The sequence below is a fragment of the Gobius niger genome (assembly GCF_951799975.1).
Source record: "Gobius niger genome assembly, chromosome: 21".
In the NCBI taxonomy this organism is placed as follows: Eukaryota; Metazoa; Chordata; class Actinopteri; order Gobiiformes; family Gobiidae; genus Gobius; species Gobius niger.
Window position 1 is genome coordinate 18211348 of NC_136872.1, and position 71322 is coordinate 18282669.

At 41.7% G+C, this 71322-nt stretch overlaps 4 protein-coding genes across 4 annotated transcripts; 1 reads left to right on the plus strand and 3 right to left on the minus strand.

Annotated features, from left to right (window-relative positions):
* Window positions 1–2700: 2700 nt before the first annotated feature.
* Window positions 2701–13681, minus strand: khnyn (KH and NYN domain containing). Its single transcript, XM_079579997.1, has 9 exons — window positions 13457–13681; window positions 12003–12253; window positions 10663–10797; window positions 7136–8751; window positions 6932–7062; window positions 6429–6525; window positions 4549–4656; window positions 4369–4470; window positions 2701–3198 (listed from the first exon to the last, which is right to left on the minus strand). Exons 2-9 carry the CDS (start codon window positions 12216–12218, stop codon window positions 2877–2879), a joined length of 2727 nt encoding a protein of 908 aa, XP_079436123.1. The 5' UTR covers window positions 12219–12253; window positions 13457–13681; the 3' UTR covers window positions 2701–2876.
* A 2421-nt stretch (window positions 13682–16102) lies between these two features.
* Window positions 16103–34386, plus strand: ripk3 (receptor-interacting serine-threonine kinase 3). The gene is made up of 13 exons (XM_079579943.1): window positions 16103–16191; window positions 18004–18167; window positions 19381–19546; window positions 19629–19784; window positions 20540–20688; window positions 22265–22314; window positions 24598–24759; window positions 24840–24922; window positions 26282–26342; window positions 26438–26490; window positions 27811–27859; window positions 28987–29195; window positions 33991–34386. The coding sequence occupies exons 2-13, from the start codon at window positions 18010–18012 to the stop codon at window positions 34210–34212; spliced, it is 1518 nt and encodes a 505-aa protein (XP_079436069.1). The 5' UTR covers window positions 16103–16191; window positions 18004–18009; the 3' UTR covers window positions 34213–34386.
* Window positions 34387–39412: 5026 nt separating this feature from the next.
* LOC306980552 (cerebellin-1) lies at window positions 39413–47276 on the minus strand. The gene is made up of 3 exons (XM_079579986.1): window positions 47008–47276; window positions 41851–41970; window positions 39413–39819 (listed from the first exon to the last, which is right to left on the minus strand). The coding sequence occupies exons 1-3, from the start codon at window positions 47266–47268 to the stop codon at window positions 39622–39624; spliced, it is 579 nt and encodes a 192-aa protein (XP_079436112.1). The 5' UTR covers window positions 47269–47276; the 3' UTR covers window positions 39413–39621.
* Window positions 47277–52683: 5407 nt separating this feature from the next.
* Window positions 52684–58623, minus strand: LOC306980631 (zinc finger protein RFP-like). Its single transcript, XM_079580057.1, has 9 exons — window positions 58598–58623; window positions 57849–58086; window positions 56476–56836; window positions 55062–55157; window positions 54738–54971; window positions 53659–53806; window positions 53463–53554; window positions 53196–53312; window positions 52684–53115 (listed from the first exon to the last, which is right to left on the minus strand). Exons 1-9 carry the CDS (start codon window positions 58611–58613, stop codon window positions 52714–52716), a joined length of 1704 nt encoding a protein of 567 aa, XP_079436183.1. The 5' UTR covers window positions 58614–58623; the 3' UTR covers window positions 52684–52713.
* Window positions 58624–71322: the final 12699 nt, after the last annotated feature.

Sequence of the window (71322 nt, forward strand, 5' to 3'; positions counted from 1 at the left end):
CAGCCAAAAAAAAAACCTGCAACTGAAAACTTTTAGACCATAATTTTGGTATTATCAATGAACTTCTACAGTAAAAATGGTTGAGCATTTTTCCAATAAATTTGATCCCACTTTGAATCCAATGGATCTTAAAGGAACAGGCCACCGTTTTTACATACTGAGATATGTTCTTACCTGAGCTTAGACGAGTTGATGCGTACCTGTCTGGTCTTTGTGCGTGCGCCCAGTCACGCTAAAAGACCATAGATGTTGTTAGCATTTGGCCTTTCCCAGTGTATTCCTATGGCTCCAAATAGGGGTGAAGTTAGAAGCGACCACGCTCTTCCACGGGCACAAAGACCAGACAGGTACGTATCAGCTCGTCTAAGCTCAGGTAAGAACATATCTCAGTATGGAAGAACTGTGTCCTGTTCCTTTAAGGCCTTGATTTAGGCTAAATCAATCAAATCCCTTTTGATGCTTTTTAACCCCTGCCTTAACCAAGTGCAATTTCTCCAGCAAGCTAAATCTAAAAGACTGTTCACACGCTGTAGGACAGAGTAACGCCTCATCTGAAAGCTAAGACCTACAAAACTCATCTAAAAGGATTGTTTTCCCTGCTGTGTTGTCGTCATTTTTGTTGACTTTTTTTTAATTGCGTTTGTCACTTTTTTGCTGCACTTTTATCACTTTTCAGTTGCTCCATCATTCCTGTTTTGGGTCACTTTCTAAAATGCTTTTTATTTCTCTTTTGTGGCTTTTTTTGGTAATTTTTTACACTTTTTTTTGTTGCGTTTTTTATCCACGTCTTCTTTTAGTGTTTGTCGCTATCTTGACCATCTGTTTAAGAAGTTCTAGATTTGGGTAAAGCCAAACTGGGGAAAATGCACTCGGTTCAAGAGGTTAATAGCCTGCTGAAATGGTACAATCACTTTTGTTTTGTTTCTCATAATTTATGTCACAACTGAGACATGAATCAAACTGTTACATTTTCTCCAAGTGCTTTTTTTTTTTTTTTAACTCTCACTAAATGTTTGGGCTTCTGTGCCTCTGCCAAGCCTAGATCAAAGTCGAATCAGGACTAAACCAGGTCTAAAAGGGCTCTATTGGAAAGAGCCGGTAAGCCATATAAGCCGTAATAATTCTATTCTATTCGCCAATAACAGAACGTAGTGAAACGGTGCCCCCTGGTGGACATTCTGTAGTACAGCAGTTCTCAAAAGTTGCATTACAAAGCCGTGACATCAGAAAATAAAGATTATGTAAAATATTTCTCATTTGAGTGACAGTGACGGAAAGGTCTGCTTGGGTTTATTGACGTGATGTTGCAGAAAACAGTCGATTGTCAGTTTTACAAAAATAGTCATTTGCAGAAAACACAGCAAATAAGTCAAGATAAAAGCTTTAGTCTTTCAAATAAGGCTCAACATTTGTGCATTTTTTTTTTTAAGGCCACAGACACAAATATATACAAAAAAACTGATCAAAATTCTTCATTTCTCACTTTACTGTGTGTTGTTGTAGCTCAACTTCCCCCTCGCTTTGGTACCATAAGTCACAGTTCATTTTCACCAAAGGCTTTTTGAACAATTAAATAAAATGTGGGTTTAGAGGAACTCCTTAAAATATAGATAGGCAATATATTAAAAAACGATGGAGAAAAGACACAAGAATGTCATTAAATACAATGGAAAGTAATCGGTTAAATACTGTACAGGCTTGATTCAGGAGAATTAAAATGGGTCGAATGAGCTGCTGAAAAACAAAAGGCTGGTCACAAAAATCGAGGCTTTAAAACATGCAAATTAAAATTAAGAGGACATTTCAGGATATTTGACATAGGGCCTCATTTCCCAGTTATCCAGAGCGTTGTTGATTTCTGGATTTTTAATTATTCACGCAGTTGTTATATTTGAAGAGCTTAGTGGCGCTAAGCTAGTGCTAGGCTAGTGCATGTCTATGGTAACTAGTAGCCTGCATTAAAAACAGTCTGACCTGCTCCACAGAGCACCTGAGGAAAATCACTTATAACCCCAGACTAACCATATAACTGTGACCTTGCATCACATGAATGATCGCATTTTGAGGGGCTATTTTCTAGCAGATCACTCCGCCGCTGTGTAGCTGATGCTGCTCAAATAAAAGGTATTTTAAATGCAAAATGGTTAAAATTATTCTATCGACACAGACATGTATATGGTTAGTCTGGCGTTATAAGCGATTTGCCTCAGGTGCACTGTGGAGCGGGTCAGACTGTTTTTAATGCAGGCTAGCTGATACCATAGACATGCACTAGCCTAGCACTAGCCTAGCGGCACGAAACTTTTCAAATATAAGAACTACATAAGAACTACAAAAAAAAATACCTCCAGAAATCAGCAACACTCTGGATAACTAGGAAATGACGCCCTATGTCAAAAATCCTGAAATATCCCTTTAAGACTGAACGTTAAGACTCGTGATCTCACCTCTCCTCAAAAACGTCACACTTTAAATATAAAATTACTATTATAAAACGTGTTCAAACCACACTGTAAGATTTGGCAAGGAATCAGCAAACCTGAATCTCCGGTACATTCAAAAGTCAAATGGAAGTAGCAAAGTGGAAGGAAGTCTTACATTTGTAGCTAAAATCTCTCTGCTAGGTTTTTTTTTTTAAATATATGATGATAGATAACCTTCTCCCTGCATGATAATAATAAAACAAAAATCAGTGCATCTTTGTTGGACTTCAATAGGGATCGCAAAAGGATTTAAAAATGATAAAATGTAAATTAAACAGTCTTGATTTTCAGAGTAAAAGCAGGAAGCCCAAAGGTCAGTCACTATAAGGTGTTGCGTGACTCGTCTGTGCACATTTGATATTATACTTCTGGGCAAACTGAGTTCGGACAAGTTTAATTCTCCTCTAAAAGCAGAGCTGATAATGTGTTGATGTCCGTTTCGCTGGGATGGCTCTGGAGCAGCAGCGTCACTACATTGTCCTTCCCGGGGAACACCTGGCACAGCTTCTCCCTCAAGCGGGCCGTCTCCTCCGGGCTCCTCTCGGGTCTGAGGCCTGGTTGTGGTCCCGGCTCTGGTCCCGGTCTGGTCCAGTCTCTCCCTCGTCGTCCGCCGGTTCTCGGGGGCTCCCACAAGGCCCCTGGAGAGCGGTCGCGGTAGTTCGTGAATTTGGAGGAGTTGAAAGGAGCGGAGATGTGGCCGCCGGAGTCTGGAGGTCTGAAATTATTTTTAAAAAGAAGATACATTTTTATTCATGGCTAGTGTCCTTTTTTTTGTTAAAGGGATATTTCAGGATTTGACATAGGGCCTCATTTCCAAGTTATCCAGAGTGTTGTTGATTTCTGGAGATATACACACAATTGATGCAGTCCTTATATTTAAAGAGTTTAGTGGTGCTAGGCTAGTGCTAGGCTAGTGCTAGGCTAGCGCATGTCTATGGTAACTAGTAGCCTGCATTAAAAACCTCTTCAAAATCACGGGGTCGTCCTCCAAACGTTGCCATATCTGATTTGTAGAAAGCTCCTTTGTGAATTTCACGTGTAGTAATGCCGGCCGCAGGTAAACAAACTACTGTAGATCCGGTAACTGAGCAGATCACTCCGCCGCTGCGTAGCTACAACCAGGAAACTGATGCAGCTCAAATAAAAGTTCTTTTAAATGCAAAATGGTTATATTTAAAAAAAAACAATCTGTCAACACAGACATTTATATCGGTAGTCTGGTGGTATAAGTGATTTGCCTCAGGTGGACTGTGCTTGGGTCAGACTGTTTTTAATGCAGGCTACTAGTTACCATAGACATACGCTAGCCTAGCACCGGCCTAGCACCACTAAACTCTTCAAATAAGGACTGCATGAATGAAATGTTTCATGATTATTACTGTTGATATAAAATGTCCTGGACAAAGACACTAAGCCGGTGATGAACAGTTAAACTATAATCGCTAAGACCTACAAAACTAATCTTATTCGTTAAAATTGTCACAGTTTCATATTTTGTGATTGTGTTTTCATCAAGTTTTTGTTGTATTGACATGTTTTATTCACATTTTCGTGGCTAGATCACAGTAACATCGCACAACAACAACAAAATAATGAAATGTGGCCAAAACGCCACGAAAAAGCAATGAAAACGTGATCATAACGTGACAAACATGTGACCAAAAAATGTGATAAAAACATGCCAAAAAACCCTAATGAAAACCTGATAAAAACCAGGAAGAATCGTCTGTAAGCTCCAGTCAAGCTTTTAGATTTGGGTAAAACTGTTTGGTTAAAGTGGGGGTTAAGAGGTTCATGAAATTGGGCAAGACACTTTAACCACCTTATGAACTGAGCAGGGTAGGGTGTTGATAACTTTCACATATAAAGTCTAAGAGAGTGTTACCTCTGCTCTGTGGATAAGAACTCATCCAGGTGTGGCCCTCCTCGTCCCAGCGGGTCGTCCGGGACCATGAACAGGTCCCCGACAAACGTGTACTGAAGGAGTCTGAGGAAAAAGAGGGTTTTTTTTTGCACTGAATTTCTCCACACACAAACTCGAAGTTGAATGTTTTATCTTCTCTACCTTTTCTTGATGATGTCCCTCCAGGCGACAGACTCGTCCAAAAGGTCTCGGAGATTGTCGTTTGTCACAATGACGCCGTCGGTTTTCTGGGCGAGCTGCAGCATTAACCTGGAAACGAAACACATGGGGTTACGTCGACATGTTTGACAGATTCTTCACTCGAGTTGTAGATCAATATGAAAAAACGTTAATGTCCCATTTTAAAAGCAAAATGAAAAGCACGGTTTAATAGTAACATGGTTTATACAGGTGCCAAATTACGATATTTTTAAAAGGGACTAGAGGCAAGTTGGTCATTTTATGCTCACTACTGCCACCTCAGGTCTTACGCATAACTTCAGTTTGTATATTAAGCTCGTGCATGAGGGCACTTCGGACCCAAATTAACACATTGTGTGCCAAAAACGGAAAAACTTGTTTAAAGGAATAGGCCACCGTTTTTATATACGAAGATATGTTCTTACCTAACCTTAGTCGTGTTAATATATCCCCGTCTGGTCTTTGTCCGTGCGCTCTGTCACGCAAATGGAGCACATACGCAGCCTCTCCCACATGTCACATAGCTCCAAAAAAGCTCACGATAGAAGCTACCAAGCTCTTCTGTGTAAATATACTTCGCATGAAAACACTTCACGTAACTTTATTTAAATAGGGAACACGTGGAAGAGCTTGGTAGCTTCTATCGTGAGCTTTTTTGGAGCTATATGACATGTGGGAGAGGCTGCGTATGTGCTCCGTTTGCGTGACAGTGCGCACGGACAAAGACCAGACGGGGATATATTAACACGTCGAAGGCTAGGTAAGAACATGTCTTAGTATATAAAAACGGTGGCCTATTCCTTTAATACACCTTATGTGTGATTTTGGTAGCTCTGTGATGAACAGAAGTGAAATAAATGACGATCAAAAACTTTTTATCATCTTTTCTTTTCTTTTCTTTTTAGTCCGAGGGGGCGTGGCAGCTGTAAATCCGACCCAGAGAGCAAGAGAGAAATTTCAGAAGCAGAGCGGCTTCCCATGGAAAGATCGAAACAGTTGAGATTTTAACATTTCTGAGTTTTTAAATGGTCAAAAATGGTCCAAGAACGGCTGAGAAACATCTTGTTTAAGTCTTCGATCTGAGAACCAGGCTGTTTAAATGCACACGCCATAAAAATAAATCGATAACACACGGTGTTGCAGAACGTGTCAACAATGTTCAGATATTTAGGCACTTGCCTCTTCCCATAACGTTAGTATCCGTCCAGAGAGGAGAGAAGAGTTAATCAGAAAGGAGAGTGTCGCTTAAAAACCCCGTTATCTCCGTTTCTAGAAAAAAAAAAAATCTGATTTTGATCAAAACTAGCCTCTGTTTAGCTTAGATTTCTCAGGAACTGAGGTAGAATTAAACTGTTTCCGCCTACAGAGAGCTTAGAGTCTTAGGTCTGGGCTCATTCTACACATTGCTTGAATATGTAGGGGGATGAAAATACTTAGTTTTAACATTTTTAAACTCTGTATAGTTCCTTTAATGCTACAAACAAAAAACAATCCAACAGAGGAGTAAGGGGAAATTTCCCCATTGAAAAGGGGAAGGTTGGGAACCACTGTTTAAGACCTCAATTTTCTGTAGTAAAATGGTTGAGTCATATCATTATTTGGTAAGAAATGCACCTTTAATGACATTTAGGGCTTTCATTTTGGCACAATTCATTTAAATGTTTAATGCCCTTTGGAAACCCCGTATAAACACAATGGACAAGTTAGAAGAATTAAAAGATGCAATAAATGTGTCAAGTGAATGAATATGAGTAAATTGTCTGCACTTTGATGAATAAATAAATAATATGATTGGTCTTCTTTGTGCTCTTTTTCAGTCATGTAAACAGAACTGTGTGTACCTGTCGTCGTACGAGCTGATCCTTTTCCCCTGAACTTCCCTCGACGGAGTAAACGACACGAGGCCCAGTTCTTTCAGCTCGTTCAGATAGTGCTGCTCTGTAGAGGAAAAAAACAACATTTTCTACCCGTCACCAAAGGAAAGCACAGCTCCCACACGACCACAAGCCTGACTCACGCTGCGCTGCATTTAGTTTCGCTTTGGCGACTGTGGCTTAATCTGTCGTCTAACAAACACAGTGGTTCTAGAACTGTGATGTGTGAGATGGCGGCTTCTTTAGGTGGTTTAGTTTAGTCCTAATCTACGACTGGTGTCACTTTGAAGGTCACATATTTGTATGAGGCGATACTTTGTGATAATTCTGCCAAGTGAAGCATTTGGAGCTTTACAAGATGCATTTTTGTGAGCTGGAAAAGTCAAATTTAAGCAGGATACTACACCAAAGTAGCCAAAAAATGCTAAGTAATCATGCCAAATTAAAATACACTTTGAGTAGCATCTTGCCTTTAATCCTGGAGTCGCTCTTGCTCCTCCACTGTGGCACCAAAGCGCTGATTTGTCGATGTCCTCTGTCCCAAAAGTGCTGCACGGCCAACGCTATCCCCCGACAAGAGAAGAAGTGACCCAAACCGTGACTGCGGGACATTCAAATGACAAGTTTTAAACAAAGCCACGATCGTAATCAATGAATCTCCAGCCTCTCATCACCTCATCGCCACGTTGCTCCCGTCGATGATTATATTCCTGAGTCTGGCGTTCCCCGGACGGTCCGTGAGGCGCAGCTCGAAGCGCGAGTGCAGCCCCTCTAAAAAGCGCTGCTCCCCGGTCACCACCACCGCGCCCTTCCTCTCCTTAGTCCGCGTGGGAGACCAGTCGTTCCCGTTTGTTTGTTCAAATCCATGTTTTCTCGCGTGTGGAGCTTGTGGTCTCATTAAGGTGTAGTCGTTCGGTTGGTTTGTAGCATTGTTTGCAAATTGCACTGGATTATGCATGAATATTTGTGGAGTATTCGTGTTATAGCTCGACATCGGTGGCCCACGGAGATCTACTGGACTATTTTGTTGCTTTTGTCCATTTAGTCCTTGGTGCATCTGCTCTCTTTGATCTCCCCAAATTAACGCCTCATCAACGCCGTTTCTTTTCGGCACCGCAGCTTTCTTATCATATGCGTCCCTGTGTTCCGTCGCTACATTGCGCCCGTTACTGAATCTTTCTTTCGCAGCTTTCGGTGGCTCCTTCTCGACCACGACATCGTCCATCTCTCTGGGCCCCTCTTTCAAATAGCCGCCGGGTTTCGAATCGATTCTCTGCAGCTCTAAAAGCAAGTCGTGCATGGAGCTATCTGGTAGCATGCTATAGGCTTCCGTTACTTGCTTTTCATTGTAGCCACAGCTGGCGGCGGCTTTCTTTAACACCCCAAACACAAAATCGTCATCTTTCAGCTCGCCCACACCTCCGGTCGCTCCGTTGACTTTGCCGTTACCGATCACGTCCCTCCTCTCGGCCAGAGTCGGTTGTCTTTTTCCCCCTTCCTCCTTGTGCTCCGTCTCGCAAGGCCTATTCCGTTCAATTCCCTTCGCTGCGCCACCATTTTGGTTCGCCTCCTTCGCCCGTAGCGCTCGGTCTGTGCGATCTTGCTCTTGCTGAACCAAATCTAGAATCTGCGACGCTTCTTGGATTCCCGTTTTCGCCAAGACGCGTTGCACCACGTCTTCCGTGTATCCCATGGCGGTGAAGAACTTCAGCAAAAGCCAGAACTCCTTGCTGCCGGATAACTGCATCCTCTGCTCCTCGCCGTCCGCCCCATCTCCATCGCTCGTTTCTAGTTGCTCCTCTTCGCTAAGCTCTTGTGGGGTTTTTGAATGTCCTTCTGCGCCTTCTGGCCTAACACTTTCCGGTTCGCCGAAACTGTCAAGAAAGTTCGAGGAAGCGTCCTTCGCCAGACTTGCGTCCCATCTTTTCTTACTCTCGCTCTCTTCAAAAGACAGAGCGGACTTCTCCCACGCATCTTCTTGCTTTGCCCCGTCCGTCAACAGCTGGCCCGGGTCGTCCCCGAGTCGGGCTTCCTTGAGGAGTCCCAGCAGGATTTCCTTGACGGACCCGGGCAGGACGAGCAAATCTAAGGTGTGCCTGTCGTCCCATTGCTCCACCAGGTTTTTGAAGGCCCGTCTGGACTCCAGAGACTCGCCCGGGCAGCGCTCCCCGGGCTCGGTGCGCTTGGCCAGGGTCGACTCGCAGCGCTCCACCAGGTCCGCGATCAGGGAGTAGGCCCGGACCACGGGCTCCATCAGGCCAGAGATGAGCAGGCAGCCGGGCGAGCCGACCTGGATCAGAGAGAACGACGACAAGTGCATTAGTCCCACACTTTATAGCACCTTTTATTAATGCCCCCTTCCACAATTCGGGTTCACAAACTCACAGAAAACCATCTTGTACAGCTTGTTTCATTTGGTTTTGCTCTTCTGGAGGTTCAAGCCGATCGCATGATAGTATTGCCAAAAGTGGACGACTTACATCATACAGAACATACAGAATATTGAGATATATCGTAAACAGGCACTCTTTATGTATAAGAGAGTGGTTCTTCTGTCAAAATATCCCAATTTTATGTTAAGTTAAGAGCTAACACTGTAACACTGTAATAAAAAGCTCAAATATTCATAGATGAAGGTTCTTTAGTTGTTACTTGGAAGTTGAGTGTTGGACGTTTCACCTCTCATCCAAGAAGCTTCGCCAGGGACACGAATGAGTGTTAATTTTGATAACATATTATAGTTTTAGTCTTTTGACGTACTGTATTTTCCGGACTGTAAGCCTCTTAGGGAGTATAAATCGCACCAGCCTTGGCAACAACCTGGGCCTGGGGCTTAACTGCACCGTTGACAAGCCTCTCCCGGCAGCACGTTGTTCAAGCACCCATTCGCAAACTCATTCCTCTAGCTGTGGCCATCTAGCTTTTAGCCCACGATCAGCTTTTTTTGTTTTCTTACATTAGAGTAGGAGTAACCTACGCTTCTTGCCAGTCCACATTTTTTTTCTGCTGCTCGATTACTTTTTATTTATTCATTTTTCTTTCTTTCTTCAGTGGTACAGGAGTAGCGAGCGGATACTGGCTGTCAGTGTGACAATAACAAACAGGTGCGACTTATATATCAAAATCTATAATTTCACGTATATATAAGTCGCACCCCCAGCCAAACTATGAAAAAAAGTGCTACTTATAGTCTGGAAAATATGGTAATGTCATTCAGTTGCGATTTAGTCAAGTAAATTTGCCTAATAATTATTATGATCATATTTAATCAAGGTGCTTCATGGAGCTTCTCCTCATGAACAAAGCTCAGAGCTGCTCCTTTGGCAGTGATTGTAAATTATATGAGGCTCTTTCAAGTTTGGATGACTTTAGTCTCTTCTTTTCATTTTTATTCGGTCATATTTTAGTCAACAAAAATATCTGGACATTTTAGTCATAGTTTTAGTCTCATAAACAACTTTTAATTTAGTTTAAGTCCAATTTTAATCTACAAAAATATTGCTATGACTAAAATTTTGGTTGATACACTGACACAAACTGACAATGAACTCTCACCACAGAATTTTGCTGATTAGCGATGCTGATGAAGCTTCTTGAATGAAAGGCGAAACGTCCAATGCTTCAGCTCAAGAACCTTCATCTACAATGGACAACTTCTGTATAACTGAGTGCTTACGCAAACAACTCTGTATTGTGCTGCATCAGTCATAAGTTATACATGAATCAAGACTGACGACTGTCAGCCCTAGAGAGTTTTATCAAGTATTTCAATGTCCATGCATACAGTGATAAGGAGCACTCCCATTCGATTCAGTGACAGTTGCTGATATAGCATTAAAGTCAGAGGTGAGGTTGATTCATACGGACTTACAATGTGTGAAGCAACATCAGAATTGACCAAGAACGGAAAAAATCGCATCATGAATCATTCTATTAACGTCCTTATTTTGCATCTTCTGGCTAAGTGACGTTGAGCTGTGACTGGAGGTAACCTAAAAAGATGCTCATTTAGACACACGTTCTCTTTAGAAGTTGTTAAAATGTACCACAATATAATAGCATTGCAAAAATATTTCAGAAAATTGACCTATTATTTCATGTGAATGTAGACTGTACCAAGGCATTTTGTTCCGTCTCTATTGCATGGTTTTCCTCATATTCTACAGCATGATGACAATACAAGACAAAGTGTGACACCCACCACGATCAGGGCGGAGGTGGTGCGGATGAGGCAGTCCAGGAACAGCCCCCGGGCCCCGCAGAAAACACAGTAAAGAGTCGCGGGATACGGGACCTCCTGCTGCTCCTCCTGGTTCACGACACCCTTAACAAAAAGCTGAAGAAGACACAAGTCATGAATATATGATTTAAAGTTATACTAATCCAGAGTTTTGTACTGGTAGTGGAGAGAGAGAGACTACTCAATTGTCAGGAATCTTGTCATGATCAACTTAGACAATCACCAAATCAGGAAAATGCAGCAATTTTTGAAGGACACCAGTGTTTCCCGCAGCGCATGGACAGGTTGAGTACACTTTTATTCTTTTCACATGACTAGATGTTTTTCCTTACTGCAGCTGACTAATCCTTTGCATGAATAAGCAAGTTTCATTTTGTCAACATTCCTGCCCCGAGCTTCTGTGGAGACACCTAGTCATGTTAAGATCAAAAACAAACGATGTTACAAGTTGGATACAACAGGGTTTATACAGGCAGAGGCAAGTCAAATGTAATACTTAAAAAAGCCATTTTAATGCCCAAATACTACATTTTAATGCCAGAAATGCAGAAAAAAACAAGAACAAGAAGAAAGAGAATTGGACAAAAACTTTTGAGCAAAGAAAAATGAAGCCAAAAGTAAAACCAAATATTTCAGGCCATCATTATGATCTTTTCAATGAACTTGTAAGGAAAAAGTGTTGAGCAATGTCATAATTTCCCAAGAAATTTTGATTTGATACCAGATTGAATCTAATTCAATGTTTTTAATGACATTTAAGGCATTGATTTTTGGCAAAATCCATTCAATTACTTTTAATGTTTTTTAACCTGTTACTCCCCCCCCCATCAGGGGTTAGGGTTATGATTAGGAACGGCAAATGTGATGCAAGTTGTGTTTCACTCACACATGGTTTTAGAAACTAGAAGGTCTTAGCTTTCAATTGCGGTATCACACTGGCATATAGGCTGTAAGGTCTCCCTTTAAGATTTGGATATACACAACCCTAAACTTTACCCTATGATGGTTGATGGGGTGATGCCCCATGGAAACCCTGTGCAACAATGTCCAATGTAAGCGTGACTTAATTGTTCAAAATGTGTTTTTTTTTTCAGGCATTTTAACTCACACATTGATGCCTATATTGTATGACAAACTCAAATCAAACTTTACTCTTTTTTTCTATGGTTACTGCCAATCAGGTTATACATTTCTCATTCATATTTTCACAGGGGGAAAAAAGCTTTCAAGTGCCTCAGTTATTTTGCTTTTGCATCGCATAGAGTCATTAATTATAACAATATATCAACTTTATGTCTTACTTTAGCAGCTTGCACGTCGCTCTTCAGCCCCCGCAGTTTGAGCCATATCTGCCCGTCGTTGCTGTTGGACGACTGCTCGGTCCCGATGGCGAAGTGGACCCTGAATATCCGCTCGACCGTGGAGTGAAGAGAGGTCAGCGATCCCCGGAGCATCCCAGCGCAGGTGAACTCATCCTCCACCACCCGCTCCCCTTCGTCGAACCTACCACTGTCCATTTTAGCCTGCTATCAAGAATCAAGAGTAAAACATCCTGTGGAGGAAATAACAGGAGATGGCATGTTAGGAATGATTTGACAGTTGAAGTTAAGACATCTGTCATCTGATCAAATTTACTGCCTCGCTGTGCAAAACAACTTACCGCTTACACTTCTTCCTCATGGCATAGTTTTGACACAGGAGCAAGCAGTCAAAACATCCTCTCATGTGAAAAAAAACAACATTGCTCTCTGCACGGCACACCTGCCCTCACACAGAAAGGAAATGTCCGCTCTTTTGTTTTCACATAAATAAAACTTAAGCATGGAGTTTAAGTGATCGTTGTGGGAACTAGGTTGAGTTATGTTACCACAGGGCTAAACCTAAAACCTAGGGGCACAACATAACCCATTCCTAGTGTGTGATATAACCAGGGAATGCACTGAAAGTGAATTTGCATCAGTGGTTCAGGACTACATAACGAAAACACCACTATTTTCTCACTAATGGGCATTTTCCCTCACATTTAAAAAGACTTATATTACTCCATTTGTAGTTTCCACCTCTGCATCCTTCCCCTATCAACACATTAATGACGTTTAAAAACAACAATAGGAAACCTTGAGTCATATTGAAACCTATATATATCACCATGGGTTGGTATCTACTGGATAGCTTCAAATATCCAAAAAGGGGGAAGTACAGAACTAAAATGTATTGAAAAAAGAGTGACTATTACTCAAAATAATTCACATTTAAAAGTATATTAAGTCTGGACAGGAGTAAAAAGCTGGCTGAACATGTCAACACGCCTTTTCTAAATGTTAATAGGTAATAATTCCCCAAGCAACATATTATATAGACATGTTTTCAAGTTATTGTTTCATTTTATGTCACGTGTTTAGTTCAATGTGGTGTTTAGCATTTTAAAATTAGCATGTAAACAACTTAGCTAAAGTCTGACGCTACGCAGTACGTAATTACGTTTGTTCAAGGCACACAAGCTAATGTTATTCTTGTCATTTTGCCTTCGTTAAGTGTCCGTTTATCTATGAAAATACAATTTAGCTGGGCCTAGGTGAACAAATGCAGTGGTGATTCACAGCTGGTCCATTTTGACCCGTTTCTGTCGCATAAGGAGGCAAAAGGAGCGGAAAGGAGGCAAAGGCAACGCGATAGGCAGATATTTAGGTGGGGAAACGGGGATAAAATAGAAGATAGAGGGATATAACACGAGATCTCCGAGTTGTTTACTTACTTTGATCGAGTCAAGCGCCTCCGAAGTTTCGTTTCCAAGTGTCTGCCTGCGCCGCTGCTGCTAAAATGCCCAACTCATTCTTCTTCCGCAATCACAAAGCAACAACAACACCACGCGCAAAGAGACCAAAGTTCACCCGAATCGCACTGCTTTCAAACAACGCAATCGTGCTATTTTGTTTAATTTAGAGACGCAATATGGAAGCCGAAGATGGATATCCAGGAATCGGCAAAAGCGAAACTAAATAAGTAGAAACGTAGCGCGCTCTTGAGGAGGACGGGAGGACTGGTGGGGGCGTAGATGCTGTACTTAAAGCCACACTGCGTAGCATTTGTAGCGTTTCACCCGGTAAATAGAATGTTTTGATACGATTTTTTTGTCATTACGGGACGGGTGCTTTCTCAAATAAACCCTGACTTTGCTGAGAGCGAAGCGTCATCACCATGGAGATGTTGCTGTGTTGCCTTGACGACAGTAAGTCTGGTCCTCATCTTGTATTACGTGCACATGTAGTTGTTTATATCATCATTTTGAAGGGATTTAATGATTTCAACAATGATAATAATTTAACCTCTTAACCCCCGCTTTAATCAAGTGCATTTGTTCCAGTTCAGCTTTACCCAAATCTTAAAAGGTTACAGCCTATAGGCCAGAGTAACACCTCATTTGAAAGCTAAGACCAACGAGACTGATCTAAACTGATCTTTTTCCTCGCATTGTTGTCACATTTCTGTCACTTTCTAAAAGTGTTTCTTCATTGTTTGTCATTGCGTTTTTGTCACATTTCCGTCACTTTTTTTAATCACTTTTTCATCACATTTTCATCACTTTCTTGTCACATTTTTGACACTTTTTTGTCATATTTTCGTCACTTTCTTGTCACATTTTTGTCACTTTTTCGTCATATTTTCGTCACTTTTTCGTCACTTTTTCGTCACTTTTTCGTCATATTTTTGTCACTTTTTCATCATATTTTCATCACTTTCTTGTCATATTTTTGTCACTTTTTCGTCATATTTTCGTCACTTTTTCGTCATATTTTTGTCACTTTTTCATCATATTTTCATCACTTTTTCGTCACATTTTTGTCGCTTTTTCATCATATTTTTGTTGCTTTTTCATCATATTTTCGTCACTATTTCGTCAATATTTCGTCACATTTTTGTCACATTTTTGTCACTTTTTTGTCACTTTTCTGTCACTTTTGTTGCTCTCTTAATTGCATTTTCAAAGCTTTTTTTTGTCGTTTTCTTGTCGCTCTTTTGTTTCGTTTTTATCCTTGTTTTCATCACTATTTTGACGCTTTTTATGAAGAAGCTTTTAGATTTGAATAAAGCTGAACTGGAGAAAATGCAGTCGTTAAGATGAGGTTAAAAAATCAAAATTGGGGTATCTATTTGGCAACTGCTAGAAATGGGTTACACATGTTAAACGTGGCACAAAGTGAATAGCCTAGAGTAGACTGTCACAATCGCATCATATTGTTTGTAGCACCAGGCTGATGCTGCAGGGCTGGTTGCCAGGTTTTGCACCCCGCCCCGCTCCCCCGTCTCAACAATGGAATGGGTTCCACGTGTCAAACTTGGCACACAGTCTGAACACAGTCTCAATCGCATATGGCTTCCAGTGCCAGAGTGCTTTGCTTTAGCCAGTTCAAAGGGTAACCCATTGTGTGTTGTTTCTGCAGCTCCATAAAGACGATGGGGATTTCCAGCTACGTCAGAAGCGTAGGTTTTCTCTTCTCTCTCACTACTGAAATGAAAGGCAAGCCCAGGCATCCACACTGTGCTAAGTCAGCAATTTTGTTCGACATTTAGGCTATTTTAAACCTTTCTGAATGTTGTTGGGTTCAGAAGAGAAGCCTGTATCATGCAATGTTATAATGCTTTGGTCATTTTAGACTCTTTGGCCAGATAGTTTCCTTGAATATTAAAAAAGAACTGATGTAATCTAACATGTGAAACAACAAAGTGAAAGTCAAAATGAGAAGAAATGTGTTGCTGATCAAAACAGGTACAAGAAAGTGTTTTATTATTTCACTTCACTTTTATTATGATAAAACAGATATATCAGTTTTAACAAAATAAAATAGTCTATACTAGAATTTATCTTCCATCATAAAACAGTTTTTCTCTGCTAAAACCTAATAATATGACAAAAATGGACAGATGTGTGACTTTCATTGCCGTATATTTCACTGTAACCAAATTAAATCAATAAATATGATAAAAAATCAGAAATATAGTAAAGAAACTAAGCCTGAACCTTGGACTCAAAACATAAAGAGCCAATAAAAACATAAAATGACTTCCCTCCATTGCCTGTATAAATGTAGTGTGTGAGTGAGTGGTGGCGCAGATTATCAGCCTACCCCAGGGCAGCTGTGGCTACAACAGTTTGAGTGAATGAATAATGACTTTGAGAAACTTGAGACGCAATACAAGTGTAAGCCATTATTACTGAGGAGAAGGTATTCCAGGACAAAATACTTACAGCAGTAAACCTCATACAAAGTCAATAATATAACAATAAAACCCGGCTTGCCACACAATTGTAGTACCGTATTGCGTCATCGCTGAGTTTCTCTCCACTTCCTGTTCGCAGCCTGCGGTGGGATGGACCTGGAGATGGTTCACTTCTGCTTTTGCCCGATGCGTCTCTTACTGCCTGGAGAAAAGTCTCAGAATCAACACTGAAATATTCGATGTAGATGAGGAGGAGCAGAGAGGGACACGGTAAGTGAACTAAGGGAATCACTTCATGTGGCGACTGATTTCGGGTGAATATTATCAGTGGTTTAATATAGGAAATAGGAGATACAAGACGAAGACATGCATACTATTACTTTATTTACTCGTCCTACTTCTTATCCTGTCATTTGATTTCTGTCCTCTAAATTTCTCCAATGTGTTATGAAATTACAGCCAAAACAGAGGCTGCATAAGTGAAATCTTACCTTTACCCAATTCACTGAACTTATTTAAAGGCATGGAAAAAATGTGAGTAATTGAATCTGTTTCTTCTTCTTCTATATTGTCTTCAAAACTGGATTAGGACTCAACATGTGTGAACAAGTTGTAGCCCAAAGCTCAAGCCAAAAACAATCTCAGCGTCATTGATAAAGATAAGACGTTCACGCTTAACCACAAACCAAGCAGAATAAACAACATGTGTAAGATTGTATTTGATAAGGAGCGAAATGAAAATAAAAATGGCCTAATCTGATATTAAAAACAAAGGTCTCAATAAGAGCCCCACATTTTTTAAGTTTCACTACTTTTCTTATATCTTACATTACTCGTAAAGGTAATTTTTTTTTTTTACCAGTAACTCAAATACATGCCCCACACCTGTCCATCACTTGCACGTTTCTCGAAGCTAAAGTGTGGTTTCCTGTAAGTTCTTATGTAACTGTGTCAGGCGTGAAATGTAGAGCCCCCATTGTGGTTGAAAGAAACAAAAAGTCACCCAGCGAAAAACAAGTGGTTGAATTCACTTTTTAAAATGTCATAGTGTGATATTCTGTTGAAACAAGCAGCAACCTTTTTGCCTTTTTCTGCGATCTGCATTTGTAGTTCCTGTACATTGCTTTACTGGATGCTTTTGTACGTCTTTGCCATGTTTTGTGGGGTTCGAATGCTTTTTTTATTTTTTTACTGCAGAGTCAATAGTGGTCCTGAAGAAAGCAGCTTTTTTTTAAGTAAACAAACAGCTAGCGTAAGAGCTAAAGACATTTGAGGCATGTCCTTTTGGGATAAGGCCTCGGGGAAGGCCCAGGACACGAGCTGGCCTGGTGTCACCTCGGGTCCCCCCAGAACAGCTGGAGGAGGTGTGCGTGGATCGGGAAGTCTGGGCATCTCTGCTGAGACTGGTGCCCCCGCGACCCGGCCCCGGATAAAGTGGAAGAAAATGGATGGATGGACATTTGAGAGCAACACATTTTTTTCTTCTGAAACACTAAAGAGGCAACAAGAGCTCCCCACAGCCGCAGCACAGTGGAGGCACAAGAGGAGCTACATGAAACAAAAAAGGCACAAACAAGGAGGTATCCGGGCGAGACTCACAGCTATAAGCCACCTTCTATCCCAAAGTGCAGTTTCTGATGGAAAAATAGCTTGTTCTGCCGCCCCTATATGGAGGTACTACAGCAATGGCGGCCCCTAGCGTTGCTGTCATGAAGAAGAGCTACCAGCGGACATTGATGGTGAACGACTGTTGTGGAGCGGAGGGAGCTGCGCAGGAGGAAGAGGGAAGGAAGAGGTGCAGCTGACCAGTGCAGGACACCACGCTCTGAAACAGGGACAAACCCAGGAGGCGCTGCAACGTTTCCGAGGATCAGAGGAAACTGAAGGCGGCCAGCCAGGTTTCCTCCATGTGCTACGGTTTCCCCGACCTTGAGAAAAAATTATGAAAAAATTGGGGAAAATTGGGCAAACACTGCGGGAAAAAAACAAATGGGACATTTTTTGGTGCCTCCTTTCGATACTTTCATTTTTTCAAAACTGGTAGAAACTATCCACATAATTATCAATCTGTTTGTCTTACAGTAAACAATGGACCTGGTCAGCTTCCCCGGTCCGATCATGATGAACCACTCCTGCCTGGACTCCTGGACTCAAATCGGCGCTGGAGGATTCGGGCAAATTTACAAAGCCAGGCACACGAGACTGTGCTGCGACGTGGCCATCAAGCTGCTGCATTATGACGATGGGTGAGGATACAAGCCTGCAGAAACACTAAGCACATTTTATACACTAAAGCAGGGGTAGGCAACGTCAGGCCCGGGGGCCAAATCCGGCCCTTCTGCTAAGAACCTGTGGCCCTCAGGATGTTTTTTATGATTTTGAAGATGATATTATGACACAAATGAGAGATCAAATGCCTGTGAATACAGTGTCAATTCTTTATAAAATCTTCAAACAGAACCTGAATGATACTTTTTCCGATACTTATACTAAAATATTTGTTGTTTAGAATAGCGCTGAAACAACTAATCGATTAATCGACAACTAATCAATTACTAAAATAGTTGTCAACTATTTCAGTAATCGATTAATCGTTTTCTAGCAAACGCAGACTAAAATAGTCTATTATGTATTTTGGATGAAAACCTACTTTGTTTTTAAAGTTAGGGTGTGTAGTGTTTTGTACATTATAAATTTCATAAATATCTGTCTTTGTCTCGTCCAATCAGAAGCAGAATTAGCACAAAGAGCCTCCTACAAACGTTTACTTTAAGTTTACTCCATCAACATGTCCTCAAGCGGCGCCACTTTAGCTTATGTGATAAAAAAAAATGAAGAAATACAATTTCCATGCACCTTTCACAGCCAAGCGATTAATCGATTAATCGTAAAAATAATCGGTAGATTAAATCGATTACCAAAATAATCGTTAGTTGCAGCCCTAGTTTAGAAACTGAAAACGGAACAATAATGTTTGGAAGATTTGCAAATTTTCAATATCGGGTTCATCTCCAATGGCAAGAAATGTGTGAAAAATGGGGAATAATTTGGGGGGAAATGTGGCTCAAAATAAGGAAAAATTGTGTGAAGAAATGGGACAAAAATAAATGGGGAATACATTGGGGAAATATAGTAAATATTGTAATAAAAAATTGGGGAAAACAACCAAGTCACTTCCTTTAATGCTGTCCCCAACAGTATTTTTCCCCCCCCGGTAACTACATTTAGATACCAGTAGAACCTAAACTTTTTTTCCCGATACCAGACTAGTATCGTTTAATGGAAAATGGTGCTTTACATTGGGCTAAAATTGGCAGGTCCGGCCCTTGGTCATTTTACAATGAAGAAAATCGGCCCTCCACCAAGCAAACTTGCCTACCCCTGCACTAATGAGTTAATGAGCACACCACACCGGACTGTAGCCATGGCTAATTTGCTCATCTTTTATTCCTCCTACAGAAATGGCTCGGCGTTGCTGCGTGAGTTGGAGATGATGCGTCAGGGCAGCAGTCCGTACGTGATTCAGGTGTTGGGCGTCTTCCGAGGGCCGTCCCCCAGTGGCCCCGCGGCGCGACTCGGGCTCGTCATGGAGTTCATGGAGAGGGGCTGCCTGGCCACTTTACAGGTCAATGACGCACACGCAGATGAGATTGAAGAAGTCTTGCATCAAAGCGTTAAATGACCCTTGTGTCCTCTCTTTCTCTCAGGAGCGATTGTGCGGGGCTCCTCCTTGGCCCCTGGTTTTCAGATTGGCTCATCAGGTCGCACTGGGCATCAACTTCCTCCACAATCTCTGTCCTTCTCTGCTGCATCTCGACCTAAAGCCCAGCAACGTCCTGCTGGACTCCGATCTCAAAGCCAAGGTGGAAATCTTAGCAAGAGCGTTAAGTTTGGTCGAATATTGGGGGGGTTGATAGTCAATCTCTTTGGGGGGGGGCTGAAAATCAAAAACCTATCCAAAATTATCTAATTTCCTCTCCCTAAATGTTCCAACAATGTCCTACGGTGTAGAATGAGCCCAGACCTGTTCACCACAACTGCCTCTAAAATCCTGCACTGTCAAAGAAGGTGCAGTTACACGTATGACCTGAGGTGGCAGTAGTGAGCGTAAAATGGCTAACTTGCATCTAGCCCCTTTAATAATAATGCTGGTACAATAATCTTGAACTCACATCTCGTCTCGTGATTGGAAGGTTGGGGGTTCACATCCTGCCTCCTGAACATGCACACTCTCGTTGTGTCCTTGGGCAAGACACTTCACCCACCTTGCCTCCAGTGTCTGTGTACATTGGTGTATGAATGAGAGTGTGAATGGGTGAGTGGATCCTTGCTGTAAAGCGCTTTGAGTGCCTAATGTAGGTGGAAAAGCACATAAAAGTTGAGACCATTTACATCTATTTTATCGACCAAAACAAAGCATTTGCCGCTTAAATATTTACTCACAGTGAAAACAGTAACAATTATTTTTAAGTAAGTGCACAGATACTTCATGATAACTTTACTCAAATAGAAGTGGACAGTACCGTAACACTACTCTACTCTTTTCTTCAAAAAAGTTACTAATAAAAAGGCAGCTTAATATTCCTCCTAACAACTGTGTTCTTCGGCCTCATTCCAGCTCACAGATTTTGGTTTGGCCAAAGTTCACCACAGCATGACCCGTGTATCTAAAAGGGATGCGTCCACTGAAGAAGGAACTCTAAGCTACATGCCTCCAGAAGCGTTCGACCTGTCCTACACTCCCAGTAAAGCCTCGGATATCTACAGGTAAGAAACACAATGTGTAGAGAAGAGTCCCTTATCTGCCCTATCTCTGCCCTGGAGCTCCATCAAGGACCGAACTCCCATCAGGCTCATCTAGTTTAATTCTAATTTACAATTACATTTGTTTGTTTTCACTGTTTGAGTTGCTAAAACAACTTTTCGGAGATGTAATTTGTGGTCTTTATTAACAAACTTTGTTTCAATCATGCAAGTTTGTGTCATTCTGCCTATTCATCTTGTCTTCTGAAAAGGGAAGGGAATCTTATTTGTTTAGTGCTTTTCATTTGACTGAAGTCACACCCAAAGCTCTTCACTCCATGCAGTAAGCTACATTTGTAGCCACAGTTTCCTCTGGGGCAGACTGACAGAAGTGAGGCTGACCGTTGACCGATGTGCCAATGGTCCCTCCGACCACCACCAACCACGCACACATAGGCATTGGGTGAAGTGTCTTGCCCAAGGACACAACGACAGTCTGCACCTGCCGGAGCCAGGATTCGAACCCCGACCTTCTGATCATGAGACGACCTGGTCTACCAACTGCGCCACTGTCGCCCAAAGCTGTCGAAAAGCTCAAAAGTGATCTTGTCGACCCACAGATGTCATTAGGACTAAACAATAGCTTAATTTGAACTTTATCACTCAGCTTTGTGCCAGCGATGGAGGGGTCCAGGTGTTTTGTGTTCTTAGAAATGATTAATGTAGTTATAAAAAATTTAAATTTAGTCGGTTAGATCCGAGATTAACCTCTTAAAGGAATAGGCCACCGTTTTTACATACTGAGATATGTTCTTGCCTGAGCTTAGACGAGTTCTTTAGGACCTGTCTGGTCTTCACCCGTGCCTTCAGTCGCGTAAACACAGCGCAGACGGCGTTAGCATTTAGCCTCTCCCCCTCTCCTCTATAGCTCCAACAAACAAGCTGCACAACAGGCAACAAAAAAGCAACAAAAAAAAAGTGGTGACAATGCAAGGAGAAATCTTAGATCACTTTTGTAGGTCTTAGCTTTCAAATGAGGTATAGCACTGGCCTACAGGCTGTGAGCTCCAGTCAAGGAGCTTTTAGATTTGGCTAAAGCTGAACTGGAGAAAATGTGCTTAATTAAGTCATCTTTACATTTATTATATTCATAAAAATCCTATTTAATGAAGGATTTCGGCTTGATGGAGCTTCTCTCACATGGGCAGTGAATGGAAATGATATGAGGCCTTTAAAACTGTCACTACAAGTTTGGATGATTTTAGTCTCTTCTTTTCATTTTTATTTAGTCAGATTTTAGTGGACAAAAATATCTGGACATTTTAGTCACAGTTTTAGTCTCATATAAAACTTTAAATTTATTTTTTGTCTAATTTTAGTGAGCCAAAAAGACTAAAATTATAATGAAATATTTTAGTAAGTAACCATGGGACCCCTGAAAATAATATAAAGGAACCATGACTGTGCACTGGATCCTTTGTAGCATTTCCTGTTAATTCTGTGACTTCCTCATCAACATTTTCTCAGTCAAACAATATTCATTACTTTTGAATGAGTCCCCATCGACCTGCATTAATGTGTTTCTCTGTCCTTGTTCCAGCTACGGGATCCTGCTGTGGTCCATTGTCACTGGGAAGCAGCCGTATCCACGTAAGCCAAAACTTTCATACATTTGTTCAACCTTTTGTCCGTCAAAGGTCGCGCATCCCTAGATGATGAAAGAAAAAGAAGAATGCTGCTGTTTCAGAGGCAATAGTGCTGGTATTGTTTGTGTGGCATTTCTCTGGATGGAGGCCAAAAACGCGCAGGAATCCAGTCACATTGTTTCATTATGATGCTTCTTCGGCCGCACCTGCCATTTACTTTTAACGTCTCTGATTTATTCCTGGAAGTCACATGATCAAGAGGTCACGTACAGGTTTTTGCCACGTGCGCAATAAGGCCAGTTGAGAAAGTTCTGCTTTTGCACACAGTTTATTAAAGGGACTATACGGAGTTTAAAAATGTTACAATGATGTATTTTAATGTAATGTCCTAATGTGTAGAATGAGCCCAGACATGTTCACCACAACTGCCTCTAAAACCTGCATTGTCTCTCAAAAAAGTGTTACTTCGAAGTGCCGTCATGCATGAGCTTAATATAGAAGGTGCAGTTACACGTATGACCTGAGGTGGCAGTAGTGAGTATAAAATGGCCAACTTGCATCTAGCCCCTTTAAGTAGTTGTTTTATGGGTGGTCATGCTGTGAAGATGTTGCAGAAACTCTACATAGCTTCTGAACCGAGCACATTTTCTCCTGTTCGGCTTTACCCAAATGTAAAAGCTTCTCAACTGGAGAGCAGCCTATAGGCCTGAGTAATGCCTCATTTGAAAGCTAAGACCTACAAAACTGATCTAAGATTCTTCCTCATTGTGTTTTGTTGCTTTGTTGTCATGTTTTTATTGCATTTTTGTTGCATATTCATTGTTTTTTATGTCTAGTTTTTGCAGCTTTTTTGCTCTTTTCAAGGCAAATTTTTTAAAGGGGGGGTATTATGCAAAATCAACTTTTTCAAGCTTTACATCATGTTATTGTGTCATTCCCTCATTAAAAACATGCCTGAAGTGGTGCCTTGGCACATTCACGTATTTTTGAGTAATCTGTAATAACTCTGATGGCGGCCATTTTAGGGATAGGTTTGCCTGAGTCCTCCTAGGAACGCCCCCACCTCCTGGAGACGCCTCCGAGCTTTCGTCACCAGCCGAGTAACCAACCACTGCTCCTCAGCAGAACCCCCTCCCCACTGATGCCACAGACAGCGTGTGGAGGGGGCGTGTCGGACAGGGTCAGAGGTTCTTAAAGAGACAGACGCCTATTTCAAGACATTCGCTATAGCCATTTTGAGAGAGCAATTTTATACAAGGCAGTTATTCTAATTTACTGCATTTACAGACCAACAGAAGGTTTGGTCATCATTGTAGTGTGATATAGACTGGTGCTATGTGATTGAAAAAAGCACAATACCCCCTCTTTAATACAGCACATTTCTTGCACAAGGCAACTCAATGCCTCAAGTGCCTCACAGCAACACATAGACACAAAAAAAACACAATAAAAAGCAATATAACAAATCAATCGATACAAGTCATAAAAGTATATAAAAATTCAGACATGTATACATTAAAATGATATATTAAAATTGGATGAAATGCAGTCATCACCATAGGCAGGCTGTCTCACATCTGTTGTTCCGCACTTTTGCTGCATGAAATGGAAACGCAGCCTCACCGTGTTTAGTCCTGACTCTGGGAACGACCCCTCCCTGAGGATCTCATGACCCGAGGTGGTTCATACGGCTGTAACGTGTCAGTAATGTACTTTGGTGCCCGACCTTGAAGAGACTTGTGCACAAGCAGAGCTGTTTTAAAGTCTATTCTCTGAGCCACAGGAAGCCAGTGCAGAGACCGGAGCACTGGACTAATGTGGTCGTATTTCCTGGTTCTGGTCAGGACTCGAGAGGCCAGTGAACAGGACGTTACAATAGTCTCACCGGGTGGAGACAAATGCATGAATTAGTCTCTCCAGGTCCTGTTCAGACACTATGTAATGGACTTAATATGACAGTCCATGATTACTCCTAGATTTCTAACTTGATCTTTTGGTTCAAGTGAAAGAGCTTCAAGATGACCAATGACAAGCTCTTTTATGGGGCCAAAGAAGCTTTTAGATTTGAGTATTGCCTGGATACCTGGAAAATAACTGGAGAAATGTGCTCGATGAATAGGTTAACTTTTCTAGTACCACTAACCCAGGACTAGTAAAGGAATTAAAATGGGCTTAAACTGGCCAAACTAAAACATTCAAACTTCATTCACTGCTTCACAGGCTCGTCGTTTCTCCTATTTCTCTAAAACTCACTGATTTTATTTTCCGTGAATTGTGTTTCCCTCAGATGCCCTGTCCTGTATCGTCCGGCTGCGGATCCCTCAGGGCGACCGTCCGTCTGTGGAGGAGATCAGGGTCCAGGCCGCGGGCATCGCTGGACTCACTAGGCTCCAGGACCTGATGGAGCAGTGCTGGGGGATGAGGCCCTCTGAACGGCCAACCTCTTACGGTAGGAAACTTCACACCGATTTAGATCATCTTTTACTTTCTTACAATAATATTTGCGTTGTTGTGTTTGTTCTGTCTCAGATTGCACATCGGTGACGGAGGAGTTGTTCAAATTGCACAAACACTCGATCCACAGCGCTGTTCTCCAAGTTGTAGAAAGGCTGGTGAGGATCTGCCTATATTTGTGCTTTTAATCTATATTTTTATCATAAATTATGTGGTCTCGTTAATTGCCAACCTCTTTATCCGAGTGCATTTTCTCCAGTTCGTCTTTACCCAAATCCAAAAGCTTCTTAACTGGAGAGCTCACAGCCTATAAGTCAGTGTAAGCCTAAACTGATTATTTATTACTATTTAGACTTGATTGGGTGAACATGGAAAATGACAATAGTAAAAACAACATCAAACGGTACATCTTATTTTTATCTTATTTATTTTAATATTCCTATGCATGCCCCTAAAGCCTTATAGTTTAAAGCTTATTTTTTATCTAAACTCTGTGTTATATGTTTTTTATGTTGCACGTCTCACCAAGAAAAATTCCTAGTTTGTGAACCCGTTTAAAAGCAATGGCAATAAAACACGATACACAAAAGAAAGAACAAACAAAAGGAAGGTCACACACACAGTCACACACATTCGCACACACACTCGCACACACACTCAGGCACAAACAAAGGCTGATTCATGGGCTGTGGATAGAGTTCATTGAACTAAAAATATAACACTTTTTTGTTACATTTTTGTTGCTCTCCTGTGGCTTTTTTGTTGTGTTTTCTCCACATTTTTGTCACTTTTTTTCATATTTTTTTGTCACTTTTTCATTTTTTTCATTTTTTTTTGTCACTTTTTCATGATTTTTTTTTCATTTTTTGGTCACTTTTTCGTAATTGTTTTCATATTTTGTCATATTTTTGTCATTTTTTGTCACTTTTCCATAATATTTTTCTTTTTTTCATTTTTTTGTCACTTTTTCGTAATTTTTTTCATTTTTTTTTGTCTTTTTTTGTCACTTTTTCATAATTTTTTTGGTCACTTTTTCCTATTTTTTTTCCGTCTCGTTTTCGTCTCGTTTTTGTCGTTATTTTGTCACGTTTCAAGAAGCTTTTAGATTTGGGTAAAGCCAAACTGGAGAACATGTGCTCAGTTCATGTGGGGATTCAGAGATTAAAGGTGCAGTATGGAACTTTTATCCGAAAAAACAAACTTTTTATCTGTGCATATTTGCCCTTTTAGTGACCCAGTGGTCAGCATGGCACCTGTACTTTCCATCACTGCGGCCTCTAAGACGCTCCAGGATCAATTGTTTGGTCAGTTTTCTGGTGAGAGAAAGTAAAAGCGCCATGCTAGCCACTGGGTCACTCAAAGGTCAAATATGCACCAGTACAAAGTTTTGTTTTCCACTTTAAAAGCTCCATAACGCACCTTTAACCCATTAACCAACTCCCCAAACTGCATGTAATGTCCTGGATTGTCCTGGAGCTGCAAGTTTCCTGTGTTGATTTTCTGTTCCTCTTTGTCAGGATCAACGTCCCACAGAAGAACTGGCAGACCCCCTCCAGAGGCTTCATATCACACACACAGGTGGGACACTATCACTGAAAACACGTGTACAGTAAAGTAGAAAGCGGATGCCATTATCGCCATGGAAACCACAAGTCCCTGCTCTTTTCTTACAGAGAGCACGGTAAATGGCTGCTCCGATGTGCTAACAGGAAAAGGCCCAGTTCAGGTAAGAGGAAACATATAGTGGAGGGGCTTATGAGGCCTATAATGTTTGCCAAGATCCAAAATATCCGTAAAATGATCCCGGTTTAATACAACGCAAGTATGTTTATTCGAATGCAGCTTTCATCTGTCTGCTCATGCATTTTCTGACGCTGCATGTTTTTGAAGATGGGGAAGTGTTGCGCGTCGACTTCCTTTTGAAAACACAAGGGGAATTCACAGGACTTCATTTTTTTTTTTTTTTACTGTAAAAATCCTGGGCCCAAGTAAAGTGTTCAGTATTACATGATCATTTTCAACAGCATCAAGTCAATAGATGGTGACACAAAACTAGGGGATTTCCCGTTCTGAATTTGAGGTTGTAATGACTCATCTTCACCTCAATATAAATGAAAGAGTTGTAGTTTTGTTGACAACCACCAGAGAGAGCTATTTCGCTAGTGATAAAAACTACTGATAATACTGTGTGTTTTTCATATCATATTATTGTAGATGGAGTAAATAAATGTTGATGAATGTACATAGAAATATACTTAATAATACTTAAACCTTAATGCAACAATATTTGAGGAAAAGACAATATTTTACCTTTTATGTTTAGTATGGGGCTGGTATGATTTCGAAAAAAACAACAACAAAGGTTTAGTTACTACTGGTATTGAAAAAATAAAATTATCAATAGCAGGTACCGAAAGAAATATATCCTTATATTAAAGTTTTGATCCTGTTGGTCATGAAAAAAAAAAAAGAAAGAAGTGAAACACAATTTGATGAATTTTAATTTAATGTTTTTAAGGAAAAAGTGGGGAAAAAGTGGGAAAGTGTAAAAAATAAATAAAAATCTAAAGTGTTTTTATGGGAGTTTTGTTGTCAAAGGAAGTTTCTTGGTTATTTCACCTCAAAGAAATTAAATGGAAGGAAAAGGAATAAATTAACATTATTAATCTATATGACAAATAATTTAGCATAGGTATCAAAAAAAGTATTGTTCAGGTATCGGTGTCGAAAACCAAGTATCGTTAAACGACCAGTATCAAAAAAATGGAACGGTACCCAGCTCTGTACAAGTCTAAGTCATATTTGGGCCATAGTTTGTCATCCCAGGGTGATTGTGGGTCCCGAATGCCATATCAGTACTAATCTAGTCTAGTCTAATCTGCTCTAATCTATATCACTCAATATCAAACTTTTCAAAGACAGTACCCTCTCATGAAATGTCCGACCTTCCATTCACAACCAGCTCTAGATCAAGAAAAAACAGTAATTACAACGACATTAATAATCTTCTTTTAATCAAATATCAATGTATTTTCATTTGTTGCAGGAAGTTGCTGGATGTTGTTCTGTGAGCAAAGAACAAGTCACATCAAGAGGTAAAAAAATCTGCACATTGTACGTATGTAGGGTGACCAGACGTCCCAGGCTCTGCCCCAGGTCCCTGTGGATTTCTTCAAAACCATTTATTTGTCCCAGTTTTGCACCAGTGTAATCCCCGAAGCTGCTTTCCCTTTTTTTACATGAAACTTTGTGACTTTTGGCCATGTGTGAATCTAACACAAAGCTTCCATAGCGAATGAACCATTAAAGCAGGACTATGTAACTTGTTTACCTTAATAAATCCTTTCCGTAGTCCCTCTGGGGGTAATAAACGAGTTAATGGGATGGTTCGGGGTCATTCATCTCCCCCTGGTGTCTGGCCAGAAAACTACACTTGCAGCTTTGTCTGTTCCGGGTCGGAGCCACCAATATACTCTAATGGAATCACGAAAAAGAAGCTAACGGACAAAGCTAACTACATACTAGCACCGCTTAAACAGTATTCACAGCCAGTTTGAGTGAAATAAATGATCTCCATTGTGTAATTGGATGTACAATATCCCTCTCTCACTTTGTCTTTTCTGTCAGTGTAGTATTTACGGACAATCTCACGGACAATTAACTAGTAAAATAATGCAACATGTTACGACACCTGCAGTGGCGCTTGTGGCCTCTAGGGGCATGAGTTACTTAGTACCGCTTTAACCTCTTACTCCCTTAACCCATTTTCTCCAGTTCAGCTTTACCCAAATCTAAAAGCTTCTGGACTAGAGAGTGCCTCATTTGAAAGCTAAGACCTACAAAAGTGCTTGTAACGTTTTTGTCACGTTATTTGTCTAAGTTTTGAAGTGTTTTGTCCCTGTTCTGTTGCCTTTTTAGCACGTTTTTGCGTCACTCTTTCATCGCTTTTTTCAACGCTATTTTGTCATGTTTTTGTCCCTTTTGCTTGTCTTTTCATCCTCGTTTTCAAGAAACCTTTGGCTTTGGGTAAAGCCAATCTGGAGAAATTGTGCTCTGTTAAAAAAAGCTCCATTTAACTGACATTAGACTTTTACAGTCACCTTTTAGCTCCAGCCACAAATTCCAATTATGCCCGAGTTTTTTAATGTGGAAAATCTGTCACCTTTATTTTTATTTTCCTTGCAGTGAATCACAATTCTGACGTTTGTATTTAATTCCCCAGACCAGTCGGTGTCTTTCCCGGTCCGTGTGAGTGACGCGGAGCAGGACACGTCTCCTCCGAGCCCTGCACTCAAGCCTTCGTCTGTGAAACCGATCGGAGCGTCTCCTTCTCCTCCCCTCTCCTCTTCCTCCACCTCAACAAACTCAACAAACACAACAAACAGATCCCCGCAGGCGCCTTCTCCGCCAAACAAGTTCAAACAGTATCAGGTGAGGTGTTATTGAGACTGCTTTTGATTAAAGGTGTGAGTATAAAATGGATTTGACAGCCAGTAGAGGGCGCTACACAACAAACACCTCCAAAGCAGCTTATTTTCTGCAGAAAAGCCGAGGTCACACATGAGTTCAGACACTGTTCTTCATCAAAGGTCGGCTTGTTTGCCACCGGCCTTGCGTGCTGTCATTCGACCGAATAATGGACTTGAAAGTAGACAAAATACATTCCTGCTGCATGTATCGAGACCGTCTCTTCCTCCTCCCCTCTCCTCTTCATACACCAACTTCATACACAAACTCAACACACAGATCCCCGCAGGCGACTTCTCTGCCAAACAAGTTTCAGCAGTATCAGGTTAACCTCTTAACCTGGCGCATTTTCTCCACTTCAGCTTCATACCCGAATCTAAAAGCGTTTTATTCTCCAGTGAACGTCCATCAGCCAGAACAGTAGTCGGGATAGAAGGCTTGTGTGGCCTAGCTGTGAGTCTTGCCTGGATACCTCCTTGTTTGTCCATTTTGGGGGGGCTCTTGGTGCCTCTTTCCTGTTTCAGAAGAAGTCACTTGCATGTCTCAAATGTAGCTCATAAGCTAGCTGTTTGTTTACTATTATGGACTCTCTGATGTAAAAAAAAAAATCCATCAAACTCCACAAAAACACGGCAAAGACGCACAAAAGCATCCAAAACAATGTGGAGCACAAAAAACACAAATGCAGCTCGGAGAAAAAGGGAAAAAAGGCAGCTGTACCAAGCGAGAGGGAGGTTGCTGCTTGTTTACACGCCTCATTTGAAAGCTAAGGTTTTTGCCACATTTTTTCTTACGTTTTGATCCCCTTTTTGTGGCTCTTCATCCCAGTTACATTACACTAAAAAAACGAAATGTGGCCAAAACCCTACAAAAAAAGCAATGAAAACTCTCAAGTCAAGAAGCTTTAAAGCAGAACTAAGTAACTCATGCCCCTAGAGGCCATAAGTGCCACTGCAGGTGTCGTAGCATGTTGTGTTTTTTTACTCATGAATTGTCCGTGAGAGTAAATACTGCACTGAAAGAAAAGACAACCGGGAGAGAGGGATGTTGTACATCCAATTACACAATGGAGATATTTTTTTTTAACTCAAACTTGGCTGTAAATACTGTTTAAGTGGTGCTAGCCTGTAGTTAGCTTTGCCCGTTAGCCTGTTAGCTTCTTTTCCGTGATTCCATTAGAGGATATTGGTGGCTCCGACCCGGTACTGACAAAGCTGCAAGTGTAGTTTTCTGGCCAGACGCCAGGGGGAGATGAAAGACCCCCAATCATCCCATTAACACTTGTATTACCCCCAGAGGGACTACGGAAAGGATATATTAATGTAAACAAGTTACTTAGTGCTGCTTTAAGATTTGGGTAATACTAAACTGGAGAAAATGTGCCCGGTTATGGTGGGGGCTTTGTTGTGACTTCTGTTGAATGAAGGGTGTGACACATCAAACACTCCCACGGACACATGTTTCCTGCAGAAAAGTCGAGGTCACACATGAGTTCAGACACTGTTCTTCATCAAAGGTCGGCTTGTTTGCCACCGGCCTTGCGTGCTGTCATTCGACCGAATAATGGACTTGAAAGTAGACAAAATACATTCCTGCTGCATGTATCGAGAGCATCTCTTCCTCCTCCCCTCTCCTCTTCATACAGCAACTTCATACACAAACTCAACAGACAGATCCCCGCAGGCGACTTCTCTGCCAAACAAGTTTCAGCAGTATCAGGTTAACCTCTTAACCTGGCGCATTTTCTCCACTTCAGCTTCATACCCGAATCTAAAAGCGTTTTATTCTCCAGTGAACGTCCATCAGCCAGAACAGTAGTCGGGATAGAAGGCTTGTGTGGCTTAGCTGTGAGTCTTGCCTGGATACCTCCTCGTTTGTCCCTTTTGGGGGGGCACTTGGTGCCTCTTCAGTGTTTCAGAAGAAGAAATTTGCATGTCTCAAATGTAGCTCATAAGCTAGCTGTTTGTTTACCATTATGGACTCTCTGCAGTAAAAAAAAAATCCATCAAACTCCACAAAAACACGGCAAAGACCTACAAAAGCATCCAAACCAATGTGGAGCACAAAAAACACAAAAGCAGCTCGCAGAAAAAGGGACAAAAGGCAGCTGTACCAACGAGAGATTGAGGTTGCTGCTTGTTTACACGCCTCATTTGAAAGCTAAGGTTTTTGCCACGTTTTTTCTTACGTTTTGATCCCCTTTTTGTGGCTCTTCATCACAGTTACATTACACTAAAAACGAAATGAGGCCAAAACCCTACAAAAAAAAGCAGTGAAAACTCTCAGGTCAAGAAGCTTTAAAGCAGAACTAAGTGACTCATGCCCCTAGAGGCCATAAGCGCCACTGCAGGTGTCGTAGCATGTTGTGTTTTTTTACTCATTAATTGTCCGTGAGAGTTAATTCTGCACTGAAAGGGAGAGAGGGATATTGTACATCCAATTACACAATGGAGATATTTTTTTTTAACTCAAACTTGGCTGTAAATACTGTTTAAGTGGTGCTAGCCCGCAGTTAGCTTTGTTAGCTTCCTCTTCACGATTCCATTAGAGCAGGGGTAGGCAAGTTTGTGTCATGGAGGGCCGATTTTCTTCATTGCCAAAACACAGAGGGCCAAAACTCACAATTGTACCCCAAAGTAAAGTACCTTTTTTCTACAAATATAAGTCTTGCACATATTATATGATCTAATAGGGTGTTTTGCTGGGAAATGTGAAAATATTGACAGTATTTTCCACATTGTAGAGTCCTTTTCACGTATTTAGTGTCTGATTTATGAATAAATGTTTCTTCAAAATTCTCTTAGGGGCCAAAGGTTTTATGCTGGAGGGCCAAATTTGGCGTTGACGTTGCCTACCCCTGCATTAGAGTATATTGGTGGCTCCGGCCCGGTACAGACAAAGCTGCAAGTGAAGTTTTCTGGCCAGACACCAGGGGGAGATGAAAGTCCCCCCAATCATCCCATTAACACTTGTATTACCCCCAGATGGACTTACTTACTTAGTGCTGCTTTAAGATTTGGGTAATACTAAACTGGAGAAAAGGTGCCCGGTTGTGTTGGGGGCTTTGTTGTGACTTCTGTTGAATGAAGGGTGTGAGTATGATTTAGGATTTTACAGCCAGTAGAAGGTGTGACACAACAAGCACTTTCTTGGCAGCATGTAGCTGCAGAAAAGCCGCGGTCACAGATAAGTTCAGACGCTCCGCTTCATCAAAGGTCGATTGTTTGCTACCGTCCTTGCGTGCTGTCATTCGACCAAATCATGGTTAGGCTTCAAAGTAGACAAAATACATTCCTGCTGCATGTACAAATCAGTTTTCCTGGCACATTTAGCAGAAATATTGCCACACAATGAGGAAATTGTCACAGGCTTCAGGTAAACGCTTGACAGACCAATCCCTGCTCTGACCGCAGTTAACTTGCACTTTGATTGTCATTTTGTTAAAGTTGAAATATTTACTTTACTGAACAGTTTATTTATTATTCTAAATTATGTCAAAATCTCGTCTCGTTCTTGTGGACCCAATTGTTTGTTTATCAATTAATCATTTTTTCCATTTTAATATTTCATTCATTCATTTAAAAGCAAATGCAACAACAGCATTTAGCATGAATGAAAAGGGTCAGAAGGAATTAAAAACTTAAAATGTCTGCCCCCTATCAACACTAAATCATGCACAGCACAACAACAACAACAACAACAACACTGAGACAGCCGCCCTTAACCCGTAATCATTTGTTTTTTTACTCTAGCTGATTTGGGTTGATGCACCAAATACAGACTGCACCTGTAACAAGTGCATAATGTACCGTGCTTGTCCTGTATTGACTGCCACAGCCACAGAGAACAGCACTGTTATTAATTTGCATTATGTCATCAAACTGTTGCTCTACAGGTTTCCCGGGACAATAAGTACATCACAATAAAGCCATGTTGATTTATTGCAAAGCGACATATTGTCCCACAGAAGAAGAGGGACTGAATAATGCAATGTAAAGAGTGTCTATATCATATGTTTTTGTCTCCGAGGGCCAAAATTAAAAAGTGCCTGTGAGTCACGGGCCAAACACAGTGATGTCAAGCACGAAAAACACATACAACTGCAAATTATAAAGTTACTTTATTTTATTTACTTTTTATTGTTTCGATAACCTACATTTTCATTTGATTCTATCTATGCAAACAACATGCTATATTAAAACAAATGGTAGCTATGGCAAAATCCTAGTTTTAGTAAAACAAAATCAACAATTGTAGCAATTTAGTGCAAAAAAACAACAAACACCTGTATCTACAGCACCTCAGTAAGTAACTTTACCTCATTTGTTAACTCAAAGAAAATGCCACATTATTAGATTAGTGTCAGTTCTGCATCAATTCTTTTATGAGTCAATTTTTAAAATATACTGTTGTTGATGTCAACAACCTTTGCAATAAAATTTGGAAAACTGTGAAAGTTGATGCTACAACGCTCTGTTATTGATAAATACCAAGACACCACAACAGTGTTTCCTTAACTTTGCGAAAGGAGTGAAACAGCGCCCCCAATTTGACGCCGATGGTCAAAAAGTGTACTGCATCCATTGAGAATGAATGGAAGAGAGTTAGTATTAACCACACGCAGTCACTCTCTGGCGGGCCAACAGAGGGCCCCACTTTGGGCACCCCTGGTGTATATGAACTGATGCCCATTGTTTGTATTGACAGTTTATAAAAACATCATAATGAAATAAATAAAGTTGTTTCTTTTCTTGTGCAGCGTCAGTTCTCCAGCCCGGACACCTCCCAGCATCATCATCACCAGCCGCCCGCTCCCTATATAAACATTTACGGCAGCACCGTCACTGGACTCCAGATTGGGAACAACAACGTCATGCACATCCAAGGCCTGGTGCAGCACGAGAGGAGACGCCACCCCACAGCGCCCTCTAGGGTCGACCTGCCGCCACAGCGTAAGGACAAAAGGGGGGGAGTTGGCTGAGTACGTGTCAAACGTGGAGCGTTACTTTATAAAACAATAGCAAAAAGTTTTGGTGTGATTGCACTTGCATTATGTATTTTAACTTCACAGCTGGTCTGACTGTGGAAGCTGGTTTTGTTTTTCGTATTGGTGTTTTTTATGAAGGATCAATTATTTGCTGGATCAACTTTTTAAACCTATTTTGCAATGTTATAATGTTGTTCTCTGTGGTAAAAAAGTGTCATTTATGCAAGTCATGAAGCTGAAGTCATGAAATGGTGTCTGTAATCTCTGTGTTTGTATATAAGTTTCTAATCTGTTTTACAAAATATTACACAGCAAGAATATTTGAACAGCTAAAACATACATTTATCTGCCAGTAAAAGTATTGTTATCAGTAACTTTATGTTGTATTAAAACATAACATGGGTTATATATGCTTTTCAGTCATGTGACTTTTGATGTTATGGCGGCCATTTTGAATACTGAAGTAGAATTATGCCGCACTACAAAATGTAACAATAATATTTCTACTCAGGATGAAAATGAAAGACAACTGATTGACAGTGATGTTGTTATTTACTCGTAGTCATTGCTCAAGAAGATAACAGTTAAAACACGGCCCCAGAGACGCACGTTTATGTGACGAAACCAGTGAGTCAGTGTTTAAGCTGCTCAAGATGTTAGCATGCTACCGGCTAGCATCAGCTCTGACCTCTCCAAGAGAAAGCCCTGAACCAAACTCCAAGCACCAAGCCTCGGATCCAACATGTGACAGCTGAGCCCCACATGTGTTTATCGTGGTGAAGCCATTGACAGTTGATTGGTGACAGTTGCTAACCGGTAGCATGCTAACGTCTTGAGCAGCTTAGACACTGACTGAATCCTGCCGTAGCTCGACAGACAGAGCTGTAACGTCTGTGCCACATTTGCTGGTTATATCACATGAGGGTGCGTCTCTGGGGCCATGTTTTAACTGTTGTCTTCTTGAGCAACAATCATGAGCACATCAAAATTCCAGTGTCATAATTGCTACGTGTTGTAGTACTGCATAGTTCTAGATATTTCAAAATGGCCGCCGGAACTATGCGTCATTGGAAACGTATGTATTGCTGGGTTCCAGGTGGTTGCAGGTACATAGAGGAAAAATTATTTTATTTTTGAGGAATTTTTTGGTCTTGTACAGAGAGATCCTGGACCCAGTGACTGATATTAATGATCATTTTTCTAATTCATTCGTTGGGTCCGGTGACATCATCATATTCTAGAACCTCCAACCCAGCAATAGCCAGATGTGGGTAATACTCAGTTTTTGAAGGAACTGTACTTATTGGAATAGTTATATCCTTCAGTGCTTTTTACTTCTCCTTGAGTAATAATGTAATGAAGTATCGTTACTCTTACCTGAGTAGAAAGTTACTTGTGCCACTGTTATGTAGGTAAATGTTAATGTTAACAAAAGCTTCATGACGACCTTAACCATATGTAGTTTGTAATATATATTTAATACATTTTTAGGGTATTTTCTTTGGAAGATGTAAAGAAAAACACATACTATGAAAAACAAAACATGAAATTTTGTATTTTTTATCCTGAAGAATAAAGCACATGAAGCACAAACTACATCTTTTTTATGTGTCATGTGAAGTAAGAGTACAGTTAGATACTTCAAATGTTACTTTGACTAAAGTTATGTTGAAAAATGAACACGGACGTTTAGCAAGGTACAAATAATCAGTTAAACATAGATTTCAGATTATTCTCAGCGATACGTCGTCATGTTCAATCACTCCTCACAATCGGTAGCAACTCTATGAGGCCACAGCTGCCTTAGGACTGACCGATGGATGCGTGGCTGTCCCATGCTGAGAGAAAACCCTTTCTTCTGATTAAAAACCAGAGGAGACAGAGCTACGTATTGTTTTTAACCATGAACATGAAGAAGAAGAAGATCTTTATTTATAGCGCCTTTCACAGACATATAGTCACAAAGCGCTTTACATGAGACAATGAACAGTGTTATTTCTCGACTGTTGTTTATGGTGCTGCACTTTGGGGCAGTTTTGTCTGTTTGTAAATGTGCTAAATAAATAAACTTGACATTCATGCCCATTGTCCCTTGAAAGATGACTCTTCCTTCCTTTTCTGGCCCCGGTTTTTCCCTTTTTCATGACTCGATATCTTGTGAATCCCCAGGTTTGGGTGGTGCAGTGAAGCGTGGACGTTAATCCGTATCGACAGAGCATTTGGACACAGCCGGCTCCTGGCTCCGAATCACTGTATTTAGTCCATTTGCCACCGGACACAACGGACCGGAATAAACAATTCTCAATATGGGCTATTTTTACTGTTTGAGCGACATGTTGCATTGACAGCACTTTTCAGCACAGCTAAGAGCATTACATCGTCCACAATATGTCATTTATCTGGTGCTAAATAGCGAGAGCAAGCTGAAAATAGAGGTCGTTGGCATCTACTTTACAATTCGAAACTGGCTGTTTTACAGTGTTTGAGCTCTGATATGTGATGATAGAATGTGTGTGAGCAAAAACTGTGCAAATGACTCTTTGACTGAATGACTTTTGCACGTGATACTCGTTTTGCTCTGAGCAAACACATGGTAAGTGACCCATATGAGTCATTGATCAATAGAACCCAGACCTGACTCAGACACGTGCAACAGGTGTCAGCAGCCATATCCGCTCCCAAATTATTTACCGACATAGGGCGCGGCTGGACTTTTCAATAAGTTTTACTAGTTTAATTAGTTTACAGAGCCACTGCACCTCCGATGATTCAGACATGGCCCTTCCTCCCTTTCTCCCTACAAAAGCAGCTTTTGTCTCTCGAAATGTTGTCTATATATAAACGTAAACTCATGGCGGCACGGAAGCGCAGCGGTTAGCGCCTCTGCTTCACAGCTAGAAGGTCCCGGGTTCGATTCCCAGGCCTTTCTGTTTGGAGTTTGCATGTTCTCCCTGTGTCTGCGTTGGTTTCCTCCGGTTTCCTCTACCACTTAAAACATGTACAATAGGCCAGGATGAATGTGTGTGTTTGAGGCTACAATCCGGTGTGACGTGCAAGAGACCCATGTGTGTTCAATAACCTGCAGATTAATAATAAAAAAGCATATAAAGCCTATTTACAAAGAAAACACAAATTAAACAGTCACTCAATCCTCAATACTCAAAGATCGATCTACGTTCCCACCCACACCTATGGTCATGAGATTTGGGTCATGACCGAAAGGACAAGATCGCGAATACAAGCGGCCGAAATGAGTCTCCTTCGCAGGGTGGCTGGGGGTGAGGAGCTCAGTTACCCGGGAGGAGCTCGGAGTAGAGTCGCTGCTCCTTCACGTCGAAAGGAGCCAGCTGAGGTGGTTCGGGCATCTGTTTCGGATGCCTCCTGGTCGCCTCCCGCGGGAGGTGTTCCAGGCATGTCCTAGTGGGACAAGGCCTCGTGGAAGACCCAGGACACGGTGGTGGGACTATGTCTCCGAGCTGGCCTGGTGTCGCCTCGGGGTCCCCCCAGAACAGCTGGAGGAGGTGTGTGTGGATCGGGAAGTTTGGGCATCTCTGCTGAGACTGCTGCCCCCGCGACCCGGCCCCGGATAAAGCGGAAGAAAATGGATGGATGGATGGATGGATGGATCAATCCTCAAACAGTCGACGCGATGTGACCCCAGGTGTAAGTCCGGTATAGTTTTGATGTTTTAAATAAATATATTTCTTTGGTATAGCTGGGTCCTCGCAGCACATTTACTGCCTATATGACAGCTCGAAGGTCACGGGTTCGATTCCCACCAGGACGGGGCCTTTCTGTGTGGAGTTTGCATGTTCTCCCCGTGTCTGTGCAGGTTTCCTCCGGGTACTCCGGTTTCCCCTACCACTAAAACATGTACAATAGGCGAATCCTCCAGCCAGGTGATTCTGACCATCAGCCTGGCTCCACATCATGGAGATGGGTCCCCGGGCGCGGCACTGCCGTCAACCACTGCTCCTTACGGGTCGCCCCAGCGGCATCGAAGGAGGGGTTAAATGCAGAGGACAAATTTCCCTACAGGGACAATAAAGTAAACAAACAAAACAAAACAAAAAACCTTTGACAGAAAGCATCTCATTTACATAAATGAGTTTTTAAATATTTTGGCAATTTTTTGCTGTTTGAACTGTGGTCTGTAGGTAAATTAATAATAATAATAATGCATTGGTTTTATATAGCGCTTTGCACTATTCGTTCACTCCATACTTGGTGGTGGTAAGCTACTATTGTAGCCACAGCTGCCCTGGGGTAGACTGACAGAAGCGAGGCAACCAGTCTGCGCCATCAGCCCCTCCGACCACCACCAACTACTCACTCACTATGTTCGCTAGGCTTCCTGGTGTTACCAAACGGTCTCCCATCCAAGTCCTGCCAGGCCCTTCTCTGCTGAGCTTCCAAGGTCTGACGGGACTGGGCAGAGCAAAGGAGGTGTGGCCAATTAAATTGCAACAACACGCATACCTTCAACAATTACAGTAAATACAATACATTAAGTTTGAACACTTAAGCAAAGACTTCAGCAACTTTGACTTTTATTGGAGTAATATCTGATCAGAAGCGTAAGTATCAGTGCTTTTACTCAAGCAACAAAAACTTTGACCAGCACTGGTGAAATGTTGCACAGTGTGGCTTTAACATGCTCTATAAATGAAATCAAAACACTGCAGCATTGAGCGCCCGGCTCACAGTTAAACACAGCTCTGAACTCCTCATGCAGTGACAACAAACAACAAGGACGGCTAATTACAATGTTGAACAAGGCGTGTGGAGGCAACAAATGCAGAAGAGAAGTTTGTCGATCTGCACGGCTCTCCGTTTTTGCAAGTTCCCCTGAAATTGTTTTAATTACTGCAGCTGATCGTGACTGCAGGCTATGTCATTTTTGATTATATTTATTGGTAATGTTTCCTCTTCATGATGCTGCAGCATTGAGTGCCCAGTTCACAGGCCTGAATTCCTCATGCAGTGACAACAAACAACAAGTGGACAATGACGGCTAATGACAGTGTTCACTACGGTATGTGGAGGCAATGATTGCAGAAGAGATGGGTGTGGATCTGCACGGCTCTCAGTTATTCCAATACTCAAGTTTACCCGGAAATTCCCCTGATATTTTCTTAATTATATGTTTACTGGGAATATTGCCTCTTGCCTCTAATAACAACAGCCAGCGTCTAGTGATGTATAAAAATAGAAGAGTGAAATAGCTGTGGTTAGAGGCCAAAGATCTTTAAAACATTGGAAAAAAATCAATCATAGACCTGTCATATATACAAAAATAAAGCAAGATAAAAGTCTAAAGTCCATTTTCAATCGGAAAATTCCTTCGTAGTTTGTATCATTGAAGAAAAATAATACAAAGTTCAGAATTTGAGGTTGATTTCTCTACAGAGGGAAGACCATGAACCCGGAGAAGGTGGAGTACTTCCATCCGCCCATGAGGTTGCCCCGCTCCAGTTTGAGGTTGGCCTTGTCCCCTCGCTCCATGATCACCAGGCCGGAGTTTGTGGCCGCCTCTCGGGTCACGTCCTGGTCTCCGGCGAAGGCAGAGATCACCGGCCAACCGTTCAGCAGCAAACTCACCTGCAACAGAGCCACGTGACATTGATTCTTTTTCAAATGTCCAGTATTCTATGTTAAAGCAGAACTAAGTAACTTGTTTACCTTAATAAATCCTTTCCGTAGTCCCTCTGGGGGTAATACAAGTGTTAATGGGATGATTGGGGGGGTCTTTCATCTCCCCCGGTGTCTCTGGCCAGAAAGAACACCCTTGCAACTTCCCAACCAATGGGCTATATGCACAGTGACCCCACGGGATTTCCGCCTGGACAGTAAACCAGACGCTGTCCTTCCTGTCCGTTATCTCTTCCCATTGAAATTAGCAGGTCCCACAGAAATGAAGCAATAGCTCAAGATTTGGTAAAGGACAGCGAGTAAAAGTTCGGATGTGACTGGAGCAGGTTAAAAAATATTACGTGAGACGTAACGACTTCACTGGAGGAAACCTCCGTGTTCATAATGGTGGATGTTTTTGTCTTGAGGCTAACGGCTAAAAAAATAAAAAATAAATCTAGCGCAAAGTTTTGAACGAGCCTGCGCAAAAAATTATCGTCCTGTTAGTAGTTTAAATAATTTTTACTTGTTTACATGTTATTTTATCATTTTTCAACACTAGCCTTTAGCTCTAAGATAAAAGCTCCTACCTTACGAACACTGGCGTTTCCTTTGGGTGCTGGATTCACAGCGAACATGATGTTTGTAACACGTTGCTGTGACTGTCCATCAGTAACTCGTTGTCCTTAGTCAAATCCTGAGCTATGTCTTTATTTGTGTGGGAACCTGCTAATTGTGAATATAAACGATCGGCGACAGGAAGTCCAGCGTCTGGCTGACTGTCCAGGAAGACGTAAAACTGTGCATATAGCCCATACACACTAATAGAATCACGAAGAAGAAGCTAACAGGCTAGCGGGCAAAGCAAACTGTGGGCTAGCGCCACTTTAGCAGGATTTATGAGCCAAATTCGAGCGGGAAAAACTATCTCCATTGTGTAATTGAGTTAGGGCACAATGTACAATATCCCTCTCCCCTTTGTCTTTTCTGTCAGCGTTGTATTTACTCTCAAGGACCAGTAGAAAAGAAAAACACAACATGCAGTGGCAGTCATGGCCTGTAGGGGCATGAGTGCCACTGCATGCTGTAGGTTACTTAGTGAGTTACTTAGTTCTGCTTTAAAGTGCATGTGACACATTATACACACATTTTGCTAAAACATATATTTAACACATGACACAGAGGATGAAAGTCATTTCATCCTCACCCAGTCATCCCATTAACACTTGTAGTACCCCCAGAGGGACTACGAAAAAGATTTATTAAGGTAAACACCTTACATCCAGCACATACCTGTTACCTTGTTTGTGAGAAAAGGGAACATAGGGGGGGGCATTAAGTTTTCAAGTTGTTTATTGTACAGTAGTAGACTGTTGATAGGCACGCCTAGGATTTATTTGGTTCTCATATAGTTGTACAAATTATAAAGAAGGTGAAATGAAGTATTTTCTCACTCCTTTGATGGAACCATATAACACATATTTTATCGTTAAACAGTTTACATGTATAACTTTTTGAAGAAATTGTACTTCTTAGGCTAGTTTTACTTCTGCTTGAGTAAAATTATAATGAAGTATCTCAATCAGTATCAAAATAATTGTTCATTTTGATCGATAAGATAGACACAGATCGTCTCGTGCACCTTGTTCTTTAGAATTATTTTGTTTCTCTGTATTTTCATGCCATTTTCTTGGAATTTTCTTTATAAAAATCTGAATTTCCACATGATTATGGTAATTTTGAAAATAAATCAGACTTTTTCGCTCAAACATGTACTCACAGCACTCAAGGGACATTTTCTCCTTTTTTTCTAACTTTTGCTTGAGAAAATGCTCTGGCTACTCTACCCACCTCTGATTATGATCTACAGTACATTTCCAGTGACTAATACCCAACACATTGCTGCCTATGTTACAAGAGTAGTCTGTGATTGCCCAACAACAAGACGTGCAACAAGACATGCATTGTCCGCCGTCCACGCTTCAGCGTCTCTCGACTTACGTGTATTGTCTGCCTGTTATAGACTTTCACCACGTGGAAACTGAAACTGTAGACTCCTCTCCTCGGTGCCACGAAGATACTCCGCGCCGGGTCAAAATGACTGCCAACGTTTACCAGGATCTAAAAGTAAAGTATATACAGAAATAAATATATGAATTAGGAACAATGTGACTTTCAACAACAAGAAGGGAGTGTGGAGAATTTAGTTTTTAGTTATTTCACCCTGTTTTGTTTCCTACACAATTCCATGTACTCATTCATATTTTAATGCCTTCAACGAGAATCACACAATGTAAATAGTGTTCACGGCTAACACAGACTCTCTGCAGTAAAAAAAAAATCTACTGAACCTCTCAAAGCGCGGCAAAGATGTACATTCTGTGGAACAATAATGTGGAACACAGAAATTACAAATGCAGTTTGCAGAAAAAGGAAAAACGCCCAACTATCACAAGTTCATCCTCTAAGCTATTAGCCTGGCCAGTATAGTAATATAATTATAGTATGGCTGTCCAGGCTACCAAGCGATTCTGACCCTGAACATCTGGAGATGGGTCCCTGGTCACTACCGTAGTGAAAAGGAAATACCGTAATCCTGCAAGAATACTTCACATTTCACATTAAAGTAAAATATGTGTGGTAAAACTACTCACAAAAGGAACAAAAGTTATTTGAGAGTGAATGTAATCAAATACTCTTTAGTTTTTCATGTATTTTTACTGATTTGATTTGCCTTCTCCTGTAAGTGTAATTTACTGACCTACTTTTAATACTGTACAGCATAGCGAACCAGGCGTCATGGCGACGTGAAAACAGGAAGTGGCCTCCCTCTCTCCTGGTGCAGCTGAATTGTTTGCCTTTTTCAGTGAATTGTTTGCCTTTTTCAGCGAACCACGTTGTTTTTCTGGATTCTTTTGTACGTCTTTACCGTGTTTTTGTGGAGGTTTGGTGGATTTGTTTACTTTGAGAGTCCAAAGTGTACCTGAAGAAAGCAGCTTTTTGAAGGTAAACAAACTGAATCAGCTAAACCCATTTGAGATCTACAAACATCTTCTTCTGAGACACTGAACAGTGAAGAGGCACCAAGAGCCCCCACACCTGCAGCACGGAGGAGGCGTCACAAGAGGAGCTACAGGAAACAACAAAAGGGACCAACGAGGAGATGGTGATAGACTGTGGAGGGAGCTGTGCAGGAGGAAGAGGAAGGACAAGGTGGAGCTGACCAGTGCAGGACACCACGCTCTGAGACGGGGACCGTTTCAGATGATCAGAGGAGACAGAGGGCAGCTACAGTTTCTCCATCCTCCAAGGTCATGCGGGTGGAGTGGCTGAAGGACAACGAGATCATCGACCCGGCCGAGGACAGGAACTTCTACATCACCGTGGACACAACCTGATCATCAAGCAGGCGCGTCTGTCCCACACGGCCAACTACACCTGTGTGGCCAAGAACATCGTGGCCAAGCACAAGAGCTCCACCGCCGTGGTCATCGTCTACGGATTTCCCATCAACCAGTGCTCCTCCTGTGACCAAAACAGTGAAGATGGCGGCCGCGACACAACGATCTTTCACCAAAGAAAAAAAAAGAGTGGTGCGCACTGAATGGGTGCTGCTGCCGGATGCTCTCTCATCGAATGCAATTTCTCCATCTGTGAGATCAATAAAGTACCATCTTATCTTATCTTAGTGTACTGTTTACTGTGCTGTACAGTACAGTAAAGTACACTAAGCTGTACAGTATGTTGTCCACTCTGTGTACAATGTGTACAGTACTGTCCTGTACTCTCTGTTTGTACACTCTGTGTTGCTGTTGTTCTGTTTGCACAATAGTCTGTGCCATTGTTCTCATTTAATGCCAGAACATTCCGTACATTCACGGTGGCAGAATCAAAATAAAACACAAAGAGGAGCTACTCGTCACTCATCACAAGTAACAAGCCGTAACAAAACCTTTTTATCAGCCTTCACCATGCAGTAATGTTGTTCTTTCTTAAAACATACCTGAAACTGTGTCAGGGTTTCTACAGAGCAGCAAGTCAAGTCTGATGTTTTCTTATGCCATTTTATTGCCCTGCTATTTAAAAATCGGTGCATATTTCTTTCTTCAACATTAGCAAACATTACGTCAGATGATAAAAGAGTTAATAATTGTGCACATTTTCAGCCAAACCTGCAGCTGAATGTGTTTTGGATAATTTCTGCATTTCTGATTAACTTATGCAGCAAAATTAATCGAACAATGTTATTTTCCAAGGAATTTTGATTTCAGATTAAATACTTTTAATGCATCTAAGACCTCATAAAGACATCTAATGCCCTTTGTTTCCAGCCACTCGCGCAGCTTTGAGTAATCTTTGAATATTCCCCATGTGGCTGTTCTGAGGTCCTAGGCATCCGGGAAATGCTTTCCTCACCTCTCCATCTCTTGCTGAGCTTAATCCTGTCATAAAGGATCTCACCACGGCTTCACAACAGCCACACGAGTCGCACAGACCATTTTGTCTTTATTTTTCTTCTCTGTGATGAAACAGCTGTGCAGCGAAGGGGAGCATGAGGAGGGGGGGTGGAAGGGGCATGAAAACCAGGAATTTAAACAAATACTAACCAACAGAGTGTAAGATAAAGTGCTTGAGATGATTATCAAATACCAAAGACGTTTTTCATCTTCGCCTCAGCGTTTCATCTTGCCCGACTGGAACAAAACCGCTAAACAACAGTACAGTATGTCCTGTTTTGTTTTGTTTTTTAATTTGCTCCTCCACCCACTGCAGATACTGTATGTTATGGGTACAATTAACAAGATGTACTTTAATTACTCAAATGCAAAAGAAGAAAGAAATAATAGGAAGCTCAGCCAAGGCATGTGTTGTAGTGACACATAGAACTAATTAAAACAAACCACTTCATTTTGGTGTTGTCATAATAGTGTAAACGAGTCGTGCTCAAAAGTTTACACACCCTGGCACAAATTTTTCAAATAATATGAACGATAACATAACGTGTTAACAGGAAGTGACGTCCCTCTCTCCTGGTGCGGCTGAATTGTTTGCCTTTTTCTGCGAGATGCGTTTGTGATTTCTGTTCCGCGTTGTTTTTCTGGAGACTTTTGTGCGTCTTTACCGTGTTTTTGTGGAGGTTTGGTGGATTTGTTTACTTTGAGAGTCCAAAATGGTCCTGAAGAAAGCAGCTTTATGAAGGTAAACAAACTGCTAGCTTATCAGAAACCCATTTGAGACCTACAAATATCTTCTTCTGAGACTTTGAAGAGGCACCAAGAGCCCCCACACCTGCAGCACAGAGGCGTCACGAGAGGAGCTACAGGAAACAAGGACGGGACAAACGAGGAGATGGTGAAAGACTGTTGTGGAGCCGAGGGAGCTGCAGGAGGAAGGAAGAGGTGGAGCTGACCAGTGCAGGACACCACGCTCTGAGACAGGGACAAGGCCAGGAGGCGGTGCACCGTTTCAGAGGATCAGAGGAGACAGAGGGCAGCTCTCCGTCGCCTCCAAGGTCATGCGGGTCAGGTTGACAAACAGCAGCTCAGGACTGACACCTGACACTATTTCGTTGTACAATGACAATAAAACACTTACTTACTTACAAAACGTTTTTTTTTTTTTTACTCCTAGTTAGTGGTTGTGTGAAGCCATTTATGGTCAAACAACTGAGTTTATTTTTTAATCATAATGAAAAAACAAAGAACCAAACTGACCCTGATCAAAAGTTCCCCAGTTCTTAATAGTGTGTATTTCCCCCTTTAACATCTAAAACCATGTGTGTTTTGGCCCCTCATGGCTAAAGAGTAAATGGAATTTGGATTTTCTTTTGGTGGAAGTTGTGTAAAAGTGAAGGTTCACGTCATAAACACCTATGGCCGCTGGCTGCCCTGCTTTTTGACAACGACACTGGAGGCCGCCATTGCTCTGCCATTGCTGTAGTACCTCCATATCGCCGCTAGGCCCCCATTGAAAAGCATTGGACTTTAGACCAGTGTTAATTTCGTCGACTAAAATATTTAGTCTTAATTTTAGTCAAAGTGTTATTTTTGACTAAAACTGGACTAAAACTAAATTAAAAGTTGTTTATGAGACTAAAACTATGACTAAAATGTCCAGATATTTTAGTCGACTAAAATAAGAATAAAAATGAAAAGGAGAGACAAAATCAACCAAACTTCTATTGACCGTCTGAAAGAGCCTCATATCATTTACAATCACTACTAAAGGATCAGCTCTGAGGTTTGTTCATGTGGAGCAGCTCCATGAAGCAGAGGAACAAGATTAAATATGATTATAATGAATATTATTAATGCAAAGTCCACTAAATTAGTCTTAAATTTAGTCGACTAAATTTACTTGCAATTTTAGTCGGCTAAAACTAGACTAAAATTGAAACGATTTTTTTGACTAACTCTCGGCTAAAATTAACTTACATTTTAGTCAAAAGACTAAGACTAAAACAAAATTAAAATATGTTGTCAAAATTAACACTGCTTTAGACACGTTAAAAACACGTTTAAAACTTTAAAGCCTGGTCCCAATTTTTTTGGAGCAATCTAGACTAGATATTCCTCCTGTGATAACACTGGGCTAGTCACAATTTAAGAAACCAGGCTGGTTTTCGTAAGAAGAATTGTTGAAATCTCATACTTAATGAGGGTCGGACTGTTAGCATTGGAGCTGCGCGAGCTACACGTCACGCAAGGGCCGAGTCTACGGTGAAAATCCCGCCCTTATGTCCTTTTTAGGAACATGCTTCGTCAGAGCTGGGGAGGAGGAGTCTGTAAATCAGCCATGATTTCCCCCACGAGCGTGGTCATTATGGTAAACGGGGAGGAGTGAGCAGAAGCTGTCCATTATATATACAGTCTATGATGAACACATGGCGAGCTGATTAGCACACCCAGTGAAGAAGGAATCGGAAGTGTAGGGCCAATGACACACGAGCCCTACACTTCCGATTCCTTCTTCACATGGCGAGCTGATTAGCACACCCAGTGAAGAAGGAATCGGAAGTGTAGGGCTCGTGTGTCATTAGCGGCCATTTCAAACTGCAAATATGGGTGTAGCTTGGTCTTTCGTGCCACTTTAAACAAATTGCAAAATGAAATATCTCACAGTGGCTTTTACTCCTACTTTACCGACTTTTACCCCCACCTGGTCGAAGTATATCGTCATGGTGCGGTTGCTCATTTCCGACGGCTCGTGGTTGGTGCTCCTGATCGCCGAAAACGCCACTCTGCCCGTGCCGGATCTGACGGTCATGCCCAGAGCGCCCCCCGCTGGCTCGGCGGACGGGGAGGAGTCGCACACCACCAGACACTTTCCCTCCAAAACGATCGGCTCTGTGTCGTTTTGGCCTCTGACCTCCATCGCCCCCCAGTGGTGGACGTACAGCACGACGAGCAGAAGGAGCATATTTGTTTTTCTTTCAACAAAACTAGCTTATTTATTTAATTTTGTCATAATCTACACTCGACAACAATGATATTTTGCTAGTTTGGGTTCGGGACAGTAAGTACGTAAGGAATTATTTAGGAAATCAATTAGGTATTTTCCCCATTGCTTGATATATGACAATAGATTTAAACCAATGCTGTGTCAATGGACAAAGGTGAACGTGGACGACAATCAGAAGAAAGAGCCTGATTGGTCAAACTAATGTGTTACATGCCAAAATCGAAAGCGTTAATGGCAGGCCTTGGTTATAATCTCAAGATTTCAAACTATGTGCTCCATTTCTGAGCTCGGTAAACGTGATACACATGCACGTTTCCCACAGCAGCCCGGTGGAAGTCTATTCACGGGTCACAGGAATGAGGGCAGTCCAGATTCACCGCGTCACCGAAGTCACAGTCGCTGACAGCGTGGGACCTGCAAGAAAAACAGAGCTCAACACAATGGGGCTTTGTCAATAGAAAGTCAATATAGGTTTGGGAGAAGAGCCAAGAAGCTCATTAAGTTTCACATTCATTGGTGTATTTCTGCGCCATCTTGCATCTTTGTATCCGTATCTTGTAATATATTGTCAGTTGTGCAAAATAAGAGGAAAAGAACTGACTACAATCTACATTCTCATACGTCATCTATTGTTAGTCTAAAGCTGCACAAAGTAATGGAGCTTAAATCATCGAATGGACTGGGTTTGGTTTTAACTGTCACCGCGATAAATACCTCCTGGGTGGATATTTGTGAGAGCCTTCACAAACATAATACCAGAAGGATGTATTAATAAAGCATTAGATAGAACTGTCTTTTCTAACAGCTCAGTCAACAATCGCCAATGATTTGAAGGCTTGGTTTCTGTCAGTAGTAGTAAGCTCCGGTTCATCGAGTCCTTAGGTTTTTTGCTTAAAGCAGTACTAAGTAACTTGTTTACCTTAATAAACCCTTTTCGTAGTCCCATGGGGGTAATACAAGCGTTAATGGGTTGATTGGGGGGTCTTTCATCTCCCCCTGGTGTCTGTCCAGAAAACCATGCTTGCAACGTGACTGTCACCGGGCTGGAGCCACCAATATACACCAATGGAATCACGAAGAAGAAGCTAACAGGCTAACGGGCAAAGCTAACTGCAGGCTAGCACCACTTAAACAGTATTTACAGCCAAGTTTGAGTGATTTTTTTTAATCTCCATTGTGTAATTGGATGTACAATATCCCTCTCTCCCTTCGTCTTTTCTGTCAGCGTAGTTTTATTTACTCTCACGGACACTTAATAAGTAAACAAACGCAATATGCTACGAACACCTGCAGTGGCGCTTATGGCCTCTAGAAGCATGAGTTACTCAGTACTGCTTTAAAGGAATAGGCCACTGTTTTTCCACACTGAGATATGTTCTTACCTGAGCTTAGACGAGTTGATGCGTACCTGTCTGGTCTTTACGGACGTCGATGTGTAACAATAATCTATAGTTAATTTTGTGTAACTATATTGGATCATGTAACTATCGTATTTAAATAGGGAAAACATGGAAGACCTTGGTTACTTCTAACTTCACCACCGTTTGGCCCCATTGAGGAGAGGGGGAGAGGCTAAATGCCAACAACATCTTTGGTCTTTTTGTGAGACTGAGCACAGGCACAAAGACGGTAGCACAGCGGTTAGTGCTTGTGCTTCACAGCTAGAAGGTCCGGGTTCGATTCCCACCAAGGACGGGGCCTTTCTGTGTGGAGTTTGCATGTTCTCCCCGTGTCTGCGTAGGTTTCCTCCGGGTACTCCGGTTTCCCCTACCACTAAAAACATGTACAATAGGCCAGGATGTATGAGAGTGTGTTTGAGAGTGTGCATGGGGGACGACGGATGGAAATTAGCCTAAGGCTACAATCCGGTGTGGCTTGTTCATTAACTTGCACTGTCCCTGCCAAATAAACCATAACAATAAATAAAAAAAGACCAGACAGGTACGTATCAACTAAGCTCAGGTTAGAACATGTCTCAGAATGGAAAAATGGTGCCCTGTTCCTTTAAATTAAATGTTTTTTGGTCATTATTTTTATGCTTTGAAACATTTGTGGGGGCCACGGTTTTGGACTGGGGAGTCTGACTACAGCATGTGCAGGGAAGACTTCAGGGAAAAAAAGGTGGGGTACGGTGACCCCTGGGGGTTCTCGAGGACCTAGCAAGGGGTACTTGAAACTATTTCAGATTGAAAAAAGGAGGAAATTTAACATAATTTTTTAAAGGAAAAGCTATATTTTTCAGTAAAATGTGTTGCCTTGAGAGAATTGTAGGTTTATTTTGACCACAACACTGTCCTTTTTCTTGCAAATACCATTTTGAAGTAATTACTTTCTAAATAAACTACAACACCCCTGAGGTCGGGGGTACACGGAAGCCATTGAAGGGCCCAAAGGGGACACAAGACACTACTGATACACTACTGATGATGAATAGAAATCAGGTCATCGTCTATAATTGGCAGCTGGTTTGAATAAGGGATATACAAAGAGGTCGTAGTACCGGGCAGTTGCTAATAGTTCAATAAACAGTAGATTTGAAGGTTTGGCTTCAGTGAGGACAGGGACATGATGCCAGTGCAGTATGCAGTTCATAACAGCTCAATAAAGCCCAACTAATTATAAAAGAAATCATCTTGACCCACCTAATATGTACTGTCCCAACCAAGTCAACCAAAAGCGCATATTCTGTATACTTCTTTAAGTCAGTTTAAAGCTTTATTTTTTGGTAAATGAAAACATTCTCTGCTCAATAAGTCCTGAACTTACACATCTCTATGATCAGTGGTGGATATGGGAGTTAACCTCTTACCACCCGCCTAAACCAAATGCATTCTGTCCTCTTTTGGCTGTGTAACACCTCATTTGAAAGCTAAGACCCACAAAACTGATCTTTTATTCTCGCATTGTTGCTGTGTTGTGTCACCTTTTGTATGTTTTTTTTTCTTTCATTTTTGTCACATTTTTGTTGAGTTTTTGTTGAATTTTTGTCACTTTTTGGTTGAGTTTTTGTCACATTTTTGTTGAATTTTTGTCATTTTTTTGTTGAATTTTTGTCACATTTTTGTTGAATTTTTGTCACTCTTTGGTTGAGTTTTTGTCACATTTTTGTCACATCTTTGTTGAATTTTTGTCACATTTTTGTTTCGTTTACATCCTCTTTTTCTTCTCATTTTCTGTGGCTATTTTGGTGCTTATTTCCCCAAGAAGCTTTTTGATGAGGGTAAAGCCAAACTGGAGAAAATGGGATCCGTTCAGGTGGAAGTTAAGAGGTTAATGCTAGAATCTGATGCCACATACTGCCACAGTTTGCACAACACTCCTAATATGAAAACTGCATATTAAATATTGGACTTCACAACAAAACAATGCTCTTTTTTACGATGAGGTAATGCATTGGCCTCTACAATGCATTACGTGATCAGGACCAGCTGGACGCTCTATAGGGGGAGCGTGGACAATCACCGTCCCACCGGCGTGCAGCCATCTGTGGGTAAACACTCTTCCACCTCCACCTTTGCACCGACGGGGATTTACAGTACATGCATTCCTCCACATGAACAGTCATTAAGTCTTTAAATAGGACGCTGAATTGCAGTTTCAATGGTTGCAAAATTACACCCTATAACAATACATGGAAGACTGTTTCATAAAGTCTTGCAAAATGATGTCATTGTTTCCACATCTAAAAACATCTTAAATGCTTTACATGAACTGGTGGAAGGAGGAACCCAAGCCACTTTTGCTCCTTTACTTTGTTGAAATGATCCATCATGAACAAATTGTGGAGAATGACCTGTTTTCTGACTCTTTTTAACCTTTGCCTGGGCGTTTCATCTTGTCCTACTAAAGAAAATTATAGTCCTGATTTTATTAGTATGTTTTATTTGCTCCTCCACCCATGTTACAAGGTAGAATTAACAACACGTGCTTCAGTTACTCATAAGCAAAAGGTAAATAACAGGAAGTGCAGCCAAAGCATGTACTTTAACTAGTCACACTGACAGATTAAAAAAAAAAAAAATCGAAACTTGTCAGAACTATCCAAAACTAGATTAATATTCCTATTTCCATCCACTGTCCTGGTATTGTAAGTGGTATCTCAGCCGTGTTAAAAGGATAAGTCTGGCTCCTTACCTGTTTGAAGCTGTTGAATCAGTCTGTCCTGTCCCGAATCTGTCGATATACAGGCTTCTCTGTCGCTCCCAGGACTCCCACTGTTTTAGCAGACGTTTTATCAAATCACATTGGTCCAAAGCCTTCTGTTCACACCTCTCATCACCGGACCCCTGCCTGCTTCCTCTCCTGATCGAGAATATTTACACGACGAGTGGATGCATGGGAAATGCTGAGTGTTCAGAAAGTCGGTGATGCTGAAACTGGCATGGATGGGTCACTGACAAGATAAGATTCCTATAAGAATCACATAGAATAAAATCCTATGAGAATCCAATTAGATTTGATCCTATAGGAATTATCATAGGAATCTAATCAAACTATTACCTGTAGGATTACCCATAGGATTCTTTAAAGGATTCCGCTAGGATTTTAAAATTAAACTCTTATAAGATTACTTTCAGAATTTTCTACAAGATTCTTATAGGATTTTCCTCTATAGGAATCTTATGAGAATCCTGTGGGACAATGTTTCTTCTCACTATTCCCACGCCATGAAGGCTTGTCCTACGGCAACAATAAATCACACCTTAACCGTGTGTCATGGTGAACATGTCACCATCTGTCATGGTTAAGGTGGTTAACCATGACACATTTATAAAACGGGAAACAACACAGAAGCAGACAGATGATTCAATAGTAACATTATTTTATTATTGCTTCAGTTTAACAATTCTACAAAGTGACAGGTTCAGCCTGTTACAGGCCACTAACATCCAAAACTCACAATAAGCATAAACAGAGTCCAGACCAAAGCCATTTTCACTAATGTTCTTTAACACACTGGTCTAGAGTTTGTCAAGCTTCAGAACCCACCATTACCCATAGGATGACCAGCAGGGCCCCAATAAAAAAAATATTTGTTATGTACAACGCAAAATACTGTATTTTCCTCACAATTCATTATTGAACAACTATTTAAAGCTGACATTATGATCATAAGAGTCATTTCAACTGACTTAGGAAGTGTTTCGCCACTATTTCTATACATTTTGAAAAATGTTTTCTGGGAAATGCTTGCAAACCACTGAGAGAACCCCTGCTTTACAAATGTGTCCAGTAGCTACACACAGGGCTTGACATAATGATTCAGGCAAATACATTTACTCCAGCAAGTCACTTGATCCCCGTCAAGACGTGAGAAATGCAACATAACTTTAGAACTCACAGAAATCTACTTTATGTCACAATTACATGTGAGACTGTTAATGTGGTTACAAATGCAGATATTCACACAGAGGTTCTCATGTGCAGGTCCTGCCTGTCCCCCTCTCTCAGCTCCTCGATGGGGCAGATGACCAAAGGCAGGTTCTGTTTGTTGTCCTGAACACAGGGGTTGAAGTACGGAAACACCGCTCCACTGAAGTCACAGTCTCTAAAGGTGAAAAGGTGTTTCTTCTGTTCGGCGTCGTAGAAAGACACCAGGCACTCCTCATAATCCACGAAGACCCCGACTTTCTGGGGCACTTCCTTCAGAGACAGGACCTGGGAGGGGCTGGTGCAGGCGCTCAGGCTGCCCCCTTTACGACGACACACCGCCCAAAAGCCGCAGTCGGGACGCACATGGATGGGACCCTTTCTTTTCACAGACTCTCGCGCCAATCCCAAGTCCCAGTCCGTCTTATCTCCAACCTGAAACATCACACGACACTAGAATTACCCACTTGTCTGTTTCTGTGAGCACAAGCCTTTGTAAGCAGAGGGATCTTTACCAGAACGACCCAGTAGTGGCGTCCCGACTTCAGGCTTTCTTTGCCCAGAACACAGACGCAGGAGTCAAAGCGCTTGGCATCGTCTATCACTGGAAACTTCTGACCACAAAGGCTCACCTGTGGACCACACCCAAAGTTAATCCCAAAACATCCCAAAATATATATGTTTTTCTCTAGAATCGGTTTACTAAGAGTCACGTATCGCAGCTGATCTCCATGGTAACGCAGGACAGTCAGCCCCTGCGATACCATTAACATTGTTCTCACCTTCTTGCCATCAGCTGAGAGCTCGAGCCATCCCGAAGCAGTGGCCGGGTCCAAAGTGACATTCAGCGCATATCGATTCAACTTGTTTACTTCTGCAAAACACAAAGTCTCGTGTTTATTCCGATGACTCAGTGTCTCTCGATAAACCAGAATGTCGCAGAGTCGGTGCAGACATAAATCACGAGCGAAAACTAACCTTCTTCCAGCAGCTTCTCGCTCATTTTCTGGCAGATTTCCATCATCTTTGCGACGGATTCTCGCACCGCGCCCAGGCCGTCGCCAGTGCTCACTCTGACTTCGGTCCAATCTCTTGTCGGAGGCAGTTTGCTCAGTGAAGGGAAACTCTATAAGAATAAGCAGCATACACAGTTAATAAAGTTTTAATATTCTTAAAAACTTTTTATATCCACCATGTTATTGACATTTTTACTACTTCTGGTTAACTAATCAATAAGAAATAGTTTTTTCTACTTCGCTTTTTATCACTGTTTTGTTGCTCTTTTGTGGCTTTTTTAATGCTTTTATATTGCTCTATTATGCTGTATTTTGTTGCTTTTGTGGCTTGAATGTTGCTCTTCTTTGGTTTATTTTGTTGCTCTTTTGTGGCTTATTTTGCGGCTGATTTTGCGGCTATTTTGATGCTCTTTTGTGGCTTGTATGTTGCTTTTATGTGACTTTTTTGCTGCTCTTATGTGACTTTTTTGCTGCTCTTTTGTGGCTTTTTAAATGCTTTTATGTTGCTCTTTTATGCTGCATTTTGTTGCTCTTATGTGACTTTTTTGATGCTTTTGTGGCATGAATGTTGCTCTTCTTTGGCTTATTTTGTTGCTCTTTTGTGGCTTATTTTGCGGCTATTTTGATGCTCTTTTGTGGCTTGTATGTTGCTTTTATGTGACTTTTGTGGCTTTTTAAATGCTTTTATGTTGCTCTTCTATGCTGTATTTTGTTGCTCTTATGTAACTTTTTTGATGCTTTTGTGGCTTGAATGTTGCCCTTCTGTGGCTTATTTTATTGCTCTTTTGTGGCTTTTCTGTTTCTTTTCTGTGACTTTTTTTGCTGCTCTTATGTGACTTTTTTTGTTGCTTTTATGTTACTCTTTTGTAGCTCCTTCATGGCGTTTTTCTTGCTCCTTTATGGCATTTTTGTCACATTTTTGCCCCTTTTCCCATCACTTTCTTGTCTTTTTTTGTCATGTATTTTGTCCTCCTACACAATACCAATATAATGCTAATAATCTAAAGCACTTGGGCCGTGTATGTGGCCCGGGCAGCTCACCTGTAACAAGTGCAGTGGGTTCCTGGTGTGTTCGAGGTGGAGTAATTCGCTGCTTCTCGTCTGCAGGTCTTTCATCTCAGTTCGCAGCTCGTTGAGTAAATCCTCCGCCCTTTTCTGCAGCTCCTCCTGCCTCCTCTGCAGCTCCAGCACCAGCTCCGTCTGCCGCTGCTCGATCGCGCTCACCAGCGTCGTGCAAACCTGGACGCTGCGGTGGATCTCCAGCTCTGTCATTTTCTAAAACGCAAAGGAGAATAATGAGAAGTAAGTCACGATAAAAGACATTTAAACTCAGCATTTTCACATTTTCCTCCTACTGAAACTCACTTTTCCGGCGTCCACCGACTGTTGAACCTCCTCCATTTTGCGAATCCTGGTTTGGATCATCTTTTCAACGTCCGCTTTGGTTTCTTTCAGTGACGCCTGCAAAGCAAATGAGCATATACTTAGTTTTAATGCATGAACATGATTAAAAAGGCTTTACGAGTTGTTTGCACAAACTTTCCAAAAACTTTCCCACACGAGCCTTTGCAGAATGTTTAACAGCGTCAACAACACCCTGATTGATTTGTGGGTGGATGCAACTCCGGATATAATCGTGGCTTATGAAATTCTTGTGGTGAACCTACAATCGTGGTAATTGTAAAACCGGTTAACCTTGACATCCCTATACATTTCAAAGTGCAATAATAGATCCATTGTCAACAAAGACACCCCTCCAGAGCTAGTCTTAAGTCGGGCAGGTCTTAGTCTCTCTAATACTGGAAATGTAAAACAGTGTGGGAATTTGTCACTTTTGTTCTGCAATTGACATAGGATTGGATTAAAACCCAAGATGAATATCTGTTTAGAGCTGAGCGATTATGATTATGATAATGTGTAGAATGAGCTCAGACTCGTTCACCACAACTGAATGTAAAATCCTGCACCGTCACTGAAAACGTTATTACTTCGGGTCCGAAGTGCTGTCATGCATGAGCTTAAAGAGACTAGATGCAAGTTGTTCATTTTATACTCACTACTGCCACCTCAGGTCTAATGTGTAAGTGCAGGTTCTATATTAAGCTCGTGCATGACGGCCTTTTTTGAGTGCAGGATTTTAGGGGCAGTTGTGGTGAACAGGTCTGAGCTCGTTCTACACATTAAGACATGGCTGGATCATGTAGGGGGAGGAAAATACTTTGTTTTAACATTTTTAAACTGTATAGTCCCTTTAATATAGAGATTGCAGTTATGCATAAGACCCGGGGTGGCAGTAGTGAGTATAAAATGACCAACTTGCATCTATTCTTTTTAATTAAAGTGCATTGACATAAAAAATTTGCAAAGGCAAACCCTTTCTCTAACAGAGAAGTCACTGTGCAGTGTGCAAGAAAGATTGTTAAACATCCAAATTATTTAGAATGTATTTGGATTGAGCCCAACTCAAAAAATCCGGTTCTTCTTGGCACATTTGCACAGTAGGACCTTCTTCCTCTGAGCAGAGGGCTAAAAAATAATAATTCAAAAAAAACATTTTTTCCCCAGCCCTATATCTATTGGCTACTTGTTAGAGGACATGCCGTCAAATTTTACAACTGTAGAACATTAGAAATTTGTTTTCCCACTGACATGAGCTCAGAAAAGTATCACCTACATTTACAGCAAAGCAAAGCACACATTTTTTCTCATTTTCCACTGGTTTTCCATGATTAGAAAACAGGCGAGTCATGTTTCAGGTTATCCAGGTCGTCCGTCTCACCTTGACTTTCTTGCTGGCTCTGTCGATGGGCACGACCTGGTGGTTCTTGTGCTCCCTCCCGCAGCACCGGGCGCACACGGGCGTCTGGTCCCTCTTGCAGAACATCTCCAGGGGCTTGTTGTGTTTGCGGCAGAGGTGGCTGGAGGGGAAAGTGGCCGGGTCGGTGAGGCGGTGCTTCTGCAGGGCCTCGTCCCTCAGGTGCGGGCCCAGGTGGAGCTCGCAGTACGAGGCCTGGCACACGAGGCACGACTTGACCGCGTTGAGTTGGGGGCCGGTGCAAACGCTGCACAGAACCTCGTCCGAAAGGCTCCTCTGGGAGTGCGGCCCTGGGGAATCCTCCTCGCCGCCGTTTGACAGAGATCTGAAAAAACACACACAATATTGAATGTGTCTCAATGAACAAACCTGATGAGTTCAGTTTGGTGGGACTCATGGACCTTATGGGGTTTGTACAGAGTGGAATTAAAAGTTATACATTTGAACAGAGTCATGTAAGAACAAAACAAAACAAAACCTTTTAGGTAGGGCTACTCAAAAAGAAAAAGTTCGTCAATTCCTTTATAAAAAGTAGGAGTTTTGACAATGAAAGGTCAGTAAAAAAGTGACAAAAAAAACAATATAAAGCTACACAAAAAAATCTACAAAAACTAACAAGACAAAAAAACTGACAGTGTAACAAAAACGGTGGCAAAAATGAGATGAAATAAAGTGAACACGGCAACAATGCAAGGAAGCTTTACTGGTTTTAGCTTTCAAATAAGGCATTAATGCACTTGATTTTGGTCTTAATAATATTATTTTGTTAAGCAAACAATATATACATAAATGTCGTTTTACTCATTACTCATTGGAGGAATGAGCTGAAACTTTTTTATAAATCTCTATTATTGATCAACACCCAAAATGCAGAAAAACTGGCTTCTTTTATAGACAATCTTGTAGAATAAAATGCCCCTTTACATTTTATTTTTGTATTTATTATTATTATTATTTTTAATAATGTGAATTTGTACAATATATAACCTGCCCCATGTTCTTTTAAAAAAATATATATTTTCTTTAATATGTGCACTGAACATAGTGAGATCTTTACACTGGACCTTATTTGTTTGTATTTGAATAATAATAATAAAAATAAAAAAAATTAAAAAAAACTTATAGGCTGTGAAAAAAATCAAATCAGAATCAATCAAAATCAAAAATCAGCATAAATCCCCATATTTATCCAAGACAAGCTGGCATTTGAATTAGCTATAGTTTTGCAAAGAAGCAGCGTATTGTTATGGATAAAATGTCAGGTCTCGCGCGGTCGAGTTACTACGTTTGGGGCTTTGGCTGCTGCTGGGTAAGTCTATCCTTTGTTTCAGACCCACCTTTTGATGTAGTCCACGACGTTCGCCAGTCCGAGGTTGACCCTGAGCTCCGGGGTGCAGCCGAACGTCTCTTTGCACAGCGGGCACTCGGACTGGTGCTTGGTCTCCCAGTAGCCCTCGATGCAGTCGATGCAGAAGTTGTGTCCGCACGGGATGGACGCGGGGTCTCGGTAAATGTCCAGGCAGATGCAGCACCTGAACTGCTCCTCGAACCAGCCGGAGCTCACAGTGGCAACACCTGCAAAAAACGGGATCGTAATGTAAGGTGAGGAAATATATTACAGAAAGAGGGTGAGGAGTTTGCAAACGCGCGCTAAAGAAAAAAGCCACTATGCGTTTCTCAAGCGTGTTAACCTCTTAACCCCCGCCTTAACCGAGCGCGCCTGAAAGCCTAAAAAAAAAGCGACGAAAGGATGAAAACACGTGCCCAAAAAAAGCGGCAAAAACGCAACTGCAAATGCAAACCGAACTGGAGATTTTGGTTAAGGCTCGGGTTAAGAGGTTTTTAGAGAGTTTGAAGAAAATGCAAAGTCCAAACAGCTTCAGTTGCATTTAAGTTTTGCAAGGCTTGTCCATATAATCTACAGTATATACTTGGAAAAAGGAGATATTGCAATATTACAATCCTGCACCAGTGTGAATTTTGTAAAAGCTGCAAAATGTCTAGATGAAAGCTCTATTATAAAAATGCAAAACATTATCGTCGGTGCTTCCAGGCTGCAGAAATGGGGTCATCTCAGTCATCTCACCTGTTTGAGTCGTCATGATGGCTGCTCTCTCTTCATGAACGTGGCGAGAGAAACAGCCGAGGCTTTTTTATACCTGAACCCGCCCTCTTCCGGTGAGTCACACACTTACACACACTCGCAGGTGAGCTCTGGTATTTCTGGTTTTGCTTATTCATTCGATGACACTTCACCTGTAGACTTGTAATCACGTGGGCATTGATTATGTTTTTGAATTCTGGCATTGTAAGAAGACCAAGAAGGTCCCGGGTTCGATTCCCACCTGGACGGGGCCCTTCTGTGTGGAGTTTGCATGTTCTCCCCGTGTCTGCGTAGGTTTCCTCCGGGTACTCCGGTTTCCCCTACTACTAAAAACACATACAATAGATGAATCGTCCTGCCAAGTGATTCTGAGCATCAGCTTGCAGGGGCTAGATGCAAGTTAGCCATTTTATACTCACTACTGCCACCTCAGGCCATACGTGTAACTGCAGCTTCTATATTAAGCTCGTGCATGACGGCACTTCGTACCCGAATAAACACCTTTATGAGTGACAGTGCAGGATTTTAGAGGCAGTTGGGGTAAATATGTCTGGACTCATTCTACACCTTAGGACAGGGGTAGGCAACGTCAGGCCCGGGGGCCAAATCCGGCCCTCCAGAACAGAACCTCTGGCCCTCAAGATGATTTTGAAAAACATTATTACACAAATCAGAGAGTACTTTTAACATTTTTAGAGTTAAATGGGAGGAAAAAAAGGTAGAAATACGGTCAATGCACCCAGTTAGCTCATATATTATGTACAACACTGACATTTGAAAGAAGTGCACTGGAAAAAGAATAATCGTTTTAAGGCAGAAATTACATAAATCTACTTGAATTAAGAGATTAAATCTAAGGTTTGAGTAGATTTGGTCTGGTTTTAAATGAGATAAAACCTCTAGTAATAGTGATTCTCTTAATTCAGAATATTTTCTGTCATTTCACGTGAATGACACCAAACGTGAGTTCACGTGAGTTCAAGTGGGTTTTATTCTTGTTCCATTGGGGCTGTTGCATTTTTATCTTGGACTAGTTCAAGCTGACTCAAATTCAACATAGAAGAACTTTAACTCAAGCAATTTTAAGTCATTTATCTCATTTAAGATGGTCATTTTTCCAGTTTTGTACTTTAGTAGTAGCGGCTTTGGCCCTCGGTCTATTTACAATAAAGAAAATCGTCCCTCCGCCAAGAAAACTTGTCTACCCCTGCCTTAGGACATTGTTGAAACATGTAGGAGGAGGAAAATGCCTAATTTTAACATTTTTAAGTCCCTTTAACCTTGTCCATTGAACGATACGGCAAAGATTCTGTTGATTTTGTCCTTTTGCTTTTTGAAACAGGCCTGTACTTTGGGTATGGACCTCTAGGGTAAAGGTCTGTATGTATGGTCAATATGAAGGCGGTACATTATTATACGAGGCAACAGGGGTTGAGCAATTAGTGCATTGTGTGCAGTGGGTGAATTTGGATGACATGACCGGTGAATTTGGATGACATGACTTCCTCTCTATTACAGCATGAAGACACACGTCAACAAAAAGCACCTTCTCCACAGAGTAGGAAAAGCTGATGACAGCACTTAATGAGGCATTCCGATCAGAGCAATTATGCGCTTCAATAAACTATTGTGTTAACATGACACGGATGCAACAAAAGAATGCACTCAATTATGAACATGTAATAATGAACACGATTTTATTGTGAATGAAACTCCAATAATGGTATGTGGACTCCAAACCACATAGCGTTATGGAAATAATGTGAAATAGGAATAAAGAATATCAAATGATGTTTAGGCTGTGTGAGATGGGTTTGTGGGCGAACAATAAGATTTCCCCACAGCCAGGGGAAGGAGGTTGTAAGGCCGGGGAGGGGGTCTGAGGCGCGGTGTGCCTCCTGCTGGAAGAGGACCTCAAATGGGAGCCAACCATCAGCTCCCTCATAAAGAAGGCCCAGCTGAGGATGTTCTTCCTGCGGCAGCTGAGGAAACTTAAGCTGCCGACCAAGATGTGCAGTTCTACACGGCCATCATCGAGTCCATCCTCACCTCCTCCATCACCGTGTGGTTCCCCGGCGCTACAGACCGGGACAAGCATCGACCGCAGCTGAGAGGGTGATAGAGCAGTGGTGTAGTCTATGGGATACGCAGGTATACGCCGTATAACCGCTAGAAGGCCTGCAGAATTTCAGTATAATCACTACAAAGTGGGAAAAGATACGTATCACTCATTTGCGCAGTGTTATTTTTGCGTTTTCTGTCTGTTTGGAAACCAGCACAAACTCCACCACAAGCTATTTCCTCCCCTGAAAACAAGAGATGACTCATCCCTCTCTCTTTCTCTGTCTCTACCGACAGACCGACTGTTCCCTCTCAGCTGTGCTCGTGCGCAATTGCACACAGCTCCGATGTACATGTGCACAAAATAAAACCAGACCTGAGAATTAATAAGTCCTCACGGTGCTGGAGGAGTCGCGTACGTCTCAACTCAGCGTCTCCCCGTCATAGACACTTTCCCTGTTCATCCCCGCTCTGGGAGTCCACAATGCCGAACGCTTGAAGAGTATCTCTCCCTCCCCTGCAGCAGAGTGTGAGAGCGGCCTCTGGCAAAGTCAGTGACAGGTGCAGGCGGGAAACAATCACAACGCAGTGAAGTCCACGGGAAAGAGGGCTTTATTCATTGAAGTTTTCATTTTGGCTTCTGTCCCGCAGCCTTATAGCCTGGCTACAGCCTTTGAATTTCAAGAACAATCCTATGGGTCTATTGCTTGTTCTTTCAATAACATTTATATTCACAGTTTGCTTTAAAATCTATTTAATTGTCTGTGATACATTTAATATTATTAATAGTATGTGACGGGCAATTTTTTTCAGTGCATATAATTGGCTATCCCCCGTGCCAGTATACCCACTAGAAAATTGAAGACTACACCACTGGTTGTGAGCTCCCATCCCTCCAAGTCCTGTTCACCTCCAGGACCCGGAGGCGTGTGGGTCAGATCACAGCTGACCCTTCTCACCCTGGACGTGGACTATTCCCCCCCTCCCCTCAGGCAGGAGGCTACGGTCTATCAAGACCCATAGATCCCGCCACTTGAACAGTTTTTTCCCCACCCCCGTCAGACTCATGAACGATAAAGAGACCTAGTAACTCAGGACAGAGTCTGTGTTAAAATTCCTAGTTTGTGAACCTGTTTACAAACAATGGCAATAAAAACTATTCTGATTTTGATTCTGGAAGCCACTGCACGAGGCGGGGAGAGACAGTGTCAGGAAGGGCATCACTAGTGTCCGGGAGAGGCAGGAGGGTTGAAGGCCGAGTCAGGTTTGCGTTTAGTGTTGGAGGAAAGTAGGCACCAAAGCACAATGAAAAGCGCATGGAAAAAACTATAGATTTTCTCAGAATTTCGCCTCAGCAGTGGCTCCTTCAGAAGTGAGCGCGATTAAGCGACACATGAGACTCGAGCGACAGAAACAGTTTCAAGTGACAAAATAGAAGCGAGTAACGAGTATCGCACATCGCTTAACAAACGCGTGAAATAATAGAATCGGCGTGCGTTACCCACAGCTCAAACGCGGCAAAAAGGCAAGAGTCAAAACGCACAGATTTAACGCGTTAGGTGGGGATGCAGCTTAGGTTCTGTTTTCTCTGTAATGAAAGTTAAGGTGAGTTCAAACATACTCGTCAATCCACACTATACGAGTCTGCCAAACATACCAGTGGGATTCCGGCTCTGCAATGTTGGGACCTGATAAACCAGTGACTCCTTTTGTTTAACTTCACAATGAAGGGAGCGTGTGATGGAGCGTTGTTACAACACAATCTTTTGAGTAGAACTAACCTTCCTCACGATGGTTGAAACTCAGCCTGAGTCGACATCAAAGGACCAGAAAGGCGGGTCACTCCTGTGGTAACATCACTTATTCGAGTGGGGCCAAAATGGATACATGCTTGTGACTGAAATGGCGCCATAAGGGTTTGCATGTAGAAAGATCTAATGCAAACAGATCTATAATGTCCTTTTAATCATTGTATCATCAGAGCTATTTTGGATAACAGAAAGTTTTAATGTTCCTACATTGGGCATCAAAGACACTGGAGGTGGTGAAAAGGATATGGAGAGTCTGAGGTGGCTGATTGTCCTCCTGCTGGAAGAGGAGAGTCACGGCTGAAATGATTAATTTAGGCAAAAAGAGTGCATTTATAACAAGGACCAGAAAGTGATGGGCTGAGAGTATGAAGTCAGCAGGCTTGATGTCCAGGCTTCTGGTGATGAGGTAAAAACTGTTTCTCCATTTTGCTCTCAAGGCCTACAGGCCTGTACTTTGGGTTTGGGCCTCGAGTGTAAGTTCTGTTTTCTCTAAAATGAAAATAAAAGTGAGTCCGAACTTGTCATACCACACTTTATGGAATGTGAGTCTGCCACAGTGTCCGGGAGAGGCAGGAGGGTTGAAAACGGGGTGAGGTTTGCGTTAAGTGTCGAAGGAAGGTCCTAAAACTATTCCATTGTCACCGAAGCAAACAGTGCGTGGAAAAAAACTTGAGGTTTTCTCAGAATTTCGCCGCAGCAGTAGCTCCTTCTGAAGTGAGCACGATTAAGCGACACATTTGACTTGAGCGACAGAAACAGTTTCAAGAAGCGAGTGGGGCTCAAAAACACAGGCCGTGCATCGCACAAACTTAACACACGCCTGAAATAATAGAATTGTTTCTATTTTGAGGAATGCGTCTTGTGCGTTGCCCCCGGCGTGCGTTACCCACAGCTCAGTGTGGACGCTGTATTTCATTGTCGATGAATCTACATCAAAACGCGGCTAAAAGGCAAGAGTCAAAACGCACAGATTTAACGTGTTAGGTGGGGACGCAGCTTAGGTTCTGTTTTCCCTGTAATGAAAGTTAAGGTGAGTTCAAACATACTCGTCAATCCACACTATACGAGTCTGCCAAACATACCAGTGGGATTCCGGCTCTGCAATGTTGGGACCTGATAAACCAGTGACTCCTTTTGTTTAACTTCACAATGAAGGGAGCATGTGATGGAGCGTTGTTACAACACAATCTTTTGAGTAGAACTAACCTTCCTCACGATGGTTGAAACTCAGCCTGAGTCGACATCAAAGGACCAGAAAGGCGGGTCATTCCTGTGGTAACATCACTTATTCGAGTGGGGCCAAAATGGAAACATGCTTGTGACTGAAATGGCGCCATAAGGGTTTGCATGTAGAAAGATCTAATGCAAACAGATCTATAATGTCCTTTTAATCATTGTATCATCAGAACTATTTTGGAGAACAGAAAGTTTTAATGTTCCTACATTGGGCATCAAAGACACTGGTGGTGGTGAAAAGGATATGGAGAGTCTGAGGTGGCTGATTGTCCTCCTGCTGGAAGAGGAGAGTCACGGCTGAAATGATTAATTTAGGCAAAAAGAGTGCATTTATAACAAGGACCAGAAAGTGATGGGCTGAGAGTATGAAGTCAGCAGGCTTGATGTACAGGCTTCTGGTGATGAGGTAAAAACTGTTTCTCCATTTTGCTCTCAAGGCCTACAGGCCTGTACTTTGGGTTTGGGCCTCGAGTGTAAGTTCTGTTTTCTCTAAAATGAAAATAAAAGTGAGTTCGAACTTGTCATACCACACTTTATGGAATGTGAGTCTGCCACAGTGTCCGGGAGAGGCAGGAGGGTTGAAAACGGGGTGAGGTTTGCGTTAAGTGTCGAAGGAAGGTCCTAAAACTATTCCATTGTCACCGAAGCAAACAGTGCGTGGAAAAAAACTTGAGGTTTTCTCAGAATTTCGCCGCAGCAGTAGCTCCTTCTGAAGTGAGCACGATTAAGCGACACATTTGACTCGAGCGACAGAAACAGTTTCTAGAAGCGAGTGGGGCTCAAAAACACAGGCCGTGCATCGCACAAACTTAACACACGCCTGAAATAATAGAATTGTTTCTATTTTGAGGAATGCGTCTTGTGCGTTGCCCTCGGCGTGCGTTACCCACAGCTCAGTGTGGACGCTGTATTTCATTGTCGATGAACCTATATCAAAACGCGGCAAAAAGGCAAGAGTCAAAACGCACAGATTTAACGCGTTAGGTGGGGACGCAGCTTAGGTTCTGTTTTCTCTGTAATGAAAGTTAAGGTGAGTTCAAACATACTCGTCAATCCACACTATACGACTCTGCCAAACATACCAGTGGGATTCCGGCTCTGCAATGTTGGGACCTGATAAACCAGTGACTCCTTTTGGTTTTAACTTCACAATGAAGGGAGCGTGTGATGGAGCGTTGTTACAACACAATCTTTTGAGTAGAACTAACCTTCCTCACGATGGTTGAAACTCAGCCTGAGTCGACATCAAAGGACCAGAAAGGCGGGTCATTCCTGTGGTAACATCACTTATTCGAGTGGGGCCAAAATGGAAACATGCTTGTGACTGAAATGGCGCCATAAGGGTTTGCATGTAGAAAGATCTAATGCAAACAGATCTATAATTGCCTTTTAATCATTGTATCATCAGAGCTATTTTGGAGAACAGAAAGTTTTAATGTTCCTACATTGGGCATCAAAGACACTGGTGGTGGTGAAAAGGATATGGAGAGTCTGAGGTGGCTGATTGTCCTCCTGCTGGAAGAGGAGAGTCACGGCTGAAATGATTAATTTAGGCAAAAAAGAGTGCATTTATAACAAGGACCAGAAAGTGATGGGCTGAGAGTATGAAGTCAGCAGGCTTGATGTACAGGCTTCTGGTGATGAGGTAAAAACTGTTTCTCCATTTTGCTCTCAAGGCCTACAGGCCTGTACTTTGGGTTTGGGCCTCGAGTGTAAGTTCTGTTTTCTCTAAAATGAAAATAAAAGTGAGTCCGAACTTGTCATACCACACTTTATGGAATGTGAGTCTGCCACAGTGTCCGGGAGAGGCAGGAGGGTTGAAAACGGGGTGAGGTTTGCGTTAAGTGTCGAAGGAAGGCCCTAAAACTATTCCACTGTCACCAGAGCAAACAGTGCGTGGGAAAAAAAAGTTTTCACAGAATTTCGCCGCAGCAGTGGCTCCTTCTGAAGTGAGCACGATTAAGCGACACATTTGACTCGAGCGACAGAAACAGTTTCTAGAAGCGAGTGGGGCTCAAAAACACAGGCCGTGCATCGCACAAACATAACACACGCCTGAAATAATAGAATTGTTTCTATTTTGAGGAATGCGTCTTGTGCGTTGCCCCCGGCGTGCGTTACCCACAGCTCAGTGTGGACGCTGTATTTCATTGTCGATGAATCTACATCAAAACGCGGCAAAAAGGCAAGAGTCAAAACGCACAGATTTAACGCGTTAGGTGGGGACGCAGCTTAGGTTCTGTTTTCTCTGTAATGAAAGTTAAGGTGAGTTCAAACATACTCGTCAATCCACACTATACGACTCTGCCAAACATACCAGTGGGATTCCGGCTCTGCAATGTTGGGACCTGATAAACCAGTGACTCCTTTTGGTTTTAACTTCACAATGAAGGGAGCGTGTGATGGAGCGTTATTACAACACAATCTTTTGAGTAGAACCAACCTTCCTCACGATGGTTATTCCTGTGGTAACATCACTTATTCGAGAGGGGCCAAAATGGATACATGCTTGTGACTGAAATGGCGCCACAACGATTTGCATGTAGAAAGATCTAATGCAAACAGATCTATAATTGCCTTTTAATCATTGTATCATCAGAGCTATTTTGGAAAACAGAAGGCTTTAATGTTTGGGCATCAAAGACACTGGTGGTGGTGAAAAGGATATGGAGAGGCTGAGGTGGCTGATTGTCCTCCTGCTGGAAGAGGAGAGTCACGGCTGAAAGATTCATTTAGACTGGAGAGAGTGCATTTATAAACATTTCTAAAAACTAAAAAATGATGGTTAAAAGTCAGCTGGCTTGACTTACAACAGTGTTTGTTTCCCAACCAGGGGAACGGGAACCTCTTGGGGTGCTTGAGCACTTGGCAGGGAGTACTTGGATCGACCTCAGATTTAAAGAAGAAGGTGAAACTGAGTAAAGTTTCAATATTACTTTTATTAAAACGTTTTGTCGATGTTTTTCAGTAAATGGTTTGACTTTGAGAGTGTTTTAGCTCTTTTATGAACATCTCTGCTAAATACTGAATAATCTGTGTTGAGTTGCTCAGTTTGTTAAACTTCTGGCAGGATCCTCGAGTTACGGGTACTCGGAGTAAAGATTAATGCCTGTGGGACAAAAAAGGTATGTGTTTTCTCAGACTGATTCTGCTCAAGGAATGGCTCCTGTCTCAATTTACCTTTTGTTATTTACCATGATTTTTTTTTATATGTCACTAAATTCTTTGTTTATTAAAAATTGTGTATGTATATTGTACATATGTGTTTAGTAAATATTTGCTTAAACATTACGACAGCTCTAAAACCTGATTCCCACCTACACTTCGTACGTGCAGTCGACACTTCTGTAGCTCAAAATAGACTTTCCAGATCGAATCTATATTTAATTCAGCGGATTAACGTTTGACAGGTGACTTGCCAAACCTGGTTCACTGCAGAGGCCTCATTATGACAGCTCGGCATGACTTGATGCTACAGGCATGGGAACGTATTGCATTAGTTTGGTTTATTTTTCCACAAGGGAAAATTGTTTTCACAGTAGGAAAGCACCAGGACACAAACAATACATTACAAATAGACGGTACTTTTTCCTCAGACAAAGATAGATACATATCCTACTACTATAAACATGCAAAAAAAGAATATCTCCCTGTCAATCAGTAATCTTTCATTTATATCCTGAGTAGAGGTATTGTTACTTGTTCCAGTACTGCATTATTCTACTTTGGCATTCAAGGGTCACATGTGTCCATATGTTTACCTGCTCATTGGAGAAACTTGAAAAAAGCTTAGTAACATTTCAAGTAAATAAAAACCATACAAGGATTTATTGTGTGACATTTTTATTGCTGAAAAACATCTAAAAAAAACTAACAAGCAACTTTGCAAAGACCAAACAGTATTAACACCAGATATACATTAAAAGTAAATATCGTCTTAGGTCCAGCCCAGACCGAAACCAGGATTTAACAGTGTCTTAAAAATAAACCCAGTCAAAACTGGAACTTAACCATTTGGCCATTTGAATTATATAAGCCATATTACAAAATCTTGTACATAGCATCTTGTTTTGAATCAAATCTGCTGTATTTTTTAACCTCACTCACATGTTCTGGACTCTGTGTGCTAACGTAGCTGTTTACAGTTGTATCTGAAATGTAATCTAATCAATCAATCGCAAAAATGCTTGTTAGAAAACGTACAATCAGATATGTTTCCACCTGCGTCCTTACTTGCGTGGTAGTTTGTCCTCATCCAATGCATTTTTTTAATTAGCCACCGCAAAAATAGCATTTTCTGTTCCATAATGTTACACAGTGTGCCTTGAATGAACCCAGTCTACTTCTCTGAGTCAGGAGGAGTTAGTTTCGTAGAATAAACCTGGACTAAAACTAAATAAAAAAGTTTTTCTAAAATGTCCACATATTTTCGTTGACTAAAATAAGACTGAATAAAAATGAAAAGAAGAGACTAAAATCATCCAAACTTCCACTGACCGCCTGAGCGGCTTCCCATGGAAAGATCGAAACTGTTGAAATTTTACAATCGGTCCAAGGACGGCTGAGAAACATCCGGGTTAAGTCTTCAATCTGAGAACCAGGCTGTTTAAATGCACACGCGATAAAAGGCGATCGATCTGCAGCAAGAAAATGTGTCAACAATGTTGTCGTTGAATCTGAGATATTTAGGCATTTGCCTCTTCCCATGTGTCCATAGCTATAACATAGAATACTCTGTGGTGCTACAAATATCATGAAAATTGTCTGGGTTGTTGGCACTCGACAGCTAAATCCCCAAAACAGCGACATTGTTTTACCACTGTGAGGAGGGTGACTGTGCACCTCTGGGATGTGATCAAATCATGATTCTTACATTGAATCCTGATATTTTTGATGTAATCCTCTTCATCCTCCAGTCTGGTCTCTAGCCTTATTAGACTACTACAAATTCCAACTTACACAAGATATGTCGTAATCACACACATTAAAGGGATATTTCATTCATTTCATTTTTTGACATAGGGCCTCATTATCCAGAGTGTTGCTGATTTCTGGAGATATTTTTTTGTATTTCATGCAGTTCTTATATTTGAAGAGTTACGTGGTGCTAGGCTAGTGCTAGGCTAGTGCATGTCTATGGTATCAGCTAGCCTGCATTAAAAACAGTCTGACCCGCTCCACAGTGAGTTTATACAACAACGAAGCGGATGCTGCTCAAATATAAGCTATTTTAAATGCAATGGTTAAAATGACTCTATCAACACAGACATTTATATGGTTAGTCTGGCGTTATAAGTGATTTGCCTCAGGTGCACTGTGAAGCGGGTCAGACTGTTTTTAATGCGCTAGCCTTGCATTAGCCTAGCGCCACGTAACTCTTCAAATATAAGAACTGCTTGAAATCAGCAACACTCTGGATAACTAGGAAATGAGGCCCTATGTCAAAAATCCTGAAATATCCCTTTAACTTCGATAGTTGTCAGTGTTGTTTTCAGCGGGCATATCTTCCCTGCAGGTTTGGGGCTGAGTTGTCCAGTTGTTGGAAGAAATTAAAACCACACTTGACTGAGAAAATGTAGAGTCGTAACCGCGCAGAGCGGTCACGATCCGCTTCACCGCAGCGTTGAGCGTCGCGGTGAGAAAGATACTGAAGATCTTATTTTGAGCAGGAGCGTCACTGACACCCACACAATGTACTGCTTTGTTCATAGGGGAGAGACACACACCAGCAAAAAAACTTCAAATCTAGGTCAGGCACTGTTCACTGTTTTGTGCCTAAGGGGAGATTCAGTATTGAAAGACAAACATGCGGCGTAGTGTTGCAGCAGAGAATGGGCTGCCCCACCTCAGAGAGTTGGGAACATCTCATCTGTGATCTTGGCCATGTTTCATTGCACAGATTCGTTGAGCAGGTGTGCCTAAAGTGAAGCCAGTGTAAACATGCCACTGCAGAAGGTATGTTTGTCAGAATACACACGAGGACAATCAGGCCTGTCCTAATAACAGCTTTTGGGGTTTGATACTTTATGGTAGGAAAATACCTCAGTAGACTCTGGTTGTTCATGACCGACCAATCTTTTTTTCAACTTTACCTCTAACAAAAACAAGAATCAGCATTAAAGCAGTAAGTAACTCTTGCCCCCAGAGGCCAGAAGCGCAACTGCAGGTGTCGTAGCAAGGATACATCCAATTATACAATGGAAATCTTTTTTTTTCACTCAAACTTGGCTGTAAATACTGTTTAAGTGACGCTAGCCCGCAGTTAGCTTTGCCCGTTAGCCTGTTAGCTTCTTCTTCGTGATTCCATTAGTGTGTATTGGTGACTCCGGTCCAGTGCCGGGCAAGTTGCAAGCATGGTTTTCTGGTCAGAGACTCCAGGGGGAGATGAAAGACCCTCCAATCATCCCATTTACACTTGTATCACCCCCACAGGGACTACGAAAAGGACACGTTACTTAGTACTGCTTTGACAATGAGGTGCAGGCTCTTTTTATTAGTTGTGTGGCGAGAATTGATTCACAATCAGAATCAGGTTTTATAGTTTTTATTGCCATTGTTAGTGAGCCGGTTCACAAACTAGGAATGTTCTTTGGTGCAGACGTCCAACAATTCACATAAAACTTTGTAGAGATGTGTAATGAGCCATAAAAACTGGCGCAGTTGGTAGAGCGGGTCATCTCGTGATCAGAAGGTTGTGGTTTCGAATCCCAGCTCCCGCAAATGCACACTGTCATCGTGTACTTGGGCAAGACACTTCACCGTACTTTATTTTTTTATTGATTGATTAGTTTTGCACATAATAGCAAACAATCCATTATAACATTAAGATACTGATACGTACTTTTCAAAGAGTACGTATCAGTCCAATTGTAATTTTAGATTATTTACATTTAAAAAAGCCTTTTATCGATCGTGTCTTAGATATGGTTGAGTTATCTGACTGCCGTTATTCAAATTGCATATCAAAAAGAACAACTCTTTGAAATGAACGGATCCCAAAGACTCGGATCCAGAGCACTAGTGGGTTAATCAGTGGTGACCCATCTAGTCACCAATGACTAACCCATTCGTGATTAGATAGGCCAGTAAATCGGTGACTAACTATCGAGTCACCAATTGTTTTCTAAAGATACTTCTTCATTTTTATGGGACAAGTTCAAGTCCGAGCATCTTAATGTGTTTACGTCAGTGTGTTGTTGTTTTTTCATTCATCGTAAACGGTGCCATATTTTCCTGTCTGGTCTTAATCTCAACTTTACTGTGTATACTATATTGTGTGTCTGTCATTTATTGAACTAAACCTGATGCCGTTATCATCCTAACAGGATGACGTCGCTTTAGTTTCAGTCAGTGCAGTGTTTATCTTTGCGTAATGCTGCCCCCTAGTGGAGGACTGCCAGAACTGCAATAACACCGGCATGTAAATTGTCAGATTGCGTGACCTGTGGCTGTTGATTGTGCCGAGTTCCGTGATTGAGAGAACAGCCCGTTGTGGCACGTACAGTGGGCGATGTCATGGTCGGTTTACAAAAACACAGGCTGCTTCTGCCTCAGACATTCAAAACACATGGAAATATTTGTGCTGCACCAAATGCAAAT

Bases quoted from the DNA above. Each gene is read 5' to 3' on its own strand.
- khnyn (XM_079579997.1), bottom strand. From the start codon at position 12,218: ATGGACAGTGGTAGGTTCGACGAAGGGGAGCGGGTGGTGGAGGATGAG. The intron at 10,798-12,002 runs GTAAGACATAAA...TGTCTTCTTCAG, and splicing joins GCGACGTGCAAGCTGCTAAA to CTTTTTGTTAAGGGTGTCGT. The intron at 6,526-6,931 runs GCAAGATGCTAC...TTTCCTCTACAG, and splicing joins GAGCGACTCCAGGATTAAAG to AGCAGCACTATCTGAACGAG.
- LOC306980631 (XM_079580057.1), bottom strand. The intron at 54,972-55,061 runs GTGAGTTTCAGT...TTTGCGTTTTAG, and splicing joins AGTCGGTGGACGCCGGAAAA to AAAATGACAGAGCTGGAGAT. The intron at 53,313-53,462 runs GTGAGAACAATG...TGTGGTCCACAG, and splicing joins TCTCAGCTGATGGCAAGAAG to GTGAGCCTTTGTGGTCAGAA.
- ripk3 (XM_079579943.1), top strand. From the start codon at position 18,010: ATGGACCTGGTCAGCTTCCCCGGTCCGATCATGATGAACCACTCCTGC. The intron at 19,547-19,628 runs GTCAATGACGCA...TCTTTCTCTCAG, and splicing joins GCTGCCTGGCCACTTTACAG to GAGCGATTGTGCGGGGCTCC. The intron at 26,343-26,437 runs GTGGGACACTAT...CTTTTCTTACAG, and splicing joins GCTTCATATCACACACACAG to AGAGCACGGTAAATGGCTGC.
- LOC306980552 (XM_079579986.1), bottom strand. From the start codon at position 47,268: ATGCTCCTTCTGCTCGTCGTGCTGTACGTCCACCACTGGGGGGCGATG. The intron at 41,971-47,007 runs GTGGGGGTAAAA...CTTTACTTTTAG, and splicing joins TGACGATATACTTCGACCAG to ATCCTGGTAAACGTTGGCAG. The intron at 39,820-41,850 runs GTAAGTCGAGAG...GCTCTGTTGCAG, and splicing joins ATAACAGGCAGACAATACAC to GTGAGTTTGCTGCTGAACGG.